General features: G+C 42.0%; 2 protein-coding genes across 6 annotated transcripts; both read left to right on the top strand.

Annotated features, from left to right (window-relative positions):
* Nucleotides 1-14,357: 14,357 nt before the first annotated feature.
* Nucleotides 14,358-21,673, top strand: HEMGN (hemogen). Its single transcript, XM_079113970.1, is given in 4 exon segments — nt 14,358-14,721; nt 16,790-16,845; nt 16,847-16,884; nt 21,086-21,673. Coding segments are annotated over 4 exon segments (606 nt in total). The 5' UTR covers nt 14,358-14,660; the 3' UTR covers nt 21,537-21,673.
* Nucleotides 21,674-29,506: 7,833 nt separating this feature from the next.
* On the top strand, nt 29,507-43,236 carry TRMO (tRNA methyltransferase O). 5 transcript variants are annotated; one of them, XM_079111836.1, is made up of 5 exons: nt 29,507-29,651; nt 32,469-32,643; nt 35,024-35,181; nt 38,674-39,339; nt 42,448-43,236. In XM_079111836.1, exons 1-5 carry the CDS (start codon nt 29,576-29,578, stop codon nt 42,705-42,707), a joined length of 1,335 nt encoding a protein of 444 aa, XP_078967962.1. In that variant the 5' UTR covers nt 29,507-29,575; the 3' UTR covers nt 42,708-43,236. The 5 variants fall into 5 exon arrangements, with proteins under 5 accessions (XP_078967962.1, XP_078967964.1, XP_078967963.1 ...); XM_079111838.1 differs by having other exon boundaries at nt 29,516-29,625; XM_079111837.1 differs by lacking the exons at nt 29,507-29,651; nt 42,448-43,236 and adding exons at nt 29,685-29,931; nt 39,900-42,441.
* Nucleotides 43,237-72,089: the final 28,853 nt, after the last annotated feature.

Below are 72,089 nucleotides of genomic sequence, written 5' to 3'. Positions count from 1 at the left end.
TCTCTCATTCCTGGTGGCTAACACAGGACCTTAGGTCATAATCCACACTTACTAACTGCCCAGTCGCAAGAACAACAATCTGTGCCATTCCAAGCTTCCACTGTGACTGCACTGAAGACCATGGGAATCCTGTGTGGCTTGCAATCTCCTTGGGCTTCACCCACGCTGATGGAGGCCATGGACCAGTGGCCCTGGTGGTGGAGCATGTTGGACCAAGAGCAAGAGGCCTGCAGCTGTTCCTTCTGAAAGCCGCTCTGTCTGCTAGCTGTCACTCCGCAGACGGCGCCGCAGGCACAAGCCCATTCCTTGTCTTTCGTGGAACAACACTGGACCCCTTGAAGAACGCTCTTGTAGGGACATCTGTGGCTACCCCTGCAGGGAATTATCGGCAAGGGGGAGAAACCCCTTATAGAACAGGGAGGGATGAAACTTTGCTCCTTTTACACAGCACAGAATGTTCGGTTAGGGACTGTGGGAGCTAATGACAACACTTTCTATTTTGATTGTTAATAAAAGACTTAAAAATCAGAAACCTTTTCTAGTAAATTAAGTCTGTAGTAGGAGTTCAATCATCTCTCTGGAAATTTGACTAGATGACTTTAAAGATTTCTTAAAATCTATGAAATTTGGTATTTAGTATGTCTCAAGATCAAGTAACTCTAGAAATGCTCAGTCTGCAAGTAATTTAAAAAAAGAATAGCTGTCTCCTGGCTGGGCATAGTGGAACAGGCCTTCATCCCAGGACCACACCCCTTAATCCCTACTGGGAGGCTGAGGCAGGAGGATCACAAGTTCTAGTTCAGCCTGGCTAATTTAACAAGACCCTGTCTCAAAATAAAAAGAAAAAAGAGGAGCTGGGGATATGGCTTAGTGATAGAGCGCCCCAGGGTTCAATCCCCAGTACCATGAACAACCACAGGAGCACCACCCACAAACTAGCTCTCCTGCCCAACCTTACGTCCACACCTGGCTTCTTACTGAAGAGTCTCAAGTGCGTTGTTTACTTTCCTACCACACACTTATTTATCTAGTTTTCCAATTCCTGCTACCCACATCATGGCAACACTACCACTCAATCAATTGTCCTCCTCCTCTATCAATGATAACCAGAATTTACAATGACATCTGATACAGAGGGGATGTCACCATGCATTATTGAGAACTTTATTTAGTTTCCATTAAGTGGGAATTAAACCTACTGGATTAACGATGGTTCACTTTGTTTATTCCTTCTGAGGGATGAATAAGCCCAATAGAGTGCCATATTTGATATGGATATGAGAAGGAAGTTCTTCCCCGCCACCCCCCATTCCTGGGGATTGGACCAAAGGTGTAACTCTACACTGAGCTACATTCCTAACCCTTTAAACTTTTTTTAATAAAAAAAAAAAAAATCTTTTTGAGACAGGGTCTTGTTAAATTTCCCAGGCTGGCCTCAAAATTGTGATCCTCTTGCCTCAGCCTCCTGAGTCACTGTCATTACAGGCATGTGCCACCACATCCAGCAAGGAGAAAGTTTTGATAATTCAGTGCATGATTTCCTGTAAGAGACAGTCTTCCTTGGCTCTGTGGACCAAGTTATTTAGGATCTGACAGGCTTCTCCCAAGCTTGTTTTGCACGAGAACAAAGTACTGTGCATTCATCTGAACTGGGTAAAACCAGAAGTTAGTAGCAGCATGGTGGAAACAGATACCCTGTCTTCCGATTCAAGAATGCAGTTGGAGACTATCATGCTAAGTGAGATAAACCAATCTCAAAAAACCAAAGGATGAATGATATCGCTAATAAGTAGATGATGACACATAATGGGGGGAGGGAGGGGTTAGTGTTAGGGTTAGAGTTAGGGTTAGAGTTAGGGTTAGGGAGGGGGGCAAGAATGGAGGAAGGAAGGACTGTATAGAGGGAAAAGAGGGGTGGGAGGGGTGGGGGAAGGGAAAAAATAACAGAATGAATCAAACAACATTGCCCTATGTAAATTTATGATTACACAAATGGTATGCCTTTACGCCATGTACAAACAGAGAAACAACATGTATACCATTTGTTCACGATAAAAATTAAAAAAAAAAAGAATGCAGTCTCTATCCACTGTACCACGTACTCTTTGAGTGTTAATGGCTCCTATTAGTTAATATTCCTTGAGAAGTGAAATGCAGTCTCCAAGTTCAATGATGAATAGTTATATCAATTATGATATCCAACATCCTATTTTTAATTTCATCAAGAAGATAGAAGAATTAGGAGCAGTGCTAGGTGTTCCTGGCAGTCTTTGAGGATGGCTATTCTGTCGGGGTTTGTTTTGATCTCTCTCGATTACCAAGAACATTCTGACATTTAAACAAGAATAAGATGTGCTTCTTGCTGATGGGGGACCCTCATTACGAAGTCTGGGTAGGCCTGCCACTCCTCCACTTCGTGGAGCATGAGTGTATGTGATTCCCGCTCGGGTGTCTGCCATGGCTGAGCACAACCGGCCTCTTTAAAGTGAGGTCAGAGTGCTGACAATAAAGGGGTGGCAATTGGAACATAGATAGGCACAAAGGATTCTTCATCCTCACATCAAACTTCCCCGTGATATATACTGATAACACCAAATCAGGTCAGATCAGATCAGATCAGATCCTGAACTCCGGCTGGCAAAGGTACTCCCAGATGCTTAGGAAAATGTCAGGTCAGAAAGACCTGATCATATGTTTCCTGCCTGCTGAAGTCATTCCTTCTCTTCCCACCCCGACCTGGCTAAAAATATAACCAAAGTGTCACTAAAAAATAACAAAATGCAAACCCCTGTTAACATTTGTTGAGCAGATTGCAATGGAATATCAATTAGCAAAGTGTTTGGTATGGAAACATCCTCAGCTTAATTCACTCACAGGAGGACTTGGAAGGAGGGGGACAGAGTGTCAGAGAATCAGGGAGCAAGGCAGGTGGCCTCCAGGGGAAAATGCTGGAGCCAGAACTCACAGCCCAGGTGACAGGTCAGTCTGATGCAATTGCCATTCAGATCCACCTAGTGGCAGCAGTTCTAGCCACCTGTACCTCAGTACCACTGAATGTGTATCATATACCACGTTCCAGACCCCTGGCAGGCACTGGGAGCTGAACCATTCAGAAAGTTGCTATGTGCCAGTGGCAGTCCCTTTGGGGCAAGGGCTGACTCTAAATTCCAAGACCAAGGGACAGAATCTGCTGGAAGGGGGATACTGAAGTTTCCAGACAAACAGGGATATACATCATGCTAGGTTCTAAGACATTTTCTATGCAGGGAAGCTGAAATTCCAAGGGGTGAAGAAATTAACTAAGATAAGAGGCACATTTGCAATGAGATCCCTAGCAGAGAGTCGCTGATATGTAGAACAGTGAGTTGGAAGCAGACCAGGAAGTGGGTTGTGCCTTTACTCTGTCCCTTCCAAGTATAAACCACCTTTGCAAAGGAAAGTTTGGTTTTAGGATAGGTTTGGACACAGATAGAAGTTATTGTGAAAATAAAATAATTCATTGATTAATCACATACGTTGGTGTTTCCCAAGATGTGTGATGTATATCACTTGGGGCAGTGTGGATAATTTTAGATGAAATATCTTTTATTTTAATGTCTTAGAGGAAATATCATTTGTTATACTATACACCTGTGATTTCACAGATGATGTTGCTGGTTTTCTATTTATAGTGGTGATTTAAAATTTCATTTTAAATGTTTATAGTAAAAATGAGTTTATTTAAAGAAAAGTATTAAGTAATGGCAAAAATCATAAAGATGGCATGCTAACAGTCAGAAAGTTTGGGAACTACTTCACTAAGCCTGGGGATGAGGTGGACTAACTGACAATTGAGTAGAATGTCAGCAGGCAAAGAGAAAACAGAACTGTCAGAGGTCCCGGGTTCCAGTTCCAACTACCGTTAAGCCTATGTGAGATTGGTGTCTTTCTCTCATGCGCTCTCTCTCTCTGGGTCTCCATTTCCTTATCTATAAAAAGAGGTCTAATGCTCTGCTTAGTTTTGTTATTAGGTGTTATTAGTATTGAGATTATGTACGACCAGAATAGCCTGTGCAGTAAGGCACTGTGGTGGATGCTTTCCATAAGTCACTCTATTAATTGGCCTAAGAGTCTTAAAAGGTAGGTATTAAAATGCCCAGTCTGTACATAAGGCAGTTGAACCAGTGTTTGTTCCCCTTAACCTTGCTGTGTCCTAGTAGTTAACTCCTATTCACCCCTCAAAACTATGGCCAAGATCATTTCTTCCAGGAAGACTTCTTTGACTCCATCTCGTCTGTCTAGATGTCCCTCTCCCATGTTCCCTCAATTTTATTTTCTTCTTCTTCTTCTTCTTCTTCTTTTTTTTTTTTTTTTTTTTTTAAATCTTTTGGTGGTATTAGGGTTGAACCCTGGGGCACTTTACCACTGAGCTACATCTCTAGTCCTTTTTATTTTTTATTTTGAGACAGGGTCTTGTCAAGTTGCTAAGGTTGGCCTCAAACTTGCAATCCTCCTGCCTCAGCCTCCTGAGTGACTGGGATTACAGGGGTGAGCTACCACTCTCATCTATGTTCCCTCAATTTTCTTTGTATGGTTTTATATATGTGTGTGTGTGTGTGTGTGTTTATGGTTTTATATATATATATATGTATATATATATACACACACACACGTGTGTATGGCTATATATATACACACATACACACATATATTTGCCTTTGTGTCCTCAGCATCCTACATAGTAGGTAGTCAGCAAATGATTGCAGAATAAGAGTGTGAAGAAGAGGGAGAAAGGAAAGAGAGGAGGGGGAGAGGATTAGAAAAGAAAATATATTGTGCCCTTCTGTTTTTTAATAGTAAAGGAATAAGAGGCAGGGGAGCAAGTTGGTTGAGCAAATGACCCCTCAATCAACATTGTCCACTTACTAGAGGTGTGACTTATGGCACAGGTTTAATTCATGTGTTTCAGTGGCTTCCTCTACAAAATAGATATCTCCAAATTGCCTGCCTTAAAGGATGTAGAGGCTGAATGAGTTCTGGTACATGAAGTACTAAGAACAGTGCCTAGGATATGGTGAAGGAGTGCTTAATACATGTGAGTTGTTATTATTATTATTATTATTATTTCTGTGAAATAAATAAAAGTGAAAAAATATTATTATGAAGTGAAAAAGATGAGGCACTCTGATATGCATATAGAACACCATCTTCCCAGTTCTAATTGTTGACTAATGTCAGGGTCATTTCAGGTAGTTATTGATAAAGATGATTATTGCCACAGGGTGTAAAATAATATCCTTATCTTTCCAATTCCATGGCAGCATCAAGTCCTCCATCTCTAACCCCAGAACATTTAAAGATATTTATATTAAAATTATCACAGTGAATTATATTCCAAATCCAAGTAAATTTGGATTTGCACTATGAGGTCCTTGACTGAAGACTCCATTTGATTCCTCTGCCTCCAATTCCTAGCAAAGGGGTTGACAAAAATAAATGCTCAATAAATGTTTCATGAACGAGTATATCATAAAAGATGTGTATACATGAACAATAAAAATATCGCTGGGGGCTGGGGTTGTAGCTCAGTTGGTAGAGTGCTTGCCTCACATGCACAAGCCCTGGGTTCAATCCCCAGCACCACAAAAAAAAAAAAAAAAAAAAAAAGAAAGAAAGAAAAAAAAATATATTACTGGACAGTGGTTTCAGAGGCTGAAGCAAGAGAATTGTAAGTTCAAGGTCAGACTCAGCAAGTTAGCAAGGCCTTAAGCAACTTAGAGAGACTCTGTCTTAAAATTAAAAAAAAAAAAAAATAAAGGACTAGGAATGTAGCTCAGTCACAGAATAAACTCTGGGAGAAATTCTCAGCACCCCCCCCCCCCCCACAATATTATTTGGTGCCATTTGCCACAGAAGAGGGTCAGATAAATATGCTCATAGCTCAGAAAGGAAAGCAAGATGGTGTTGAGGTAGGAAAAGGCAGGAGGAAATAATGGTTAAATCTATGAACTTTAGAGTGAGACAGTCTTGATTTTAAACCCTAACTCTGTCACTAGGCACTTCTGTGATTGAGGAATGTCACCTAATCTCTTTAAACTGCAGTTTCCTTGTCCACGCAGAGGACTAAGTGAGATAATGCATGTAAGTGCTGGGTGCTCATCACTGTCTGTGGAGTGGCTACCATCTCATCACTCATCATCTCCTGCATAATCAAAGGCTTTGTGATGGAGGCGCTTGATGCCCGGATGGCCAAGGACAGGAAGAGCACTGAACAACTAGGAGGCATGAGAAAAGGTACTGTGTGGGCTTTCAAAAGATTCAAGGCAAAACAAGAAGGGCAAGTGCTGCTCTAATGGAGACCCTGCGTGGTTTCAGGGACGTAACGGGAGATACCATTGGGAGGGTGGGCTTAAAGGCCAGACTAAAAAGTTTAGTTTTTGTTGTTGTTCTGTTTTTATTTTTGTTTATTTTCTTTTTCTTTTTCCAGTCCTGGGGCTTGAACCTAGGGGTACTCTACTGCTGACCTACATCCCTGACCTTTTTATTTTTCATTTTCCATTTTGACACAGGGCCTCACTAAGTTGCCCAGGCTGACCTTGAACTTGGGGTCCTCCTGCCTCAGACTCCCATGTAGCAGGAATTATAGGTGTGTGCCACCATGCTTGGTGAGGTTTCCTCTTTATTCTGCAGGCAATACTGAGACTGTAATGACTAGTTCAGAACCAGAGAGGGGAGGAATGTTCTGGCTCTTTGTGCAGGGAGGGAGGGTAAGAGGAAGTGGAAGTAGATAAACCACTAAGGAAACTTTTCCAGTAACTCCAATGAGAAGTTCAGGTTGCCCTTTGCAGCAGTGGTATGAGAAAGGGAAAGAGGGAGCAAGCATGAGGGACAACGAGAACAATAAACTAATGGCCAGGAACACAGTGAGACTATCCCAATAGAAATAAAACACAGAGGAGCCTGGGATAGAGAGTTAGAAATAATGGTTAAATATTTGAAGTTTAGAGTGTTGGCTCCAAATCTACCAAGAAATCAAGAGCATAGGAACTTTGGGGAAGTTAAATTTACTTTAGCTATGCTCAGCCTGAGGTCCCATGAGACCTCCAGGGAATGAATGACAACCAGGAGACACTGGAGCATGCGCTCTTAATCCTCACACAAACATTTTGTTTAGAAGATAAGTGCATAGATGTCGCAGCTAAAGATTTACAGTTGGATCAATGAAGGAGGACAGTAGAAAGTCACAGACCAAGTACTCATCCTCCTCCATCTAAGGGAGTGAAAGAGAAACCCGCGAGGAGGAGGAGGGAGAGGTGAAGAACGAACCTCCGTAGAAAACAAGAGTTTCAAGGATAGAGGTGCTCGGACAAATCATGAGCTGCAGAGAAATCAGAAGGAACGAACTGAGAAGGACCACTGAGTCTGGTCATTAGGAAATTGTTGATGACGTATGAGAAAATAATGCCGACCAGACACTACATTGATGTACAAGAATGAAGTGGTAGGGGAAAAGGGGACACTGAGGATGTAGTTAGTTCAAGAAGTTAGCAATGAAAGACAGAGATGTGGTGGTGGCTCAAGGTGAACAGAAAGGTCCTTCCCCATGTAAACATCCACTCACCAATGGTTAAGAAGACATAGTTATTTGTCTATGTGTGCTACAAGGAAATATTGGTTGAAAGAGGCCAGAAGAAGGGTTTGGGGACCAACTAGATGGAAGTGAGGCTGCAGCTCTTCTAAAGTCACAGAACACATTATCTGTGTGTACAGCAGCGTCTGTTTGAGCAGAGACAGAACTAGTTTATCACACATCAACAGACAGAGAGGGAAACAAGAAACTCTTCTTCCCCACCTAGGAAAACAAGGCTCCATCCAGTCTCTGAAAAGTATTTCAAAAACTTTGAAAAAAATATTTCAGCGAGGAAGAAATGCTAAGAAAAAACAAGTATACATGCTGGCGTGGTGGTGCATGTCTAATCCCAGCAGCTCAGGAGGCTGAGGCAGGAGGATTGCAATTTCAAGGCCAGCAACTTAGTAAGGCTCTAAGCACCTTAGTGAGACCCTGCTCAAAATAAAAAAATAAATAGGGCTGGGGATGTGGCTCAGTGGTAAAGCATTCCTAGATTCAATCTTGGATTCCAAAACAAAACAAAACAAACAACAAAAACCAAGCGTATGAGCCTTCTACCTAAATGTACTTTAAGAAAGTGCTCAGGTGTATCATTAATGATACTATTAACATTGTCCAAGTCTTATGGGACTTAACATCTGCACGGTGACTTTCATTTTATAAAATCCTTTCTTGATCTCTTTAATCCTCACAGAATCCCTGTTAGGAATTACTTTCCTCTGCTTTACAAGGCAAGAAATTGAAGATCAGAAAGAATTAAGTGATTTCCCCCAAATTACCCAGCCAGGAAATGACAGAGCCCTATACCCCTTGCTCTTTCCAGTACATGTTTTCAAATACCCTTCACATGGTCTTCATGGATGATGTTCTTAGCTGTGGTGTGAGAAATTAAAAGGTAGCAAGACTCTCCTCACCCTGGTTTGGGGGCTCTAAAATTCTATCACCTAAAATGACATTAGCTTTGAGCTACCAGTTGATGTTGATGATTTCACTGTATCTACTCCACAGCTATTCTTCCTATGCTCCTTCATTATCTCCATCATAAAGAGCAGGGGGGGCTTAGCTATGTGTTTCCTTTCCTCCCATCTGCTCAGTTCAATCAGGCCTGCGAGATGCATGGACAGGTCCTCACTCCTTTCTCCTGCTCCAGATGGTCAGGAGGCAGGAGAGCAACTCTCTCCCCCAGTCCCTAGTTTGGTCTGGTAAAAGGGGGCCAGACATGGAGACTGAAGACCCAACTACCAATCTAACTGTGACCTTACATATATCACTCCATACACTCAGCACCCGTTTCTTGCTCTGACAAATGAGGGTAATAACAGCTACTTTGTAAGTTTGCTGCAGGGATCCAGGGATCACTTTAAAAGTAGGGCCCTGTGCTGGGCTTAATTTGCCATTGTAGCTGTCTTGAAATACTTAATAATTTTAAAAGGAGAAGTCCTACATTTTCATTTTGCACTGGGTCTCAGAAAATTATATAGCTGGTTTAACCTGGATGTCCTCGCCAAAGCTACCTTTTACCTCTCTGGGCACCACAGTCTGTAATTAATTGAATTGAATTGGATTGTTAGAAAATGCATTTTAAGGACAATTCCCAATTCTCCTTTACTTCACCTATTAGCAAAAATTTTTTAAAAATATTTTTTAGTTGTAGATGATCTTTTATTTATTTATTTTTATGTGGTGCTGAGGATTGAACCCAGTGCCTCACACATGCTAGGCAAGTGTTCTACCACTGAGCCCCAGCCCCAGCCCCAGCTGTTAGCAAAATTTGACAGAATTGACCAGTCTGCCCTCCTTAAAACATTTTTTTCCACGTGGCTTCTAGAAGATAATATTTTCTGGATTTCCTCTGGCCCACTGGCTGCTCCTTTGCTGTGTTCTCCCTGATCCGATAGCACATCCAAGCTACAGGATCTCTCCATTATCCTGACCCTTTCTTCCCAGTCTGCCCCATCTGGTAATGGTAACTCCATCCTTCCAGTTGCTCAGAATCTCTATCTCTCAACCTGTTTCCAACTTATAAAGCAATCCAGAACCTCATCACCCTTCACCACTACCATTGCAGTTCAAGCCATAGCCATTTCTCACCTGGATTGTCACAATGGGCTTCTCATTGTCTCCCTTCCACTTCTTCTGCTGTCTCACACAGTAAACAGAAAAATCCTTAAATATGTAAGTCATGTTGCATCACTCTGGGGTTCAAAACCATCCCGCGATTATCCACGTTGCCCAGGGCAGAAATATCCCTACAAGGGCCAAGAAGCTGCTCTCCGTTCCCACCTCCTTGCCAACTGCTTTCCTCAGGTCATTTCTGGTAGCCTTCCTTCCTAGATCTCAAAACAGATGGCCTCTCTCCCTGTCCGTTCTGCCTTACCTGACTACACTAGTAAAAGTGTAGGTCAGGGGCTGGAGTTGTGACTCAGTGGTAGAGCACTTGCCTATAGCATGTGTGAGGCACTGGTTTGATTCTCAGCACTGCATATAAATAAATGAATAAAATAAAGGTCTATCAACAACTAAAATATATATATATATATTTTAAATATGTATATATTAAAAAAAGAAGTGCAGGTCAGGTGCAGTGGTGCACACCTATAGTCCCAGCTTCTTGGAAGGCTGAGGCAAGAGAATCACCTGAGCAGAGTTTGAGAACAGCCTGGGTAACATAATGAGACCTCATCACACACACACACACAAAAAGGAGCAGACCATCAACCTCCTGTCATGTCTTATTCTATCATTCTCGGCTCAGTTTTCTCCCATGGATTTATTCCCATCTGAAACATTTATATTTATTTACTTGCTTATTGTTTATCTGTCGCCCTCCCTGAGAGGACTTTGGCTTTTAACTGCTAGATCTCCAGCACATAGGACAGTGCTGGGTACGGAATGGATGACAGTAGAAAGAACTGGAAGGATGATGGTCCTGCCATGAGGCAGTCCCAGCAGCAGCCCCTTGGAGGGCAGGAACTACCTTCCCAGCCTGCATGACCAAGAAACTGGCCTGACATCCAGGGAGTGAGGGCATTTACGGGGACAACTGTGGGCCATGTTGCCCACAAGATCAAACTGTGGAAAAGAGAAGGTGAATCAGGAGCTGTAACTGCCCTCCAGGAGTTTATGGCCTCGAGGGAGGTTTTAGGTACATATGCCCATAACTCTAGAACAAGGTGGTATTTGTTAAAAATATCTGGCTTGAATGCCTAACATCTCACATTCTGATAATAATTCTAAGTTTTGAACAGAGACAAGGAACCATTTACTATGGCTTGTAAAGTTATCGTGTGACTATTTCTGTCCCCAATTCCCGCCCTAGTCTGCTTATCACATCACAGACACCTTGCCTGACTTCCAATCTAGTTTGCTCCAAACTATCTCCAGTCGCTGCCTCCACCCGCTATTGACCCTAATTTGCTGTTAACTTGAAACCCCACCCTCTCCTAGGCCTTCCACTTTCTGCCTCTAGGTGCAGGGAACATGGGGCAGGGGTGGAATCAACTTAGGAAGTTGTCACAGGGTATGGAGACTCGAAGTCCTTACAGTAAGATGTGTGTACTCTCTCCTCCACGAGCCCAGGGACTACAGTCTCCAGCTCTGTGGCCCGGCAGCCTTGTACCGCAGGTGGCACAGAGTGGGCATTCAGTTTACTGAATTGTTGAACAGGGGGATGTAAGCTCTAAGGACAATCCTGTTTAAGAAGTCCTTTTGCATCCTCTGAGGGTATTCTAGAAGGATCTATGAGGTTATTTTATGAAACTATCATAATATAAGAAACAACCTAACAAGAATTAAAACGGGCTGGTTCCGTGGTGGAGCGCTTGCCTAGCACGTGTGGGGCACTGGGTTCAATCCCTGGCACCACATACAAATAAATAAGTAAAATAAAGGTATTGTGTCCATCTCCCCCCGAAAAAAAAAAAAAAATTAAAACTACCCAAAGGAACCAATGTTCAAACCGTTGGCTTAGATTACAAGTACTGTTTTATAATTTCCAGTCACTTTGAGTTATTTAAATCCCATATCTGAGAATCCAAACTTTTCCAGAGACAGATTACACAGCGTGCAGGGACTCACTGAGTTATCTGCATTTTTAGATTCAGAGATTTACTTATGGCAAAAATTGGGGAACTGAGAAACAGAGCTCACCATTACGATTTGGTTATTAAAACCCAAGTTAACTTTCGGTGGCGAGTAAGCAGGTGTTTGTTATGTCACTCTCAATACTTTCCAGTGTGTTTGAAAACTCATTTCTCTCCTACCTTCACATCCACACACATATTTTCAAACACAGCAGGATCAAGCATAAAAAAGATGATCCATCTGAGAATCAGAAGTGCTGCTGGCAATAAGTTAAAAAAATACTGGGTAGTAAACCCTTTCCCTCCTTGGTTCCCAGTTTCTTCTTATTTAAAAAATGGGGAGAGAAACAAAAAATATCACTGAAATAATTTATGACTTGGGGATTTTTGAGTCATGAAAGGTTAGATAGTTCTTGCTAACTGCAGATTTGTAAAGAAAAAATTTTCAAGTTTTCTTCTTATTATTTAATGGTTGTGTTATTTAAAAATATCTTTGGTGCATATGGAATTTATCATGGTATATGAGGTAAGGCAGGGATATTACTTTACTAATCCCTATAACATTTATTGACTACTTCTTTTCCCAGTGATTTGAGATGATGTCCTCTTTATACATTCAATTTCTATACGTGTCTGAGTGTACTTACTTCTGGGAATTCTGTTTTGCTAATAGACCAGTATGATACTCTTAAATTATTTAGGCTTTTAAAAATGCCTTAATGTGTTTTAATGCTGGTTCCACTTCTGTTTATTTTTTTTTTCATTAAATTTAGCATCAGGCGATATAACTTAAAACTGTTAAGTCTTTATTGAGATTTTGTTAAATTTACAAATTCATTTACACAATAATATGGTCCTATTTGTAGAAAGGCTATTTTTTTGCTTCAGTGGTATTTTTATTTTTATTTTTTGTAGATCTCACATTTTTATTGACAAACGTATTAATATATTTTTTCTTACCGTTATATACAAAATCTTTTCTTCCATTAAATCTTCCAAAAGATTGTTTGAATATATGTAAACTACTGATTGTTGATTTTGTACTTGGTAATCTAATTGAGCTATCTTACTGTTTGTAGTAGCTGTTAACAAAATATCTTGAATCTAATTTTAAAAGGTGGGGTGGCAGGGGAGAGACAAGGTAATTTCCATCTCTTCTAATTCTGCTGCATTCAGATTGGGGGCTGAAGGTGTTGCTTAGTGGTGAAGTGCTTGCCTACCCATGCATGAGGCCCTGCATTCCGTCTCCAGCACCACAATAAACAAACAAAAAACAACTTTTATGGAAGTGGGCAGTGCCTATTCACATTGTGAGCATCTTCATTAAAGGACATTTTTAAATTTTGAGACAGGGTCTTACTAAATTGCCCAGGCTGGCCTTGGACTTGTGATTGTCCTGCCTCAACCTCCCAAGCTGCTGGAATTTCAGTGCACTGCTGCATCCAGTTTTCTGAGTTTTTTAGTGCATTTATGCTCTGACTTGGTTTGCCAAAATCTTGTTACATTTTTATCATTAATAAAAGCAGCTAAGATTTATTAAGCAAATTAAATATTCCAGGCACCAGTTATTTAATATGTCAGGCATATATAAAATGCCTCATATGAATTACCTGGTTTAATCACCACAGCAAATCCATGAAGCAAATACCCATGTTGCCCTCGTGTCACAGACAGGTCATCTGGCTCCAAGGTCATCTAACTTGCCCAGGGCTGCCCGATTAGGGAATGGCAATGCTGGAATTCAAACTCTTCATTTCACTCTGACTCCAGAACACACTTGGCACTTTGTCTCCTGGACTAGCTGCCTGTTCTGGGTGATGCTCAGTGGCCTTCCTTTGTTGAACCACGGTCTTCTGTGAACCATGCCTTCACAAGTGAGGTGACCAGTTGGAGATAGGAGGGCTCCTTTGAACCATCAACTTAATTTCTGGGATATAACATGTGGATATTTAATTAAGAAATGCCTTTTGACCTTCCCCTGGACTAATTACTATGGAATTCACTAGTTATTTGGATGAAAGTCTGGGTGAGCAAAAAAGGGCATAAACTTGCTTTGAATTTCTAATTTGGTTCTTTGTCTATTATCTAACAATATATAGACCGAGATTTCATCTACCTACCTTCCTTCCTTCCTTCCTTCCTTCCTTCCTTCCTTCCTTCCTTTCTTTGCAATAGATTAAGATGGAAAAAGGCCACATCCAGGAAAAAAATTGTAAGATTAATTTTACATATATAGAGTACAGTTTCTAATTTTTATTTTCCCCATTATCACTTCTTTTTGTAGTGCTGGGGATGGAAGCCAGGGCCTTACACATGCTAGGCAAGTGCTCCACCACTGAGCTACACCCCCAGTTCCCCTCATTTTCACTTTCAAAGGAACTGTATGAATATGCAAGACAGGGATTATTTGCCCATTTGCAAAATAAGGAAGAGAGTCGCAGAAAAGAGAAGTGACTTGTGCTGGACCAGCGAGCTGGTTGGAACCTAGACCCAGTGTTCCTTCTATAGTAGGTTACCCTCTGTGCTTGAAAAGCAATCTCTCCAGCCATAGCCTGGTGTGGCATAGCCTGTAGTCCAGTCGTTTGGTGTCCTAAAAGGAATTCAGACACTTGCTGGCAGATGGAACCAAATGACTGCTGTACTGGAGGGCTGTGTGAGCCGGGCAGTGCCAGAGGGGTTCCCTGTACAGACAGTAGCCCATGGTGGAACACAAGGACCCAGCACCAACACGGCCCTGGCTCACCACCTGCACAGTGTGATAAAGAAAGCAGAACTTGCCTGCAGTTCTGTTTCCATCCTGATACAACTTTTAGGCGGGAAGTCAAGTGACAAGTAAATGTGTGCGTGTGGTTTCTTTCTTTCTTTCTTATTTTTTTTCTTAAGTGTTAGTTGTTTTTGATATTTTCAAAAAGCTTTTAGGTGGCTTGTGGAAGTCAGACCAATACCAGGAACGTACGTACTGCAGCAAGATGGACTCAGGAAAGGAGCAATCTCATCTGAATCTCCATCAAACACCTGATCTTCATCCAGGTAATGAAAGAGACCTTTGCAGGTGGTGGCTGTTAGGAAAGACTGGGGCTATGAGTATTTCCTTCTTCTCTGTGGATCTGGCCAAAAAAAAAAAAAAAAAAAAAAAAAAAAAAAAAAAAAAAAAAAAAAAAGGCATAATTGAGTACATTCATATCAAACCTTAGTTAGCAAGAACTGGGCTGAATAAACTTTGTGGAGCCTTTTAGTACTAAGATTCTAATAAACCAGAGGAACACAAAGTAATAATAAATTATTAATAAGGAGTCTGCTTTAGCAAATGTGAGTGGAAATGATTAATACTGGACAGTCATGGTAAATTTGGTATAATTTTTGGAAAAAAATATGGCAATGGGTAGCAAGAGCTATTATAGTACTTATTCTTTTCACTCCTAATCTCATGCTTTGGATCTGTCTGACAGCAGTGTTTCTCAAAATGTTTTGTAGAACTCTGGGCCTTGAGATATCCTAGGACAATGTTTTGAAAGTTTTTGTTTGATGGATCTTTTTTGGCACTCTAATAAACCTCTAGATCCCTTCTTAGAGTAATCACTTTAAATACATAAAATTAAAATATATAGGATTATAAAGAAGCAATAATATTAAGTTACTGAAAACTTAGAAATTGTGATTTAGTAACATGTACTTATTATATATGCATTAAATAACAAGATATATCAATGGGTCTAATAAGCATAGTATCAAATCCAGCAAAATATATGCAATAAATGATATTTTCAGGCACCAGCAACAACTGCAATGTAACATGAACAAATTTTTGTGTGTGTGATTTCTTTTAGTGACCAAGCCACACACTATCAAAACTACCACGGCATGTTACCTAACATTCACAATTGAAGGCAATGTGATTTTAATTAGAGGTTGGAAAAGATGACTATATAGTATAATTTTTCCCCACGGAGAATTCTTGTCTAGGAAACAAAAGGTGCTGTGGTCCACGGGGGCACATTCTACCTGTTGGAGGTCCAGGGCAGATCTACATCCCTCCATAGGCTCGAGAAGTTCTACTTTAAAGACCATTAACTTTCCTCAAACAGGAGAAAACTCTAATAATACTCTTAATATTCCAAAGAACTTGAAGAAACACTGTCATGAGAGAAAAAAATTTAAAAAGCTCTATGCAATGAATTATATATTATAGTTTGATATACAAGGCAGAACAAAAACAAACCAAACCTCATGATAACCTAAATGCTCAATACAAGCAGAATGAGTGGGTAAATGAGAAAGCATCAGCTAGATTAAGTACCATGTCATCATTAAAATTATAGTTATGGAGACTATGTCATGGAAAATCTTCTGATATAATGTTAGGTTAACAAAAAGATAAAATCATGGGTATGCTATTATTACAACCTTGTGTCTAGGATCTGGAGAGAAATGAGGAGTAAAATGGAAACAGGCTATTATGTTAAAGATGGCAAAACATGGCTGACTTTTTTCCTTTTATTATTTGTACAACATGTAAAATTATTTTGGCTGGGCCTGGTGACAAATGCCTGTGGTCCAACTACTCGGGAGGCTTGAGGGGAGCCGGGTGAAGGATAGCTTGAGCTCACAAATTCAAAGATCAGCCTGGGCACCCATAACAAGACCCCATGTCAAAAAATTTTTTTGTTTTAGGTTGGTAGCACACTTATGTGCAAATACTATTTCTGAATAGGTTTTTGATGCTTTTAGCTCAAAACTGTTTACTGAATGTTTGCTTCCAGCTATGTCTGGAGGGACAACTATAAGATATGGCCCTTTCTTCAAAAATCTGGGAGGAAAACCCAGGATAGGGGTTTTACCACTTTGTAATAAGGTTTTTCTTTTCTTTTTTTGATCTTGAGTAATGTAACCCAAGGGCTCTCTACTGAGCCACATCTCCAGTCCTTTTACTTTATTTTGAGTCAGGATCTCATTAATTTGCATAGGCTGACCTCAGACGTGCCATCCTCCTTACCTTAAGTCTCCTGAGTAGCTGGGGTTACAGGTGTCCGCCTCCACCACACTGATCAATTGCCACGTGTCATCACCCTCTCCAGTAACTTCCATTTTCATCCCACAGATGTCATTGGAACTTGGAGTTTGCGCAACAGAGAACAGCTCAGAAAAAGAAAAGCGTGAAGCCCAAGAAAAGCAAATTTCACAATGGCTACTTGGGTATGTCTTGAGAGGAGGGAAAAGTAAATGTTTGTTGAGCATATGTCACATGGGGAAGAAGCTAGGCACCACTCCTACTCTATATTTCCAACAATCTGTCAATCAGGTTCTCCCTCCCATTCTACAAAAATGGGAAACTAGTCTCCAACGGGTTAAATCTTTCGCCTCGAGTCAACCGTAAATTTGTGGCAGTAGAATCTTATCCTGTCTCTGCTTTTTATTAAAACACTGAGCAGCCAAATTATATCGTAGAGAAGCTGGTGTTTGGCTGTGCTGGTAATAGAAACACGGAGCATCTTGTCCTGGTAACGGAGACCACCGAGGAGATCTCTGCGAGTAAAAGGGCTTGCGGAGGGAGTTTGATGAACTCTCCTCAGTAAATCCAAACCTTGCGCACCAAGTGACAGAGTTTGGGGGTTCTAAATCTCCCCTCAAAGTCACTCAGGGAGGAAGGAGAGAACATGACAAATCAGGCACCATTGGAACTGCAACCATTTAGAACATGAACTGTGACCATAGGAGACTGGCTTGCTTGCAGAAAGAAAAGGGGAGCCCAAAGAGCTCAAGATACAGCCCCCATCTAAGGCCAGAGCTCTGAGGCAGCACTATTGATTGCCATGGGCAGGATCACTCTTTGTGGCGGAAGGTTGTCCTGTGTGCTCTAGATGCTTGGTAGCCTTTTCTGGCTTGTATATGCCAATGGCACCTCCTCCCTCCCACCCGAGCTGTGAGAGGCAAAATGTCTCTAGACGTCGTCAAATGTTTCTGGGCAGGGTGGGGCGGGGAGGAGGCGGCAAAAATCACTCCCGGTTGAGAACCACTGATCTAAGCAAAGCATTCCTTAAGAAAGGGCATTTGTCACTCCCCCCAGAACCCTGCTGGCTGCTTGGCTGCCACAGATGTTCCCATAACGCCAATTAGCTTACATATGATTGGCAAATAGGGAGATGATGTCAGTCTAACGTGGAAGTTGCGTTGGCTCATTTCTCCTTGTCAGAGGAGTCAGAACAGTGGGAACAGAACGGAAACCTTCAGCAGGAAGGGAAGGCTGCGGCTGGGCTGCGGGGAAGGCAGGAGCCTCTTCAGCCCGCGCCAGGGCGTCCCTCCCAGAGAGGCACACGCTGGCCTTGCACGTTCTGCTCTCCACCATGTGGCAGTTTGTGCTTGTTCCTGTGCCCAGCTTGGTGGCTCAGAGCTCAGGTCTCAGCAACTGTGGGCCTGAAATGGCGCTACTGCCTTTCCACATTCTTACCTGAGGCAGCTCCAGTCATTCTAAGCTGCCTGTCTGGACCAACCAAGGTATCTCCCCTGGTACCAGTTGTCATTTCTGTTAGTGTTAAAAAGTTGCATAGGTTTTGCATGGTTTGTCCCAAGTCTCCTCCCCACCCCTCTCCCCATAAACACATTTTTTGTTTTTTTTTGTTTTTTTTTTGGTACCGGGGATTGAACCCAGGGGTCTTAATCACTGAGCCACATCTCCAGCCCTTTTTAATATACTTTTTTAAAGACAGGGTCTCACTGAATTGCTTAGGTCTTCGCTAAGTTGCTGAGGCTGACTTTGAACTTGTGATCCTCCTGCCTCAGCCTCCAGAGCTGCTGAGATTACAGGCATGTGCCACTGAGCCCAGCCGTGTGACTTTTTTGTGCATGGTTTTTGCAGAAGTGAGGGCTTTCAGGAATGCACACATAATTTTATAGCAGAAACTCTGTACCTGGGTCCTGATGCAGGTGCCTCTGTTGAAGATTTTCCAATTATCTCCCCAGTTCCACACCCACTGACAGCCTCCTGGTCATTACTTGGTTTCCCAAGGACTTGCCTCCAGAGAAAGAATGCATCTGTTTACCTTGCACTTGGCAGTCAGTTCGAGAATTCTCTGTTGTACAGCTTCGTACTGCTCAATGTTCATTTAAAAATTGGTCTTTAAGTTTATCTGTCCGTCTCTCTGAGCCTGGTTGATGAGCTCTGCCCTGATAAATGGAGCTAGTGTCACTGTGCTGACAGAATTGGTTTTTTGAGCTTAATGCACTGGGAGGACAAAGCTGAGGAACTCACTGGAGTAGACAGTGCCTTGGGGAGCCTCTTGGCACCTGGCTAGACTTGCTCTGATGGCACTCTCCATGATACACCCTTTTCTCACCATAAGGTACAGTGGAGTCTTACTGATTTCAGAGGAAGGCAGCAGAGGGTAATGGTTAAGAGTCTGACCGATGAGCCGGAACAACTAGACTTGAAGCCTGACTCCCCCACTTCCTAGCTGTTGAACTTGGTCAAGTTACTCAACTTCTCTATGCCTCAGTTTTGTCATCTGCAAAACAGAGATAATAGTATCCACCACCAGGCTGATGTGAAGATTATGTGAAATAAGAGAAGTAAATTCCTTAGGACAGTGCCAGATACAGAGGAAGGACTATATAAGTGTTTCCTACATTAGCATGAGAGTACAATTTGTACTATATTTGAATGACTCATTCATGTAAGTTATTATATGTAATTCTTACTACTGTGTTAAGTTGGGGAGGCATTATTGACCTCATTTTACCTAAAAGGAAGCCAAGGCATGGAAAGTTTAAGTGACTTACCCATGACCATGAGAGAGTACAGACTCATGTTTAGCCAGACAGATATTTCTGTGTCTTTTGAAAAACTATCAGGGAAGATATGGACCCTTATTTTACTCAGATCTCCTCATATGGAGATCTATAAAACAAATTATTTAGTAATTAATATCTAGGAAAAAGTGTTTCCAGAGGAATTCAGATATAGCATCATCTCTCTTTTTTTTTTTAACCTGACAATAACTTTGTAACCTATCTTGTTACCTTGGTTACTTGGAGTAGTAATAGTTCAAAGATGTCACAACCATCACTTCAGTTTTCCTTTGCTTCTATGCGATTTTAAATATTTACTTTGTACTAGTACATAAAAAACCTTTTTATTGTGCCTTCAAACTGTTTTTGGTGAGGTAATCTCTTAAAAACTTTTTTATTATAAAAAATTTCAAACACACCCAAATGTAGAACAAGGTATTCGTCTTTTAAATGTGTGAGGAACTCTGAGTATTATAAAGACACAGAAACACTGGTTTCATTTCCAAATAACATCTAGCTTACTGAAAGAAATATGGTCTCTGCAGGAAGAACAGCAGTATGGGGCAGCCTATGTTCTTTGCCTTAAGCATGTTACAATAAATCCTTCAGGAAAGCAAAGCAAGAAGGGTATTTCAGCCCTGTGTTCTGTAGAGGAGGCTCCATGGAGTGGGTAGCATGGAACAGAATTTCAATAGGTTTAGAAAAATGATGAAATGCTTATTTATAGTACCTACCCCACCCCCCAACCCATCTGCATTAGCCATCTGTATTTGGTTATATTTGCGATGCCTAACAATTTGTCATTGGCTTCGATTTCCACTCAAGCCCTTTCATCTTCTAGATCTTTAATATATTAATTAGGTATGATATGGCCACTCAGACCTGTTCACCAGGCCTCATAACCTCAAGGAAAAAAAAAATTTTTTTGCAGCTTTGACTCCATGTACAGTAAACCTCATGTGATAGCTACTGTAGCTCCTTAGCATTCTTTACAGACGACTATCAGAAAAGCAAGCCAGATACCCGCTCGGCCTGCAGATGAGGAGTCCTGTCTGCATCGTAGATCTAGAGACTCAATTGTGTCTGTTCACCCAGGAGACAATGGGGCTACCTCACACAGACTCAGCCCAAGAAACAAGTGTATAAACCAGAATGCTATGTTCTTTCAAAAAAATATTTTTACTTGTACACGGGCATAATAACTTTATTTATTTTTTATGTGGTGCTGAGAGTCGAACCCAGTGCCTCACGTGTGCTAGGCAAGCGCTCTACCGCTGAGCCACAACCCCAGTTTCCGTGTTCTCAATTTATAGCAGGAATCATACCTTTTCCATATCCAAACTTTAAGCACACACTGTCAAACACACACACACACTCACACTCTATACTGGTGAGCAAGGCATCAAAGCCAAAAAGCCCTGGAGAAACATTTCCTAACAATCATGAACATTCTAGCACTGTTCATTTTACAAACAAGGAGATTGGGACCCAGAGAGATTGAGTGAGTTGTTCAAGTCCTGCAACAAGGCAGGGAGGGACCTGGGACTGTCATTAGAAGTCTTTATTTGAAATCTGTAGCCTTTTTTTGATGCTAATTCTGATCTTTCTGTAGAGAACAGAAAAAACGCAAGCAGCAGAAAACAGGAAGACAAAATCAAAGAGGCCGAAAGAGACAACAGAATGCAGAACGGAAGGCGAAGCCTTGGTCACGAAGGGAAAACAATACGATGGAGGAAGCCCTGGCACCTACAGAGAGAGAAACTGAGCCACCTGGGGCCGTAGCTGAAGCCCTTCCTTTGGCAGTCTTCCCCAGAAGAGCTGTGACAGAGGGACATTCTTCTCAAATACGTCAAGAAAGCATTATACATCAGGAAAATTCTTCTGAGTACCAAGAAACAGTAGTACAGAATCATCATTCTGAAACAGGCCATCTATGGCTGCTCCTGAAACCCTTTCTCCTAAAACATGCCAAGAAACAGCTGCACTTCCCGACCATTGTTCGGAAGCATGCCAAGAAATGGCTGAACCTGAAGTCCTCACTCCTAAAACATGTCAAGAAATAGCTATACTTCATGACCATCCTCTCAAAATGTGGCAAGAGATCACCCAACCCAGAGTTCTCTCTCTTGAAATGTGTCAGGAAACGGCTGGTATCCAAGCCCTTCCTTCTACATCTGAATATGTAGCTGACCTGGAAGGATGCTCTCCCGAAGCATCTCCCAATCCAGATGTGCCTAACAGCTATCCTCTTGACACATACCGAAACACAGCTGGACTGGAGGAATTCAATTCTGAGCCAGATCAAGCAACAGCTGAGGCTAAAGGTTTCTTTCCCAAAATACAAGACATAGCTGTGCCTAAAGATCTTTCTACAAAAACATGCCAAGAAAGAGTTGAACCCGAATACTTCTCTCATGAAACACACACAGAAATATCTGTGCTTCCAACCTCCTCTCCTGAAACAATCCAAGAGACACCTGCTCCTGAAGAATGTTCACCTGACATATATGAAGAAACACCTGGGCCTGGAGGATATTCACCTGACACATACCAAGAAACACCTGAGCCTGGAGAATATTCACCTGACATACCTGGGCCTGAAGACCTCTCCACTAAGACGTATAGAAATAAGGATATGCCTATACAATGTCTTCCAGAACCAAATGGAGAAACAAGTTGGCCCCAAGGCCAGGATCCTGAAGCATACCAGGAAGATGCTGAGCATGTTAACACTTTTCCTCAAGGTAGGGGGCTCTTCATAGCAACAACATAGGTATATTTCAGCCAGTCATGATTTACAGCCTTCTTTGATGATAGCTAGTTGCCTCAGTGGCACTGTGACTATCATCTGGCTAAGTGCAAGTAAAATGTATTTTCCTGCACCAACTTTCTGTGTTGGCACATTTCCAAAGGATTAAAAGAAAATAATTGAAGTACAAGCCTGTACCATAGGTACTTTGGCATACCATCTATTTTGAGAATCTATAGTCAGTGAAATGAATTCCAGTATAGTATGAATCATGTGCAAAATATTTTAGAAGGACAATTAATTGAGATTAACAAGAAAGCTTAATGAATGAACTTTTCTGGGAGATGCAATTTTCCTGATAAACTAAAGACAAGAAAATTCATAGTACAAGGTACTAAAGATGCTAGGGAACTCATTCTTTTAGGTTTTATCAGGTTTACCAAAAAACAAAATTTGTTCCTGAAAAGCTTTTTCCCAAGCATAGTATTTTGAAAACAATGTGACCAATCTTTTTTTAATTTGACTCACCTTGGACAAAACTGCGAATTTCGATTCTCTTTATTTTATTATACTGCAGACAGTTAAGAAATGGGCTAAGGTCTGGGGGGGGGTTAGCTCAGTTGTAGAGCACTTGCCCAGCATGCATGAGTTCCAGAACCACAACACCACCACCCCCCAATCAATCAAACAAATAAATAAATCAATAAAAATACAGAGAAATGGGCTGAGCCTATTTAGATCAGGGTTATTTCCAGGAAATTATTCTCAAAAGAAACCCCTTTAGTAGCTTATTTGCTCTTTCTGCTAAAGATAAGTCTAACAAAAACTCGGCATTGGGGCTGGGGAGATAGCTCAGTTGGTAGAGTGCCTACCTCGCAAGCACTAAGGCCCTGGGTTCAATCCTCAGCACCGCAAAAAAACAAAACAAAACTTGGTGTTAACTGGCTTCCAAGTAAAGCAGGTTTTGAGGAACCAAAGAAATTTTAAAAAGAACACATATGAAGCTCTACTTGTGCTGACGGAAGCGAAGCAGTTCTGTCTGGTCAACACAACCCCCTGGATTCTAACAGTTGCATTCCAATATGGGCATGCAATTAATGCTCATTTAGTTTTTGGTCTTACCAAACAAAAGGGAATATCTATTTTTGCTGATTATAAAAGTAATAAACGTTTATTATAATACATTTAAGCAATATGAAGTGAACACAGACACCATCTCCTATCTCCAAATCCCAAGTGTTAAAGTTATTTTAACAAATGAGCTAGTACAATAATTCTTTTCTGTCACTTTCATTTATATTATGATTATGGTCATCCTTATAACATCTTATGCAACAGCTGCATAGTATTGTACTGTATGTGTGGACAATAATTTATCCAACCAGTCCTTGCAATGATGTTACTGCCAAGTTTTACTACACAACGATGTTCAATGAACATCACCGGGAGTCAAAGTTACTTATATAACATGAATTTAGTACTTCTGTGTGCCTTGTATGAAATATTTTTGATGAATTATTTTATCCAAAGTTTTAAACCCTAATAGTTTAAGTAATAGTCCCCCTTTATATAGAAGTAAATGAGGCACCAGAAGCTTGTCTATCTGATTATTTCCTTTGGGTGAGTCCCTAGCAGTTGAATTACTGGGCCCACAGAGTACTCACATTTGAATGCATTCAGTAAGACTAGTCTCCAAAAGTGCCATAGCAGTTCGCACACACCAAAATTTTTATAAATGTCTTTTTTCTGTATCCTTGTTATCACTGCATATAACATTTAAAATTTTTTGCAAGGGCCAGAGCATAGCTCAGTGGTAGAGTGCTTGCCTAGCATGCACCCATCTGGGTCTGATTCCCCAGAACCAAAACCAAAACAAAAATTCTTTTAATTCTTCTAAACATGTAAACATTAGTGTTTACAGTTTAATTTTGTTTATAGTGGGTTTTACCATATAGAATTTTAATTTTTAGAAATTCAAACTTGTGGGCTGGGGATATAGTTCAGTTGGTAGAGTGCTTGCCTTGCATGCATAAGGCCCTGGGTTCAATCCCCAGCACCACCAAAAAAGAAAGAAATTCAAACTTGTCAATCTTTTCCTTTTTGGTTTTTGGTCTTTGTCTTGCTTAGAATTCTAAGATTATAAAAACTTATTTCCATAACATGGTATTTTTAATATTAAATGTTTAGTCCATTTGAAATTTACTTTTGTGCATGGTATGAGGTAAAGTTGCTTTTCCCCCTTCAATTGTCCCAATACTATTTATTTAACCTATTTTTGTGTTTCATTTGACTTTACAGAAGTGAAAGAAAAACCCAAAGTAGAAGAACCAGAAATACCAGCAATTCCACGTGTTCCTCAAGAAATTCATCCAGAAAATGATGTCTATAGTTATGTTTTGTTTTAACAATGCTCAACCAACCATAAAGCTGTATTCCAATGGAAAGTCCATCTTACTAATGTTATGTGTGTGATTTTTCTCAAAATATTGTAGAAATCTCTATAATTTTCATTAATATTTTAACTTAATTTCTCCCTCGATTTCAGGCTATATTTGAAGGTGAGAACTAACATTTTTTAAAGCAATATTCTGCGTGTGTGTGTGTGTGTCTGTATGTGCGTTATGTGTGTGCACATGTGGGTATGTGTATATATACATTTGGGGGAAGTAGTGAAGAGACAAAATAAGGGTGAATAATTGATTTTCCCTCTAAGAACAAACATTTATTTGATTTATTCTTAAGAGCTGATAATTGACTAAATCTGTACTTTTAAAATTTGGGGAGTATATAATTTTCTTGTATGTTGTGTTCAATTATTGATGTAACAATAACATCAATTTTTTATTTAGGCTTTAGTTGGTTCTTTTAGCTAATTTGAACAATTCTTGTTCTGGGACTTCTTAAAAGATATTTTGGAATGATGAGTGTAGTTTACTTTGTATTTGAATCTGGATTTTTACATTTTAACTTTTTAAATATTGTATTTGTGAAAATGTACATTAAACCATTACTACATACTTAACTGCGTGGACAGCGTCATGGTAGTGCTGTGGGGGTTGGAAGTCCTATATGGCACACAGTCCTTGCTTTACCAGAGCTTTGATCTAGTCTCATGGGGGAATAAAACAGAAAACAAGTAATTCCAGGAGGTCTGAGATGTAGCTCAGTGGCTGACTGCTTGTCTAGCATGTGTGAAACCGTGGTTCAAACCCCAGTGTTTTAGTCAGTTTTTTCACTGCTGTGACTAAATGATCTGACCAACACAAATTATAGAGGAGGAAAGGTTTTTTTGAGTGCTCATGTTTTCAGAGGTCTTAGTTCATAGAAGGCCGGCTCCATTCCTCGGGCTTGAGGTGAGGCAGACCATCATGGCAGAAGAGTGTGGCAGAGGAAAGCAGCTCACATCAGAAAGGAGAGAAAAACTCCATGCTTCAGATACAAAATATATCCGCCATAGCGACGCCCCAATTCCCACCTCCTCCAGCCACACCCTATCACTTCAGTTAATCCCACCAGGGAATATTAATTCACAGATTGGGTTAAGACTCTTCCAATCTAATCATTTCTCCTCTGAACATTCCTGCATTCTCTCTCATGTGAGTTTTTGGAGGACACCTCACATCCAAACCATAACACCCAGTATTGCAAAAAAAGAAAGAAAGATGGAAAGAAAGGAAGAAAGGAGGAAAATACTAAGTACCAGTGCCATTTGAATGGTAGATACAATAGAAGGAAGGAATGCTCACCTGTGGTGGAGTAGAACTTTGCAAGATAGGAGGATTTGCACAGGTGAGAACAGCAGCTTGAGAAGCATGAATTCAAGACATGTTCGAGGCAGCTGCATACAAACTACAGCTAATGTAGGGCCCTCGTGGAAGAGTTGGCTTGGGTGCTAAACATCTTTTGTTAGCTAATCTATTATTGGAGTGTACAGAAATCTGCAAACCTAAGAAGTATATCACTTGTTAGGTAACAGGGAAGTATAGCACTTGTTAGGTATCACTTCTTAGGTAACAAGTATCACTGTTGAATATTGGAGTGGCAGGTTTTGTATTTTAGGAACATTCGTCTGCTGATAATGGTCAAGATGAACTGAAAGTGACAAAAATCCAGAGGCAGGAATAGAAGCTATTCTTGATATCTAAAACATTTTCCTAGTATTTTGTTTGTTTTCAGTTTTCCTTCTGCTATAAAGGGGACTAGTGGTAAAGAATATTTTTGCAAATACAGGTTCATTCAGCAAGAGTGTAACTGCACAATTCTCCACATGGGTCTTGTGCTCGGTACTAGGCTATACTGAAAGACAGGACAGGGTCTCAGTCCCTCAGGCATTCGTGGTACAGAACGTTGGTTCTTTCAACCCTCATAGCACGTGAGACTCACTGCAGAAGACTTTAAAAATACCAATGCCCAAATTCCTTCCTTGGGGATGGAACCCAGGGGCACTTAACCATTGAGCCACATTCCCAGCCCTTTTTATTTTATTTTTTAAATTTTGAGACAGGGTCTAGCTAAGTGGGTTAGGGCCTCACTAAATTGTTGAGGCTGGCTTTGAACTTGCGATCCTCCTGCCTCAACCTCCCGAGCTGCTGGGAGGTTATGATTCTCCAACTTGGATGACATCTGTACATAGGTATATTTATTTTCAAATTGTGCTTTAGTTTTCGAGAAATAATTTTAGAATTACAGAAAAGCGGTAAAGATCATACCGAAGTTTCTGTATACTTTTCACCAAGTTTATCCTAAAGTTAAAGCTTACAGAACCATGGTCCATTTGTCAAAACTAAGAAGTTAAGATAATTACATTAACTAAACTACAGACATTATTTGGTTTCCACTAATTTTTATACTGATGTCCTTTCTCTGCTTCAAGATTTAACCCAGGATATACAGCTGCACTTAGAACGTCTTTATTTTAAAAGTTCTCCAGATAATTCTAGACTGCAGTTAGTGAACCACTGGTATGGTGGGAAGTTACAATGCTGTTTTGCTCCTATTTGCTATTGTTATTTGTGGGTACATTAAATTTTTTCCATCAGGATATACTCATTACCCAAGGATTACTTGAACCTTTTAATACGCAAGTAACACAAAACACAACCACAGAATGCATAGTTCCTTAACATCTGGATGGCACTTGCATATTTATTTTCATATGCACTTATTTTATTGACACAGAAGTCTATGAAATATGCTAGGAACTATTACCACTCCCATTTTACAGATGGGGGAATAACATCAGAGAGGCTGGGTACTGATCCAAAGTCACATGTGACTTCCTCAGTGCCTTTTTGTGACGATGCTTTTTGTGAGAAGCTTTGGAAGACTTCTGTCTCAATTTTACCTGAGAGAGTGGACCAAGTATAGAGGCAAACTATTCAACGGTTGTAAGGGTTTTGCAGGTGTACTCCGTTTAAGGGGCACAGAGGTGAAAAAGCTGGGCGAGTAGATGGAAAGATGGATGTAGTGCAGTAACAGATCAGACTCCTCTCTACCTCTTGGACCCTTCAGGGGCCTGCTCTCTTCCACCACTCTACTCACACACAGCACCTCTGCTTTCTACCATTCTCATTCCAACGGCAGTGTGCACTTAATTTTCTAAAAACTTTCTTCTTAGTTTAGAACTTTGAGGTCATAGAATTAAAATTCTGTAAGAATTCATCTGGTCCCACATGGTACTGCCCCTCTTTCCACGATAGGTACAGTGGCTATTCTTAGAAATCCATGAACCCTAAGATATTACATCCAAAATAAAGTGCGAGAGAGTCCAAAGCTTTAATTGATTCTCAAAGTGGTCCTTACCCAACGAGGGGTTAAGAATCACTCTACCGAGAAGCGTATTTTAAAGTACTACAGGCTAATGACAGAATGTATCAGAACCATTTAGGTTTATTAGAACCAGTAGGCAGACTCTTAGGTCCTCCCTCCAGAGACCTGAGTTATGCAAGTTAGAAATAACCAGATAAAACTCGAGACAGGATTCACGTATTTACAGTTCCTGTTTTCGGAGGATTTCGCTTTTTAAAAGGTAACCCATTTCACTGGTGTCTCCAAGTCTAATTTGTTTCAGTATTTGTCACAGTTGGTAATTACATATTTTGTGTGTACAGTTACCAAACGTCTACCATGCCTTCCAAAAAGAAATAACTCCTTTTATTCGGCATTTCACGAATGGAGACTACCACGCTTGGCAACAGCGCCGTCTAGTGGCAAGTGCAGCTATTTCTGTCCAGGTTTACAATGTGCACATGGCACTTAATGGTTCACAAACTTGCTTCTCCAGCTGGACAGAGCCGCTTCTCTTAAAAGCAAGACAAGGGTAACCTTTTCCAAAATCACGTAGAAGATACCTTCCAGAGGACACGATATTAATAGGCCTGTCTTAACTTTTTTTGAGTTCACAATCTTCTCTTTAAGTCTGTCTCCTACTGCTCGTTATTTTCTCCTAATGACCTACTAGTCCGTGACAATGAACCGACTTAGAAACAGCTTTTCATGGTAGTTAAAAGCTTTTTAAACTGTGGACTAGTATGCTTTTGAATATTTTATATTGTTGGTAGTATAAGGTTTTTTTTTTTTTTCCTTTCTGAACTAACAGGATATAAACCTTAGAAACAGAATTACTATACAGAGAAAATGGATACAGGCAAGAGAGAACATCACAAAGTGGGCTCTCCGCGCAGGGCCGACTGGTCATTGCAGGGGATGAAAAAATGATTCTCGTTGGCCTTCAACTTTTCAGAAGTGCTCGGAAACGATTACATAATCCTCCCAATGTGTATATTGACTCATAACTTCATTCTCACTTCAGTTCCCATGAAGTTTAGAATAAAAGGAAGTCCTATTCATTAACCCCTAACCCAGTGTGGGGTTCCCTTAAAACATCCATTACACTTGAAATAAGATTTACTTGAGGTTCTTTCCTGGCAAATGGTCGTTCTTATTATGGGAAAATTGGAACATATTGAGGAGTATAATCAACTCTGTATTCTCATCACCCAACAATTCTAAACATTCAACATCCAGTTCTTTTGCTGTGTTAACTGCATATACGCATCGTTTTTCTTTAAACATCGGGGTAATTCGTTGGGCACGTGGGTCGCTCGTTAACAATAAATCGAGTCCTCTCTGCGTGTGAATTCTCCTCCACGTGTACCCACTTGGTAAGGCGTGGGAACTCGGGACCACAGGCGACAGCGAGAGCCGGCAGGCCCTGCCGCCAGCCGCACCGCCAACTGCGCGCGCGTCTCGGAGCCGCACCACCCGGCGGCGCGGCTACTGCGCAGGCGCCGCAGCTGGAGCGCGGAAGCGGAAGGCTTGACGCGTCGGTGGGCACCTGAGCAATCCGTAGCCATGCGCGGTCTGGAGGAGCCGGGGCCTCGGCCCACAGCGACCCCGTGCGGGTGCGTAAAACCAGCCCTGGAGACAGGTAACTTCTAGGAAACTCGAGGTGCCGCACTCAGGAGAGGCCTGGGCGCCGGCGGGCCACTTCCGTTCCGAGAGATGTGAAATGTGAGATCTGGAACTGACGTGCGTCATCGTCCTGCTTGTGGCGAAGGCACGGGTCACGTGCTTTGTTGACCACGTGATGTGTCAGAGGCGAGAGGGTGACGTCATCGCGCATGTTCGGTTCGTGTTTCGGGACTTGTGCTGTCCTAGTCTGGGCCTGGTGGCCAGGACAGGCACGTGCAGCGCAAGGGCCGGTCTCGGTGCGGATGTGTCTGCAGTGGGGCCTTGGGCTGTGTGCCGCCTGAGCGGTGTGGGTTAGGAATTAAATGCCTTAGGGGAGAGCTTCCTGTGCTCTAGGAAATGAGGAAGAAGGGAAAGTTTGGGGAGAGGAAGTAGTAGTTTTAGACTGGGCCTGAAAGACAAGCATAAATTTATGTCTCTTTATTTACCTCTCTTTATGGGGAGTGAAATATTAGTTTTAGAAACCAGAGGATGCAAGTGGAAAGAAAGAAAAATAGCCTGCCGTGACGCAGAGAAAAACCACTAATAATAGCTGGGGTCTACCTCCCGTAGTTGTTTTCATTGCATACACGCTGGGAAAGTGAGAGGAAATGCAACTGCAATGTTAATAACTTTTGGAAAAAATACGCGGGTCAGGGGTACTCAGGCCTGTAGCCCCAGCTACTGAGGAGGCTGAGGTGGGAGGATGACTTGAGCCCAGGAATTGGCCTGCCTGAGTAACATTGTGAGATCCTTTTGCAAAATATATGTGCACAAAACACAATCACGAAAATAAAATTGTATTGAAATTAATACAAAATATTTCACAAAAAAATCTTTCCATTGCAATTCACTCTGATGGTTTTAGAGATGTGCTGCAATAACAGTATCAACCAGTTCCCTATTGTTGGGGCATTTAGGTTATTGCCAGTTGTTATTGTAAGTGAAAATTCTTGAAAATCTTGAAATCTGTATATGTTCTACCTGTTGAACTTAAGTAAAATTTCCTAGAAGTTGCTATTACCTGGTCAAAGATTGTGTTTATTTAAATTTTTTTTTTTTCTGGCTCTCAGGAATTGTAAGCCAAAATAAGAAAACCAGAAATTCATTGCCTCATTTCTCATCTCTTTGTAGTTTGGATCCCTGTGAGTCACTGTCTGTGAATTCTGCCCATCTCTTTGTGCTGATTTTGATTCTCTATATCACGTATTTACCAATTCCTCAAAACTCTTGATTTCTAAATTCCGCAAATGTTTACTGAATGCCTGCTAGGTGCACAACACTGATTCTTCTTCCAAGACGTGTCTTTTAGATCATCCCCACTTGAACTAAGGGGCATGGATGGCTTGAAATGATTTAAGAACAAAAGCAGCGGTTCTAAAGGTCCTGTACTAAACAAACCAAACTGAGAAACCTGTTTTTTGTCCACCCTCTTTGAGACTGGATTTGGGCTGTGACTTAACATTTTCAATAAGTCATATCCTGTCTGTAGTTAAATTTTTTTTTTTTTTGCACATTACCAGATTATAAGTCTAATATTTTGGACAGGAACAAGCAAGAACCAAGGCTCAGGGACTCAGAGCTTGGGGTATGGAAACTGTAAATTTAAAGTGTTAAATGGACCAAAGGTGCAAGGAGAGTGATTTCAGATTGGGGAGAACCGTGAGTAGTAGGCTAAGAAATATGGAGTTTACCCTGGACTTCGTGGTGCATGTCTGTAATGCTAGCCACTATGGAGGCTAAGGCAGGAGGATTACAAGTTTGAGGCCAGCTTTGGCAACTCTGTGAGACACTGTTTCAAAATAAAAAGGTCAGGTATATAGCTCAACAGTAGTGTGCCTCTGGATTGAATACTCAGAAACACACATACAATATGGATAATTAAGAGCAATTCTAAGAGGATAACTTACAGTTTGATAACAATTTTAACAGGTCCCCCTCCCACACACACACACAGGGATTAAATCTAGGAACACTTAACCACTGAGCTACATCCCTATCCCTTTTTATTTTAAAATTTGAGACAGGGTCTCACCAAGTTGCTTGTGGTCCTCCTGCCTCAGCCTCCTGAGTCAATGGGATCACAGGCCCACACCTCTGTACCTGGCATAAAATCATGTTTGAAAAGGAAGTGAAGACCAGATAAAAGTTCCTTTTTCAGTCTCAGGGAAAGGAAGCATATGGCATAGGGTAAAAGCAGTCTAAAAAGGTGGAAGTTGTTGATAGTACATTGGTTCTTGGGTGGATGGTAGGTACACAGGATTTCATTATAATACTGTGCTTCATAATTTACATGTATGTTATATATAATCATATGTATAAAATACTCTGGTTTTTATAAGTGAGAAGTAATAAAAAGTACTGTGAGATACAGTCTTAGAGCTGTAGTTTTACTGCTTGTGCGGATAGGATAGATTTCATGGAAACTGGAAATAAAATGAAGATCTAGGTTGTCTTTATATCATCTCAAGAAACTTAATAAGGCTTTCATGATCTGGGGAAGTATCTATAAATTCAGAATGGACCTAGTGTTGTGGTGTATGCCTATAGTCCCCGCTGTTTGGGAGGCTGAGGTAGGAGGATTGATGGAGCCCAGGAGTTCCAGGCTAGCCTGGGCAACATAGTGAGACTCTGTCTCATAAGATACAAACAAAAACAGAACAAAATCCAGTAATTTTTAAGTTGTATAACACCTGGTGGGCTTTTTAAATTATGAAATTGATGCATTAGAGAAGACCTGTTTACTTACACCTTTTAACTTTTGACTAATGATTTCTTGCCTAATTTTCTTCCGTAGGGAATCTACTAACTGAGCCAATTGGCTATTTGGAATCGTGTTTCTTGGCCAAGAATGGTACACCAAGGCAACCATCCATTTGTAGCCATTCTCGGGCCCGTTTAAGGATTAGAAAGAGCATCTTTAATAATCCTGAACATTCCTTGATGGGCCTGGAACAGTTTTCCCATGTTTGGTAAGTTTTTTTATGGTTTATGGAACTTTGGGCTAGACATGCCCTGAATGAAGTACTCCAGTCATGGCAACTTTGGAGTCTGCCATTCAGACCACCTTTATTTATTGTATGGAATATTGATACCACATTTGTGCACATGATTGTTGGTATGATTTCAATACTTTCAGAAAAGCTTGGGGTTTCCACTAAGGGCGTTTATTTCATTTGTCTTTGATTCTAATTGTGATGAGTCCCTTCTGTTAAACTGAAAGGTTTGACCTTGATTTTGCTCCCGGGTCATTATGCTGACCTCTAGACCAAGAGGCGGCACACTACAGCCTGTGGACCAAATATTGCCCACTATTGTTTTGTACATTAGCTTCATGAGACCACAGTCGTACTCATTTGTTTACGTATTGTTTGTGGCTGTTTACTGTGGCATGCCTTCTTGTTTGCATATGGTGTGCGGCTACTGTTGTGCCATACTGTAGTAGTGGCAGAGTTGTGTAGTTGCAATAGTGACTGGTTAGTCTCAAATCCTAAAATATTTACTATCTGACATTTTACAGAAAAAAATTATGAACCCTGCTGTAAACTCATGAAGAATTAAGTGTACTCATCTTAAAAGACAAGAAACCTGCTGGGCACAGTGGCGCATGCCTGTAATCCCAGTGACTTAGGAGTCTGAGGCAGGAGGATCTTGAGTTCAAAGCCAGCCTCAGCAACTTAGCAAGGCCCTAAGCAACTCAAGGAGACCCTGTCTCTAAATAAAGTATAAGAAAGGGCTGAGGATGTGGCTCAGTGGTTAAGGGCCCCTGGGTTCACTCCTCAGTACCACCACACAAACAAAAACAAAACAATAACACCAAAAAAATGAGAAACCTTAGAAATCTAGATACCACTTGCCATCATTTGGAATTCTCTCTGTCCATTTTTCTTCACTCAGCATCAGCAATCTAAATTGGTCTCATTTTACTGGTGGAGATATAAAATTGTTTATTCTGAAACAGGTTGTTTTCCATGTTTATTTAAGGACATGAATAGATTAGAGGAATGTGGTGTCCTGACATAGTCTATATGATCTTGGTTATCTAACTTGAAAACATAATTGGTATAAAAGATTCAGGAATATGTAGAGATTTTTATTTACTGCTTCTGTTTTTCTCCTTTCTCATGCCTGCCCCTCAACACTCTTCAGAGACTATCATTGTTAACAGTTTGATGTAGTTCCTACCAGACCTTTTCTTTCTTCCCTTTTTAATACACATAGACGTATAAATATTCACAGAGTAGGTATTTGATTTAAAAAATGCGATATGTTTTCTTCACTTAACAGTATATGTCATGGAGAACTGTCTGTAGTACATGCAGATTTATCTTTTTTGCTTTAATAGCTGTGTGTTGCAAAATACAGATGTACCATGATTTGACCATTTGGCTGTTATGATGATGCTGTGACAAACTCCTTTGGACACATTTTCTTGGGTATTCGTGTATTTTTATCAGTAGGATATCTGAAGTAGATGTATTGGATCAGAGTGTGTGCATATTTATGATTTTGGAGAGCTACTTTCAAAATTGCCCTCTAAAAGTAACCAACTTATACTTCAACAGTCTATGCAAACGACCTTTTTTTTACACCTTCCCCAACACAATATGTTATCAGTGTTTTACATTTTTACCTGATGGGAAAAAATTTTGTTTTTCAGTTTAATTCTTAATTATTAGTGAGGCTCATCATCTTTTCATATGGTTTTTAGCTATTTAGAATTCTTTTCTGAATTACCCGATAAGTTCTTTGCTAAGTGTCCTCTATTGGTTTGTCTTTTACTTAATGGTTTTTTGTGTAGGAGTAATTTACATACCACAGATAGGAATCTATCGGATGTAGCAAACATTTTCTGTCAGGATGACATTTTATAATGCATGAATCTAATAATTTAATGAATTCAAATCTGTTACTGGTTTTCGTCATGGCTTCTTGGTTTTGTATCTTTCATAGGAAGACCTGGTCATTGCTCAACTTTTCTGAGCTTCAGTTTCCTCATCCTTAAAATGAGGGATAAGTTGTACTTTTTAGGATTGTTAAGATTATGACATGAAAGGGCTATAAAAATGGCTAGCATGCTGCCTGGCAAATAGCAGGCACTTAGTAATTATTGTTTATCCAGACAGGTGACGAATGTCTGTTAAGGTCCTACCGTATGCCAGTCACTGTGTGAGGTACAGAGGATGTAGAGACCGATGACTTTATGCCATCAAGGAAGAGAAGTGGCATTATTTTCTCCTGACTGATAAATGCCATTACAGACATTCTTTTTGTTAATTTGGGGGGTTACATTTCCCCCCCTCAACTCAGTATGCTCTTATTGTACTCAGTGGTTTGGTTTATTTTCAATAGGATTTTGTTTGTTTTCCACAAAAATGGTCATTTGAGCTGTAAGGCCAAAGTGCAGCCCCCTAGGCTGAATGGCGCAAAGACTGGCGTATTTTCCACACGAAGCCCTCATCGTCCCAATGCCATAGGACTGACCCTGGCCAAGCTGGAAAGTGTGGAAGGTAACCCCTTTCATGTCTGTTTTTTTTTCTTTTTCTTGTTACCTCACAAAGTCTTGTAAAGCCTGGTGTGGTGGTGCAGGCCTGCCGCCCCAGCACTCGGGAGGCTGAGGCAGGATACATATGACACCTAATCTTGTAAAATCACCGTAGTGTCACTGTTGCTGCTATTCACATGAACCCACTGATGGTAAACTCCTGAGAACCCCGAGATGTTGAGGAACAGACAGTGATTGGAAGAATGTTAGCTTTAACTAAACTCTCATGGGATACTCAGAATTTTTTCTTATCCCTCATCTATCTGTCCAAAAACATTAAATTAGCTGGGCAGGGTGGTGCACACCTGTAATCCCAGCATCTCTAAAGACTGAGGCAGGAAGAAGGCAAGTTTGAGACCAGCTCAAAATAAAAATAAAGGGGCTGGATTGTGGCTCAGTGGTCGAGTGCTTGCCTCACATGTATGAGGTCCTGGGTTCGATCCTCAGCACCACATAAAAAACATAAAATAAATCAAAATAAAAATAAAAACGGCTGAGTATGTAGCTCTGTGGTAGAGAGGTTAAATCCCCAGCACAACAGGAAGAAAAATATATTAAATTATTTTTTAAAAACTTGTATACTTCATAATCATTAAATAAGTAACCATATTTTCTCAGACTTGGAATGCACTAAATATAAAATGATTAAAAATTAATTTGAGGTTGTAGCTCAGTGGTAGAGCATTTGTCTAGCATGTGCAAAGCACTGTTGATTCTCAGCACCATATATAGATAAATAAAATAAAGATCCATCAACAACTAAAAAAATATTGAAAAAAAAATTCGGATCCTGGTCACGGTAGCACACATCTGCAATCCCAGTGGCTCAGCTGACTGGGGCAGAAGGATTGCAAGTTTGAGGCCAGCTTCAGCAATTGAGGACCCAAGCAACCTAGCAAGACCCTGTCTCAAAATCAAAAATAAAAATAAAAAAGGACTGGGGATATAGATCAGTGGTTAAGCACCCCTGGTTTAAATCCCTAGTACCAAAAAATATAAAGTAAAAATTAACTAGATACAATCAAATGTAACACATAGTAACTGATCGACCTGGTAAGCACATGGGATGGTGGTATCACTTCTTTCTTGAGGACTTGAGAAAATGAACATCATGGCTGCAGCCCAGCCCTTGTGTGGCATGGCTGAATCACATTGAAGTATTGAATACATGGCAGACTGTAGAGGTGAGGGATGCCTGTGTAGAATACAGAATTGGCTTTAATTGTGTGTCCCCATATAACCTCTAACACATTTTCGAGATCTTCACTTTTTTTTTTTAGTGCTGGGGATTGAACCAAGGGCCTGGGGCATGTGAGGCAAGCACACTACCACCTAAGCTATATCCCCAGCCCCTGATCTTCACATTCTTAAATCACTCTGACTCAGTAAATATGATTTAGGCAGAAGACAAAACAGCCAATAGATCAAGAAATCATTTAGGGCTTTGGTGTTTATAAAATGGGCAAAGGAGAAGAACCTGCTCTATCTGTGACTCCCCAAGACTCTTTTTTAACGATCTTGTGAGACAAAAGCTATGGGAGTCCTTTTTGGCTATTGAGCACTAAATAAATAAGAGTGGTTATTTTACTCATATTTTCCTAGAACTTGAACTCCTTTGGTGGATTATACTCAACCAGGCAGAGGTGGGTAGGTTTTCAAGGAAATTTGAAATCTGATCCACCTTGAGTCTTACTAGTTTGTGTTTGTTTACCAAAGTGGATAATAGTAATGGGACATTTTTATGATCGTTCAAGCAGCCCACATATTTTCTAGCACTGAAAGTGTGCCAGGCATTGTTCTAGATGCTAGAGATACAGTGATCACCAAATAAGATAATCCCTGCCCTAAAGAACTTAGCACTCTGTTGGGGAAAATCAAATCAGAAAAGGCATAAGGCCAAACCCAAGAATCAATTACAAGTAATACAGGGATGGGAAAGGAAGTGATTCCTTTCCTGTCCACCGTGATGGCTGACACCCCCATAACAGAAGACAGGTTCATAAGAGAAAGTATAATAAATGTATTAAAGTACACAGGGAAGATCACAGCAGGGGAGTCATACACAAAACAAGTCTTTATGAACTCTTACCTCTGCCTGCCTTTCTCCTACAGGCATTGTTAGGCATAATTCTTCCTTTATAATGTCCAAAGTCATCTTTTAAAAGTTTCAGGCTCATTCACAAGTAAGCATGTTTTAGAAACCAGAGTCCTTGGATAGTCATGTTTTTCTTAAATGGAGACAGAATCAAATATGATCCCATGCAGTGTTTCAGTTCTCCTTCAGGCAGTTTACCAAGAGTCAGTTAGTGGATGGTACCATTAGCAGGAAGTGAACAACAACTGTCCTAGGACACCAGGAGACTGACTCACTAATTTTGTAATAGTGACTTATGTGCATACTTCTTGCTTGAGTCTTGATGAATATATTTCTATTTCTGTGTAACAAATCACCAAAAATGTGCCAGTTTAAGCAGCACATATTTATGATGCATAAACATCGCTATCTTTTTGTGGGTCAGAAGGTTACCTTAGCTTGGTCCTCTGCTTTGGGTCTTCCAGGGGTACAGTTCAGTTCTCAGCTGGGATTAGTTCTTATCTGGAGACTTGACTATGGAAGAATCTACATCTAGACTCACTGAGGTTGTTGGCAAAATTAATTTCCTTATAATTGTATGATTGAGGTCCTGAGGTTTTTGCTGGTTATTGGCCACCTCTATCTTCTAAAGACTGCCCACATTTGTTAGAGGCATCTTGCAGTTTTTTGCCACACGGACTTTCCAAACATGCCTGCTTATTTCGTCAAGCTGCAGAGAGTCCTTCAAGTGAGTCCACCAACAATCAGGAGTCTTGTAGGAAAACAGAGTCACTGGAGGGAACCAGCTCTTTGGCACATTCTGTAGGATAGAATCAAGTCACAGGCAAGAGGAGGGGTTACACAAGGGCTTAAATACCTGGATGTGGGGATCCTGGAGGCCACTTATAGAGTGTGTCGGTCACCATGGAAACCCTCCTTGACCAATCAGCAATGTCATGTGCCTGGAACAGCTATAAGCACCAGTGCTACAAAATGGGTCAATGCCAGCCCATGCTCAAGGGGCCTGCTTACTGTCTAGAGACAGAGACTTCAAGCAGCCCATTCCCACCCTGTGAAAAGGGCTCTACTAGAGGGTTTGCTTATGTCTGGGAGTTCCTAAAAGGTTCTGTGAGATATGTTCTATGAGAGTCGGGACGAGCAGGAAGGATTTTGGCAGGTTAAAAAAAAGGATGGGTTTCCAGGTAGAAAGGAATATATGTAGTCAGAGGGTGTTGAGAACCTGATACGGAGAGAAGTGCAGTGAGCCCAGTGAGGCCCAAGCAGACCTCATAGGAAAGGGGATTTGGGGTTTAATCGTATCCTCCTCTTGTTTGTACTCTTCTTCACTATGGATATTTTTAAGAGGATTTTTTCATCTCACAGGTGGAGCTGTTTACCTATCTGGAATTGATATGATACATGGCACACCTGTACTGGACATAAAACCCTACATCGCTGATTATGACTCACCACAGAATTTGATGGAGCCTTTAGCAGACTTTAATTTACAGAATAACAAACCTAAACCACAAACCGTGTCCCAGTGTGAAGGCAGTAATGACAGCTGTGATCAGCAACAGCTCTTAGAGTGCAGTGAACCTCAGCACCACTGTGGCACTGAGGAGGAACCTAAATATCCTGAAGATAGAACTTCAGAAGAAAACTACCTGAAACGTGACAACACAGCAGAAGGCCCGCAAACCTTGCCTAAGCACAGAGAGAGAGCAACGGATTTTGATTTGGAACCAACAAATGATCGGAGTCCTAGTGTAACAGAAGAACAGATTGTCCTGCGTGGCCTAGAAAATAGCTGTCCAGAGGAAGGTACAGATGAGGGGCCAAAGAGTGAGTACGGAGCAGTGGTCCTGCAAGGGAGCAGCGTAGATATGCAGCCTGCACCTCCTCCCTGCAGGGCCAGGATGGCTGACAGAGTGCCCTGCAGTGTGGTTCCTGCCTGGGTGAGAGAGGCCCCTGCAGCCCCTTTACAAGTGCGGTTTACTCCTCATGCAGAGAAGGAACTGGAGCAGCTCAGTTCGGGAGGTGAACCAGGTACCTTCAGTGTCTTGTTTCTGAGTGAGAGATGAGCTTTCATTTGCTATCAGAATTAGCCAGGTCTGGTATTTTCAGGGGCAACTCTATGGAGTATTTGTAGTATGACTGATTTTTAAGAAACAGGAGTATATATTTGGGCAGCACTAGTGTATAACACTATTTGACACCTGTGTGGTCAGCATAATTAGTTCCAGACAGGTACTCAGTTCAGTTTTTGCAGAGAATGCTTGCTGTCTCACAAGGCAGCCATGATGTACAGCCCTTGTCTTCCTGTTACAGTCATTCTTTTGACTTTGCAAACAGCATTCAGAAACTGAACTGTATTCATTTCATACTTAGGTACACCAAGTTTCTCATCTGTTTTACTGACTAGAGATGTTGCACCTTGTTCTCACAGTCAGGTAGCTGATAGATGAGCCTGTAGCACAGAGGACTTCAGGAGCCCGTGCTGTGAGGGGAAGAGGACTTGCCTCCACAAAGTCACAGCAATAGAGGCATGTACTTTACTGTAGAAGACGGGGCACAGGAGTTCATTTAACACACTGTTCTTGACACAGGTTATTTGGTTTCACCAGCCCACAGCAGATCCCAGGTAGAAATCTAGAATGAAGGAAGGGACTGTTCAGAAGTAGGAACAGTGATGCCAGTAAGAAGCAACCTGTTGTCGAGAAGATGTCAGACAACAAAGGTGGAAAGCTGTTCTTTGTGTTTCATCCCAGTAAAGATCCAAAATAGTCACATAAAGAAGGAAATACTTCATTGATTCTCTAGTTGTGCACTGAACTTCTGGGCACCAGGCACTGTTCTTGGTTGTTGGGATATATCAAATGATCAAAAACGATGAAGGGATTCCCTGCCTTCCTGGAACTTGAGAAGCACACTAAAAGCCTATTGTACAAAACCTAGAAAAACATCACATGATGCTGGACAGCTATAACAACTGTAGGAAGATGTAAAAAAGAATAGAGCAGGCTCAGGGCGTTGCAGTTTTAAACAGTGGCCAGAGTAGGTCTCACTGAAGAGGCGCATATGAGCAGAGGCAGAAGAGGTGAAGAAAGCCAGCCTTCTGGTGGGAGGTCCTGCCAGCCTGTGGGAGGCACGAGGCATGGGCAAGGCCGTGTGGCAGAGTGGACTGAGGACGGGCAGCGTGGAGGAGCTGAGGGCAGAAGGCTGCAGGGAGGGCGTGAGGGCACGAGGGCTCTAGAGGACATGAAATTTTATCTTGGGAGAAGTGGAAAGCAGAGGAACTTGACCTCAGGGTTTCAGACAGCAGGAGTCATCTCTGGGGTCAGGTCACTGCCCAGTTGGGTAATAAGTGATTTCTGGGACGACAGTGGCAAGGTGGAATTCCTTAATCAGACAGTGAAGACTTTCATTCCATATTCAGAAAAGAAAGGCTTATGAAACCAGAGACATTAGATTTCCCCAACTTTAAAAGGAGGGAGAGAAGAAAGAGGGCAGGAGGGTGTTTGGAGTGGAGCCTGAAAGAAGTCCTCTGAATTGGAACAGTCTCAGAACGGGCTGGTGACAAGTGCCACAACCGCTCTGGAGGTGGCCCTGTTTCTTCCTGTCAGGGCCAGAGCCAGACGACACTGTGGCGCCCCTTCCTCTGGATAAGGCAGCAGGTGCCCGCTAGGCAGCACTCCTCTGCTCCAATCCAAGATCCTGTTCCAACTGACCTTCCTCCCCTAGCACCTGATGAATGCAGCAGGGTTCAGGGCTGGCACAGAAACATGACATGAGGACGGTCAGCACCTAGGAGAGCGAGACATTGGGGGAGGGGCTTGGGGCCTGGCACCAGCACAGAGGTCTGGGCAGAGGCCGGTGGGCTTGGAGGGGCGAGTGTGAATTGGGTTCGAGGGCAGGAGATGTGGGAAGGCTTCCTGGAGGACACTGTCCCTGAGCTGTTGGAAAAGATGGGATTGGTAGGTCAGGAATGGAGGGCAGGGCACTCATGCCGGGTTGGCCACACAAATGTTCTTGAAGCATTGTTGTGGGGGACTGTAATGGACTCTTTCTTAGGTGGCCTTCAGTGTTATTTGATGTGCTGTGCAGCTAGGAATGCAGCTCTGTGATAGAGCACTTGCCTAGCATGTGAGCCCTGGGTTCAATCCCCAGCACTGCCAAAAAAAAAAAAAAAAAAAAAGAAAGAAAAAAAAAACTTAATGATTTTATGAACCATACCATGAAAGAATCTTATAACTATAATTGGTCCTTGTTTTTTCATTAAATGTGTGCTTCATGGACAGGAGGATTGCAAGTTCGAGGCTAGCCTCAGCAACTTAGGGAGACCCTCTCTCAAAATAAAACACTTTTTTAAAAAGACTGGAGATGTAGCTCAGTGATAAAACACCCTTGGGTTAAATCTCCAGTACCAAAAACAACAACAAAATTGAATCCACTTTTGAGGAGGAATGACATTGTTACAGTATATGCCTTCCTGGAAGGGGCTAGCTTTGATTTAAGTTTGAAAATATTTTGTTTTTTAAAATTTATATATATTTGAACAGATACTAACATGGGACGTTTTGCCCTTGAGAGGTATGTGTGTATCTGAAATATGCCCTCAGGCAGCTTCCTGGAGATGCCTTGAACTTTCTCAGTATGCCTGTTTCACTTTTGTCCTAGAACTCTCTCCTGTCTCCATTTCTTAGGTCCCCTCTTACCTATAAGCTAGTACCAGAGGTATGTATGAGTTTAGTTCACTCTCTTGGCTTTTGCAGAATGCTGGGACTGTTATGTATTTTCTTGACTGTGTCTCTGTTCTAAGAGAAAAATGACAAAGAATTAAAGTCTACATTGAGTATAGAAAAAGTGGCATTTTGATTGACATAAAATAAAACTCACCCCTCCTAGTTAGGAGTCTAAATGAAATACATCACCATGATTTTTTTTTGTTATTGTTCAATAAAATAAAAATTGGGGGATGCACAAGTTAAATCTAATATCAGTAAGTACAACTTAAAGGCGAAATTCTCTGTGATGACTGAATAGGTCCAAACCCTGTTCTTCTCAGGAACATAACCACATTCCATATGAAAGCTTACTGTTATGAAATTCGACCTGCATAATTTTGAGTATTAAGTTGCGTTCTTCTCGTTGCAGGTGTTGATCAAGCATCGTTTAGGTATTTTCAATCAGCCAAGGAAGCGAGGCATGCAATTGAGTCTGTGCTGTCAGCCGATCCTCGGTCTGTGTATCGCCGCAAGCTCTGCCAGGACCGCCTTTTCTACTTCACTATAGACGTAGCACACGTCACTTGCTGGTTTGGCGATGGCTTTGCAGAAGTTCTAAAGATCAAACCAGTGTCTGAGCCCCTGCAGATGACTGACCCTGCTGAGTCCTTGGTGTCTCTGGGATCTTAAGGGGCCTTCATGTCGAGACAGCCTCGTTGACCTCTGCATGTGACTTCTGGGTTTTCTGTTCAAGCTAATGATGTGTCTTCTGTGCGGAAAGAAGCAACACTGTGTGCTGTGGTTGATTGGGACTATTCAAAATATGTATTTGGAGAAATATCAATAAATTTTTGGAGTAATCGCCACATGCTTTTTGACCTGTCAATATTGAAGAATCCAAAGGCAATGCTGTGTCGGCAGTTTCCTATAGAAGCTGGTTGTTCTTTGCATTTGATCAAATTAGGCAGAGATCATGCTAGAGTTAGAATTAGAGTTAGAGTTGATTGGTTGCACAGTTCACATGGGTTTTCCTGTCTGGAAGAGCCTGACCTTTCTCTTTTATTCTAAAACTGAGTTACAGCATCTTAAGAAACTAACACATAAAAAGCAAGTGATTATAGAGAGTTTTAGAGATGAAACCTCTGTGTTTCAGAGACTTTGTATCAAACACACACATGTATACATTTACTCCTGATTCCAAAATAAAGACTGAGATTTCTTTGGCTGTTCTTATTATCAGAAAAAAAAAAAAAAAATCACTGGTCTGGCATGGTGGTGCATACCTATAATCCCACTGTCTCATAAGGCTGAGGTGGGAGGATCACGGGTTTAAAGCCAACTTAAGCAACTTAGCAAGGTCGGGTGTGGTTCTGTGCTTAAGCACCCTTAGGGGTCAATCCCCAGCAACTCCCCCCAACCAAAAAAAAGAAAAAAGAAAGAAAGAAAGGTCACCACCCAAAGCTCCAGAAATCTTTACTGATGTATTTCTTACTTATTTCGTGACTTCTTATTGAGAACCTACCATGGGGTTTTGCTGATAAAATGAGATGAATGAATAAGATGCAGTTCTTGCCACTCGTGGTTTATGGAGGAAGTAATACAAAAGCAAATTATTGTATTAGTTTGATACAGTCGTCAAGTCTGTACACAGTTCCTGTACCCTGTAGGAAGGAGTTGTAAGAACATATTGTCTATTGGTGGTTTAACAAGGTGATCCCAGATAACTGAAGACTTACAGTCAGTGTAGCCAGATTAGATACGGTTAGCGTAGCCAGATCAGACACCTCTTAGCCCGGCAGACTTTCCTGATCACAACTGTAAATCTTCAAGCTGATTGGTCATGGCTTTGAAGTGAGTGCTGCTGCCTGAGGATGCTTGGTGCGGTCGACTGTGGCTTGTAGCTGTTGTCTTTGATGTCACTTAGGCTGTCCTGGGGAAGTACCTTTTTTTTTTTTTTTTTTTTTAACAGTTCTCATCTTTTTTTTCCTATCACCACTTTTTTTTTTTTTTTTTTTTTTTTTTTTTTTTTTTAAGGTGAGGGGCAAAAATAAAAACCAAAAATTCACAATTCATCCTTATCTCCAAGTTCAATGATTCCTCTTGGGGAAGTATCTTAAATTTGATTTTGTTTTAAGCTTTTCAATTTGAAATAATTATAGATTCCCAGGAAGTTGTAAAAATAGTATAGAGGTCCCCTGTGACCTCCATCCAGCTTCTTCCAGTGGTAACATCTTACCTAGGTATAGTATCAAAGCTTTAGAAGTTGAAATTTTTACAGTCTGCCCTCTAGTTGGATTTTGATGTCTTTTCTCATAAAAATCATTTTGAAACTCAATCATGGCTTAAAGTCCAAGGTGTTGCTGTTTAATAGAATAATAACACTGGGAATGATACCAACCAACCTTCTGATAAGAGAACTGTTTAGTTGTTTGGGGTTTTATTAAATGTTCTGAGGAGGTCAGAACTAAAAAGTGTCTTTAATAGACTCCAGCTCAGTTTTCTGCCAGTTCCTGAGTCTCTTCATCAGCACTCAGTGTTGACCTTCCGGCTTCTGCTTTAGCACCCTCAGGGACCGACCTTCACCCCTACCTACCCTGGGCAGCTTGTTCTGTTTGGACAGTGCTCGTTATTAACATTTTCTTCCGTTATATGAGATCAAGTCTGCTTTCTGTTAACTCCATCCATAGAAGGGGCCACATGGAAGGGGCTGATCGTGCTCCCAAAAGCTGCGTACCCGTTTTCTTCTGTTTCTCACATAACACGACCTCAAGCCTCTCTCCACCCCGAGTCCTTTCTGTGCCCACTATGAGCCTTTGTCCCTGTAGGTGTACACTTCAAGTATTCCCTTGTGAGGAAATGTGGGTCTGTAGTTTGTGAATTTCCATCTAAGAGCGAGAAGTAGACCAAAGCACAAGTCTGAAACAAATCTTATTCCTTTTTGTCTTGGAAACTTTTTTAAAAGAACAAGAAAGGGAAACACTTCTCTACTAGGCATAAACTCCTGTCTAATTTTCAGCCTTTGCTTTTTGGAACCTGTAGGGGGAGCCCCTGATGGTGGATTTCTTCACTAGTTTGAAGGTAAACAATTTGACGGCATTCAGGTAACTTTGGTGTGGTGCACCTTCCCATATTTCAAGAGCAGCAATTTCGCGTGCATTTCAACATATAGGAAGAGATTAGAAGGGTGAGCGGCACTGAGGAAATTTTTCTTGAATTGTAACTTTGCTTAAGGGGTGGGATGGATTCTTCCAGCAGGTGGAGCTGTGCACAACCCGGCAGACTCATTCGCTAATCCCCTGAGCGTGCCTGAGGCCTTCATTCTGCCTGTTTGTTCGTGAGTTTTTTCCTTGAAGAAAGGAAAATGAAGTTGAAGACATGAATCAAGCTCTTGTTGGTAGTTGCCTTGTTATGATATGGTCCCTAAAAAGGCAGATGAAGACTTATTACTAACGAAGTCTGCATTGATTGCTAACCTTTGTCATGTCCTTGGCACTGAGCTGGATGCTTTTCATGCATTGACTGGAGGTTAAGTTACGAACTCCAGGTCACACAGATAGTCAGCATGCAGCTAGGATTTCAGCCCACCCAGTTGGCCGAGTGCTTGCTTCTCCACATGGCTCCACCACCTCCCCCAGTACAGGTGCAGATCTGCATTGGAAGCAGGACGGGAAGTTGGAAGAGCACTGGGTTTGGCCTTGGAAACTTCATGTGCTGTTTTCTTCTCTACCATGTGCCAGCTGTGCGACCTTGGGCAAGTCATTGCATCAGTCCCCAACTCTGAAACCTTACAAGGTTAATGCTTAGGAAGGTATTATTTAATAGCTTCAATGGTCTGTAAACGTAGGTAATATTTTTGTTATGCCTACATTGATACCCCTTTTTAAATAGAACACATTATATTTCTACTTATAATTAAGCCAGATAATTGCATTGTGAATGTCCTCTTTAATTTTTGAGGGTATTTAAAATTACTAAGTCCTATTAATTACCCTTTTTAGTACTGATGATTGAACCCAAAGGCACTTTACAACTGAGCTACAGCCCCAGCCCTTTTTATTTTTTATTTTGATACAGGGTCTCACTAAGTTGCCCAGGGCCTGACTAGGTTGCTCAGGCTAACCTCAAACTTTCAATCCTCCTGTCTTGGCCTCCTGAGTCACTGGGATTATGGGTGTGTACCACCGTGCCTGGCTATTTCTAACAATTTTTGATTTATAAATCCTTATGCCATGTTAATAAAAGTGTAAAGATTTATGTATGCCCCAGCTGCAAGAACAACTGGCAGCAGGCGACTGTGAAGGGCTCCAAAGAACCAGTTCCAGCACCAGGCCCCACTGAGCAACCGAGCAATGAGGCTCCCAGCCTGAAGAACACTCCAGAGCAAACAGCGGAAAGATCAAAACCTCTGACAAGGAGCAGAAAAGTCCTTAGGGCCCCTAAAGCAAAGCCAGTGGCAGAAGTGGGCAACAGACACCCAGCAACGTCGCAAAGCAGAAGCCATGTTCCCTGGCCCAAGGTCGAATCTGGAAAAGTTGACTTCTCTCAGGATTCGGGGGGCTGTGCTCAGAGACTGTGCCGCAGGACGCTGCGCAGGCGAAGGCACATCTCCTGAGCCCTTGGTAATGAATGAGGGTCTAAAATATTTTAATACATAGAACTGAACCTGTGTAAGAGCACACCACCAGCAAGGAAACTGGAAAAAGGAACACAAAGCAGGAGACTCTGCTCCTGCACACGGGGGAGTGTTGCTGCGAACCAGATGCCAAAATAAAACTGAAGGACAACACTGGAGATTACTATGCCAGCAGAAAATGTGAAACTAGAGGAGAAGATGCCCAGGAAAACCTCCCCGCAGATGGAGCTACGGAGCCCAGACGATGGAGGTGAGAAACCTGCATCTAGGGGCAAAGTCAGGGGAAAGAATGCTTGAGAAGACAGAACTGGATTTCCCAGCCTCACAGCAGAGGAGGAAGTGAGGGAGAAAAGCCCGCAGTCCCCACGAGGAACCAGGAAGAGAAAGGAGCAACCACAAACTCAGACTTCAGGTGTCTGAGGCCCAGAAAGCCAGGCATGCAGCCTAGCCTGGAGAGTGAATCCGAGCAGAGTCATGCGAGGTGCCCAGAGATGTGCAGAAAACCTGAAGAAGGATAAGGACGTGGTATGCACTGAGAAAATAAGACCCAGAGGTCATTGGGACAGTGAAGACATTTAGCAAAGAAATTTAAGAGGGAAAAATATAATAAAATTAGTTTAGTGATACATTTTTAGTATGATTTTTGATACCAGTATACAAGTGAATTCTGTAAATAACAATATGGGTGTGTGTATGGAAGAAAGCTTAGAATTTTCAGGCTCTGGTTTGTCTTTAGAACCCTGCATGGAGTCCACAAGGGGCATTGCTAGCCAGAACCTGAGTCATAACAATTTATGTCTGGGGCAGTGGGCAAAGCGTGTTTCCTCCGTGTTGCAGAATAAAGCCTGCTTCCTGAAAAAGAAAAAAAAAAAGATTTATATATGTTATATCAACTTTGTGAGATTCATACACATCTATCTGTGGTCATGACTGAGACTGGCCTGTATTACGTCCTTTTGTGTTGCTTTTGTTGGGTTTTAGTAACAGGGTTTTGCTGGTCTCATAAAATAAGATGGGTGTATCTTCATTTTTCTTTTCTCTGGAAGACTCTAACATTAGAATTTGAAAAATGTCTTTGATAGCACTTGCTGGAAAAGCCATGTGAATGTTCTCTTTATGAAAAGATTTCTGTTGCATTCAATAAAGGAATTCAATTCAATTTCTAATTATGTTTTCTTGAAGGATTTTTTTTCTTTCTTTGGCTTTTGTCCTGTATTGTTGCTGAAAAGTCATTTGTGCTCCTATGAATGACACCCTCTCCCAGCCCCCTGCTCTGTCTTGCCTGACTAGATAGCAGACTTTAGGGGATATAGAGATCCTTAAAATGCAATGTGTGTGTACTTTAAAAAAAATTTTTTTTATTATTCCTTTTAGCAAGCCATATAATGTTTTGTTAAGGGTGATATCACAGAGTGCTCCCACTTTAATTTGACATTATGCGAAATGCCCAAAGCAGCTTCTTACTTGGGGTTCCCCCTCCCCCAGGGTTTCATGCTGTGTGTCTGTTCTCACATGATAATCCTTAGCTTGGTTTCTCTTCCTCCTCTCCTGATTCTAGCCCAGGTATTGCAGGAAAACTGCATTTCTTTTATAAGAAAGTTGAATTGAGATCATGATTTGAGGTTATTAAAGCAAGCTCTACCTCTATGACAGAGAAGAGGCAAGTCATACCTTTTAAAGGTCATTTAAATATAATAAGGATCATTTTGTTGTTAAAAATAAGTCCCTGACCTAGGTAAGTTGTAAATGACTCTCTAGCATCTACTCCATTCTCAGTGTCTGCCTTTGTAGCTCCCAGCAGGTATGATTCCCAAAGGATCAGGGCCTAGGCCAGTGCATGTATGTAGCTGTGCACAGCAGGCAGAAAAGCCTTTTCAATGCCCCTGGTGCAAAAACTCAGTGACATACTCTCTATATTTTGGTGGAGGGCACCACGTGGCATGTGAATTCGTACCAGGTCAACCAGTCACAGTAGAGTCAACATGTGTGCACTGCGCTGCCAGGAAGACTGGAGTAGAGGTGATACCTTATCTACCTCTTCTGTCCCCTCGATAACAAGGTTGCGACTTCACCTTCCCTAGATTCTTCACCATTGTGTGTAATTTTTTCCAACTCCAGATATATAACATTTTTTATTCCATGTTTATTTTTATTTTAAACATCACAAGTTAAATACTGAAAGAATGTGAAATAATTTTTCACATTAGTCTTTTACAAGGTAATTTAAAATATATTATTTCACCTGGTAGCTCAGTAACATTCTGGATCGTGTGTCTGGGAGATAAGCTGGGGCCTAAACACCATTTGGAAGAGGGGTCAGCAGACCACTGTGCCACCTGTGGCCCAAAGCATGTTTTTCTATTGCCTGAGACCTAACATCGGTCTTTACATTTTAAAGAATTGTAAGCAGAAGAATACAAAAACAAAAAACTCAGAAAAGTACACAGGACAAAGACTGGCCAGCAAAGCTGGAAATATTTACTAACTGATTCTTCTCAGAAAAACTTCTGACCCCTGAGTTAGAACATTATTTCTCTGAAATGGTGTTTTGAATCCCAGAAAGGTTATTTGCAAATTATTAGGTTATTATATACTTTTTTTTTTTTTTTTGTATTGGGGATTGAACTCAAGGGTGAATTACCACTGAGCTACATCGCCAGTTCCTTAAAAATAATTTTTTAAAAAAAATTTTAAAAATTTTGAAACAGGGCCTTGCTAAGTTGCTATCCTCTTGCCTCAGCCTCCTGAGCTGTTGGGATTACAGGTGTGAGTCACCACACCTGACTTTAAAATATTCTTGACTGTTTATCTGAACTTAATATTTCTAGAGTGTGCAGGTAATGACAGAACAACTTTTTGATCAATTAATCTTTAAAATATCTTTAGAAAGGGAAAAAGAAAAGTGAGAGGGGGCAAGCTGCAGATAAGCAGATTATCATAGTAAAGGCTAATTGTGTTTTCTTCTCAAGGACAGTGAAAAAGTATAGCTGTACAAGACTCATTTTAACATAGACAACACATTAAACAAAGAGGATTACAGCCGGGCACAGGGGTGTATGCCTGCATATCCCAGCAACTTGGGAGGAAGAGGCAGGAAGATCACAAGTTTGAGGGCATTCTGGGCAGCTTAGCAAGACCCTGTCTCAAAATAAACAATAAAAAGGACTGGGGATGTAGCTCAGTGATAAAGTGTCCCCGGGTTCAATGCCTGGTAACTAAAAAATAAAAATAAGGCAATCTCCTATGAAGATTTTGGATCTCTCTCTCAAATGAACAATCTTGTTTGTATCATAAGTTTCCCAAAGTGACGGCTGCAATTGTGAATTGCCCTGGTTAGAACTGCAGCTTGTGCCAGTCAGAGATGCACGTAGATTAACGTTTCTGTGAGGAACTATGCCAGAGGTAGGCGTTTGGCCTGGAGGAGGAGCAGTTTGGGATTAAAAAGATGCAGGAGGATGTGAGTGACTGTAAGGATAGTGCCTGTGCAAGCTTCGTCCTGGAATTTGTCCTGAGGTCAGCTACCACTGACCAGGAGCTCTTGATGCTAGGTAGACAAAAGGAAACCAACTTGTTCCCAAGGACACAAAGATAAGGTTGAGGAAGATGTCCTGGGACTCAAGGCCAAGTTTACCCAGAACATGTCCTCTGAAGAGCTCTTCTGAGCTCCTTGGCCCCCAGGGCTGACTGGAGGAAGGACTTCACTGGGTCTCTGCCGATCTTCTTCCTATAGTTTCCTCTTAAAGATCAACACTCAAAAAGCACCAAACAAGCAGACAAGCAGCGTTAGAGGCCCGAAAACAAGCGCACCATGAAATACAAAACTCAGCCGGGTGCAGTGGCCCCGCCTATAGTCTCAGCTACTCGGGAGGCTGAGGCAGGAGGAATGCCAAATTCAAGGCCAACCTCAGCAATTTAGCAAAAACCTGTCTCAAAAAACGATAAAAAAGATTGGGGTTGTAGCTCGGTGGTCTCTAAAGCACACTTACAATATGGCTAAAATAATCAAATAACCATCTATGTTTTCTCCTCAGAAAGTCAAGTCCAAACCAAAGAGCAGCAACAGAACATAAGGAAATTACATGTCAAAAACTTGAGATCCGAGCCAGGTGCAGTGGTGCACACCTGTAATCCCAGCAGCTTGGGAGTCTGAGGCAGGAGGATTTCCAAGGCCCTAAGCAACTCAATCCCTGGTACCAAAAAAACATAAAAAAAAAAAAAAAAAAAAAAAACTTGAGATCTGAACAGAAGTGCTGTCAATGTTGAGGAAACGATGCAGCCTCATCAATGTTCACAACATCTCAATTCACAACAGCTAAGCTATGGAACCAGCCTAGGTGCCCTTCAACAGATGAGTGGATAAAGAAACTGTGGTACATACACACAGTGGAGTATTACTCAGTCATAAAGAAGAATGAAATTATAGCATTTGCTGGTAAATGAATGGAACTAAAGACTATCATGCTGAGTGAAATAAGCTAATTCCCCAATACCAAAGATTGCATGTTCTCTCTAATATGTGGATGCTAACATACAGTATGCAGGGGTGAGGGGAAGAGAACAGAAGTTCACTGAATTAGACAAAGGGTAACAAAGGGAAGGGAGGGATGGGAATAGGAAAGACGTAGAATAAATTGGATGTAACTTTCCTATGTTCACATATGAATAAGAGATCGGTGAAACTCCACATCATGTACAACCACAAGAATGGGATCCTAATTAGAATAAGTTATACTCCATGTATGTATGATATGTCAAAATACACTCTACTGCCATGTATATCTAAAAGGAGAAAATAAAAAATTTCAAAAAAAAAATGTCGAGAAAGCAGATCATGCAGATCACTTAAAATGAGTGTTTGTCAGAGGCTGAGGCAGGAGAATTGGGGCTAGCCTGGGCAACTTACTGAGACCCTATCTCAAAATAAAATTTAAAAAGGACCAGAGATGTAGCTCAGTGGTGCAGTGCCCTTGGGTTCAATCCCCGGTCCTTCTATTACTGCTACTACTGCTACTCTTAACATGATAAACAGTATTTCTTTTTCCTTTTTTCTGGTACCAGGAATTGAACCCAGGGGTGCTTAACCTCTGACTCACGCCTCTAGCCCTTTAAAAAAAAAAAAATTATTTCAAGACAGGGTCTTGCTAAGTTGCTTGGGGCCTCACTAAATTGCTGAGGCTGACTTTGAACTTGGAATCCTCCTGCCTCAGCCTCCCGAGCCACTGGGATTACAAGCATGTGCCACCATGTCCAGCTCCAGTGAGTATTTCTTTGGGGGCTGAGGGTTGGAACTGAGCTCAGTGGTAGCATGCTTGCGTCTCGTGCATGAGGCCTTGAGTTCCATTCCCAGCACCACCAAAAAATAAAACGGCGTTAGGTACTGCAGTTAAGCATCATGGATCCAGTACACTTGCATCTCTTCTCCCTCTCCCAATTTTCTGCTGGAAGTGATAAAACAAGAAAGCATAATCCCTGGGGCTGACTAGAAGGGCAGAGAGCATAAGGAGACAAGGAGAGGTCAACAGACCCTCGGAAGATGAAGGAGAGGTAGCTGCCTTTGCAGAGCTACCAGTGCTACCAACCTCAGCGCTTGCAGCGGGGCCAGGGGAGGTGAGCCAATGCACCCCAGGCCCCAGCAGACCGGACCCAGACGCACCAAACTCAAGTGGGAAGAGTTGTGGAGCTGGACAATGAGGGATGGGTTAAAGGTCTGGACAGATTGCACCCACATCCAGCACCTTCCTCCTCTGTGCCTCATCCCCAGTCCTCCAGGGCTGTCTGGAAAAGGTGACCTTGGGAGTGAGTGCTCATGCTTAGGACACAGGTGCACGGAGGGGAGGAAATTCAGGAATGCTCTGCAAGTGTGCGCTCGCAAGGGCAGTGGAGGCTCGCGGCAGGAGTCAGAGCAGCCTGACCCATGACCCTGGCAGGAGGCTGCAGCATCTGCCCCTGGGAAAAGTGGACCTCCAGATGCTAAGAGTCTGCTCGCTCTCAGTGAAAAACCTCCCCCTCACTCCAGAGCCTCCCATGTAAGACTGGACTTGAAGATAACCAGAAAACCAAAGATCACCAGACATTTAAGGAAAGCGTCACATGCTGGATGTGGTGGCGCACACTTGTCGTCCCAGTGACCTGGGAGGCCGAGGTAGGAGGATTGAAGGTTTGAGGTCAGCCTCAGCAAATTAGGCCTTAAGCAAGTTCATGAGGCCCTGTCTCAGAATAAAAAATAAAAAAGGCTGGGACTATAGCTCAGTGATTAAGCACCCCTGGTTTAAAGAGAGAGAGAGAGAGAGAGAGAGAGAGAGAGAGAGAGAGAGAGAGAGAGAGAGAGAAGAGTGTTAGTGCTGAAGACATTGAGTATCTTTTCATTTGCTTCTTGGCCATTTATTTAGCTTCACTGAAGAAATGCCTATTCACTTCTGTTACTCATTTTTCTGGATTGGTTTGCCTTTGTTGTTGTTGTTATTAAGTTTTAAGTGTTAAAAAATGTGTATCTAAATTTTTTTTCTGAATGTTAAATGTGTATTCCTTTTATTAGATAAATGATTCAGACGCATTTTTCTCTCATTCTGTGGGTTGTCTTTTTACTCTTGATAGTGTCCTTTGGCATGTGAAAGTTTTTGGTTTTGAGAAAGTCCAATTAATCTATTTTTCTTTTGTCATTGTGCTTTTGGTGTTGTATCTAAAAAACGAAGTAAACAAACAAACAAAAACTGTTGACTAATGAAGTGTCACAGAGATGTACATCTGTGGAGATCCAGGATGGGAGAAGTGATTAGGGAGAGATTTTTTTTTTTTTTTTTTTTTATGGGAACAAAATAAGAAATGTCCTAGAATTGGAGGATTTGAGTCTCCAAATTGAAATGCTCTTGTACATTAAGATACATCCTCATGAAAATATAGAGAATAGGAAATAGACAAAAAACCTAAAATCTTACAGAGAAAAATAGGTGGAAGAAAGTATTGGGGTAAGAATACCATAATTTCTAGAAGGCAATGGAACCAGCCCATCAAGATTCTGAGTGAGGATTATTTTCAACCTAGAACTCAATACCCAGTCAACAGGTTGAACAAAGAGAGATTGACTCAAAAAAAAAAAAAAAAAAAAAAAAAAAAAAACCCACATTATACAAGAAGGGAAACCTGCTGGGTGTGGTGGTGCAGGCCTGTCATCCCAACAGCTCAGGAGGCTGAGGCAGGAGGATCTCAAATTTGAAGCCAGCCTTAGGGAAAGCGGGACCCTGTCTCTGAATAAAATACAAAATAGGGCTGGGGGTGTGGCTCAGTGGTTGAGTGATCCCGAGTTCAGTCCCTGGTACACACACACACACACAAAAGGGAAAGCTACATATATTTACCACTTGGTTGATCAGAAAGCAATGCTAACGCATCACGACACAGTCAACACTGAGTGACAGTGAACTTGCTATGACTGTACTGGCAGACCAGAGAGAAGAGGGTACAGAAGCAAATCCTTACTTCTCCCTTTTGACCTTTTTGTCCCTCCACTTGTTTCTGCCCGAAATACAGACAGATGATTGGAGCTCAGGCAACTATTTGAGTGCCCAGGACAGAGGCAGAGGCTCACACTCTGAAGATGAAAGCTATATAAAACCGAAAGCTATATAGAACTTGATCTTTTGGTGCTATGGAGCCACAGTAGTAACTTAATTTGTTTTGTTATCAGAGAAAATTAACACCCCAGTGTGTTCAAATATTGTCTTCAGATTTCTGTAACTGGTGCTTTTTCTAATTGGCAATCAATATGCAATGGGGGAGACAGAGTCCTATGAGAGATAGATGCCAAAATGTAAGAAGGTTCGAACCTAACAAGTTCATTTCTCCCTCGTCACCACAGAGGCCAGACCTCCTCCCCTTCAGTCACACACTCTGACTGGCAGATGCTCTTCCATCCTCATTAAGTGGCTTCCCGAGCCCCCCGGGCTGGGTGTCATCTCCATTCCACGCAGCCTGAGGCAGGAAGGTCACGCACATGGACAGTTTTTAGGGGCCAGGCTCAGGAGTGGCAGTTAGCACTTTTGCTCATGTTTCACAGATGTCGATCCCCAACTGCAGGGCTGGGGGCCCGGATTTGGGGCAGGTGCTGAGGAATGAAGTTTGGATGTGTGCACAGCAAAAAGGGCTGTGCCGAGCCACTGGTCACCCCAACGTAGTGCATAATTTGGAATGTGGATGGAACCAACCCAAGAGGTAGCTTAGAGGGTTGGACGCTCCTGCCTCTGGGGAACTGGGATGGGAGGGAATGCAGGCTAGGCCAGGGACACTGGATTTTGTTAGAAGCCTTTCAATACTATTTTATTTTGCTATCGGGGATTGAACCCAGGGGCACTTAACTGCTATGCCACACCCCCAGACCTTTTAAATTTTTTATTGAGACAGTATCTTGTTGAGTTGCTGAGGGCTTCACTAAGTTGCTGATCCTGGCTTTGAACTTGTGATCCTCCTGCCTCACCTTCTGAATCGCTGGGATTATAGACTTGTGTCACCATGCCTGGATCAATACTATTTTATTTTTTTAAAACTATAAATGTTACTTTGGAAAAAAAGTTTGAGACACTTTTCCCTCTTGCATGCCTATCTCTCAAAGCATCTATCTCCCCAAGAGCCCACCCATCTTAGAAAAGGGGTCATTTCTTGATCAGAGCTGTCCTTCTTGTTCTTCCCAAGAGATGGGCATAAGGCTGGCTGCAGGTGATCATGCAGGACAAAAGGCGAAGGGCCAGGTGCATTGTGCACACCTACAATCCCTGTGACTGGGGTATCTGAGGCAGGAGAATCACAAGTTCAAGATCAGGCTGAGCGAATTAGCGAGACCCTCAGCCACTTGGTGAGACCCTGACTCAAAATTGAAAGGGCTGGGGATGTGGCTCAGGGGTAAAGCAGCCCTGGGCTCAATCCCTGGTACCAAAAAAAAAAAAAAAAAAAAAAAAAAAAAGCCCGAATGGAACAGCATTCCGCCCACTCTGCTGCAGCGGGCTGCCTCTGGTTCCTCCCACGTGTCCAGCCTGGTGGATCTGTGCTGCAGCATGCACCGTCTCAGTCCTGAGAGGCTGGCCGGGAGCCAGGGCCCGCTGCTCACCGCTTGAGGAAGCCAGAGGAATGCCTGCAGCGGATGAGGTGAGCGCATTCCCAGCGGGGTGGCGAAATCACCCGAGCTTCCTGTGGGGAGGAAGGTGCTGGGACGGCGGTCAGACGAGGAGGTGTCGGTGGGTCCGAGAGTGGAAACGGTTTCCCTGAACGCAGTCCTTCCTTGCCCTCGACTCTCTCCAGGGTCCGTTCGCAGGAGTCCGGCTTTCTCTCTTCCTTTGACTTTCAACGTGGCCAGGCTGCGTGTGGAAGGAGAGGTTTTCTTACGTCCTCTCTTGCTCAGTGATGGAATGGGCTGCCGTGGGAAGCTATGGGTTCCCCGCCTGGGGTGCTGGATAACTAATTGGCAGGGACGTGGGGAGTGAGGAGGACTCCTACCCCAAGGTGCTATGAGTCTTTGGTGCCCATTGTCCCTAGGACGCGGCCAGAGGTATGCAATCTGATGCGGATTTCACAACACAGCCTCTGAGGCTAGTGATGCAAGTTCATTCAGGAGAAACCCTGGCTGCAGAGCTGGACCCTAGGCTGTTGAGCTGGGAGGCCTGACTCACGCTTCTCAGCCCCTGCCAGCATTTCGGAGGGAAGCGGAATTTTCTCCCCCTCGCTGTCGGCTCATCCCCTAGAGGCAGGCGCCTGGACTTCAGCCCTTCTCTATTTCCTTGCACACCCCGCACCCTGGGAAATCTCAACCACACCCTGGCTTCAGCTCCCGCCTCTGTGATAACTCCTAACTCTGTTTTCAGCTTTGACCTCATCCCCCAGCAACAGACCCATAGAGCCAGTGGTGACATGGACATCTCCGCCTTGCTGTCCCACATTTTAGACACAACACGTCCAAACTTGGATGTTTCTTCTGCCTTCCAATTGAGCATCCCTCCCCCAGCCAGACACCCCATTCAGCAACCTTCTTCCATCTCCCCTGAAGTCCATTTTGCTCTCATGTCCAAGTTTGCATATTTCACCTACATGGTGCTTTTTTACCAGATTTTTTCCATTCCAGCTCCACTGGGCTGGGGCATTAGTGTCTGGCCTCGTAATTGGTCCTGTTTGCCCTCACCTCCCTCTTCTCTAACCACCACACTCCATACTGCTGCCAGGACTCCTGTGCACTTCTGGTGGGCGGATAGATGAGTAAAACAACTTTGGAAAACTTGTAGAATCTACTCAAGTCAATATATACATACCCTACAACCCAGCAATTCCACTCCTAGATATTCACCCAACAAATGCACATCTACGTGAATATCAAAGGCATGTACAGCAGACCAGCAGTGATAGTGCACACCTATAATCCTAGCAACTTGGGAGGCTGAGGCAGGAGGATCACAAGTTGGAGGCCTCAGCAACTTGGTAAGTTCCTGTCTCAAAAGTAAAAAGGGCTGGGGATCTAGATCAGTGGTATATAGCACCTGGGGTTCGGTCCCCAAAAATACACGCACCCCCGCAACACACACACACAAAGGAATGTACAGGAAGGTTTACAGCCCCAAGCTGGAAACTATACAATGCTCACCAATAATCATGGTGTATCCAGGCCATGGGGTGCTAAACAGCAATGAGGAAAAAGAAACATTTATGTGTAGCAACAAGAATGAGTCCCACAAAGCTGTGGAAGGAAAGAAGTCAAGCACAGCATGAGAGAGAAAAGGAATCTGTGGTGTTACTCAGGATAGACCTTTCTCTCATATGTAGATAGTTCCTGAAAAGGGACTGCATGGCTTCCTGGAGTTTTAGTGATGACTTATTTCTTTATTGGAATGCCATTTCCACAGGTGTAAGGAGACTGTGAACAGTTTTGCACTTTCCTGTATGTTATACTTCCAGAAAAATTTTACTAAAATGCAACTCCCCGCACGTGCACGCCAAAACAAACTCTCTTCTGCAGATCCTCACGCCCAGGGCAGGAAGTCCCACGCTCTAGAGGAATTCAGGAAGCTCTCTGTGATAATGGCCCTGGTCTGCCAGGTGGCCTCTTTCCCACCCGGGGCCTGTGTGCCATTCTCCTCTCATGTCCCTGTGTCCTTGCTTTTGCTCTTCCTTCCTCCGGGAATTTCTCTTTTCTACCGGGATCTGTCTGCAAATGCCACTGCGAGGCCTCTCCTGATTTCTCCAACTTCTTCCAGTGCGGGTTGACCAGACCCTCTGCATTTCCCTGGGTCCCACGTGTTCCGCTGACTGAAGGAGAACCTCAGATGCGAAAGGCATGGTCTCATTCATCTCCGGGGGCCAGCGCGGTGGCTGGTCCGGTGCTGGTGCTGATGAATGATTGAGTGTGTGCTCCGAGTTACACTGTGGGCTGTACTGCCAGATAGCAAGACATCGGCACGCCTGCACCAGGGCTTGCCAAGAGCCAGGTCCCTTTGGAAGTAAACACATCCTGCAGTCCTTTATTGGTTGCTGACAGCCAAGTAGATGTAAATGTGCTCGGCAGCACTGTGGGCGTGTCCAATTAGGCTCCGTCAGACCCAGCAGCCCTGCTAACATGAATAAGTCGTGCAAATATGTGGTTAATGACCATGTCGCTCCGTGTCAATTCTTAATCCCAGATAATTAGCAGATAGATAATTGGTGGAAGAATGGGAGGTGCTGATGGATGTCCCATCACTTGGGTGAAGCTAATGATCCTCTGTGGATTAAGACCCGCCCTCTGGAAGTGTTGACGGCTCCTATTTGAAATGCTCCTTTTGAAAGGGCCTTGATCCAAAAAGAGGTGTCAGGAACTCCAGCAGGGGCGTGGGCTCGGGACTAATTCCCTGAGCTGCTTCCGTGAAGGTGGGAGGATGGGCCCCGCTGCCAGCCTAGTGCAGGCAGCTCAGAGTCCAGCGCTGCTCCTGACTTGCTGGCTGTCCCCTGGAGGTCCTCTGTCCTCTCGCTGTTGCCATGTGTGTACGGCAAAGGGTGTGGTGGGCATGCTGGTGTAAGAGCATTGTGCAGACAGGCGTTTCCCTTGCCTGCCCCCTCTGTCTACACTGGAAGTGTGTCATTTGCTGCCATTTAAATGATTTGGGCTGGGTGCATGCCTGGAATCCCAGTGGCTCAGGAGGCTGAGGCAGGAGGATCTTGAGTTCAAAACCAGCCTCAGCAATTTAGTGAGGCCCTAAGCAACTCAGTGAGACCCTGTCTCTAAACAAAATATTTAAAAAGGGCTGGGGATGTGGCTCAGTGGTTGAGTGCCCCTGGGTTCCATCCCCAGTATCCTCCCCCATTAAAAAAAGAAGAAGAAGAAGAAGAAGAAATGATTTGGGTGGTTTTACTGGCTTGGATGATTAGGTGCTGTGGAAGGGACACTTTGGGGGTGAAAACAGACCCTGAGACATGAGTGGCAGTACCATGTGTAACCCAATGCAGGGCCACCAAGATGGGTGCACCTGGATTCACAGCGTTGAGTTGTCTCTGGGAAGGAGTTGCTCAGCAGAGACTCCCCTTCCCAGGTCCCTTTGCTCCAGCTGGGGCCTTGGGAATGGTTCTCACCAACAGCAGGTGAGGGCAAGGGATGTGTCGTGCCTGGGCCTTGCCTTGAAGAACAGGCTGACTTCTTCACACTCTCCCCGTTTGCTGCCTGGATTTAGAGTGAGACAGGAAGTGAGGGCATGGGGAGGCAGTCACCTGGGGAGCACGACTCTCCAGATGGGTGGCCCATGAGCAGGAAAGGAAATCCCATGTGTCAAAAGTGTGAAATGCTGAAGTTTATTTGTTTACAAAAGTTAGGGTTTCCTGCCTGACGGGGTGGTGCATGCCTATAATCCCAGTGGCTCGGGAGGCTGAGGCAGAAGGATTGAGAGTTCAATTCCAGCCTCAGCAAAAAGCAAGGCTCTAAGCAACTTGGTGAGACCCTGTCTCTAAATAAAATACAAAAAAGGGCTGGGAATGTGGTTCAGTGGTTGAGTGCCCCTGAGTTCAATACCTGGTACCAAAGGGGGGAAAATAAAAGGGTTTTCTGAATTGACTTAATCAGCAGAAATCAGTTTGTTTCCATGACACTGATTCTGAGAATTGGAGAGGGAAATCCAGTTCCAGCCGACTACCATTTATCAATCACCTGGTGTGTATCAGGTAGGCACCATGCTGAGGTTGAAAAATTCTGGTCTAGTGGATTGTTCAGAAGTAAGGAATACAGAGCGGAATCTGTGAGGAGCTCTGAATTTATAGGGAAGACAAACACAACGGAGGTGTTATTACGGGGTAAGGAAGATCCGTTTCTGCTGTGGGTTCTGCAGAAGCCTTTGGGTGATTGATGAGTGGGCACTACTGGTTGGACTGCCCCATGGGTCACATGGGGAGGGTGGGCGCCAAGGGAGAGACCAGAGCTGGGGTTGACTAAGGGGGCGGGTGCTGAGAGAATGAATGAGAAGGTAAAGGGCAAAATGTGGGCCGATGACGATGGTTAGAAGGAGGTGAATCGAACATTGGAGGGTGATGGGATTCAGAACTTTCCATCTTTTAAACTCCCCAAATAATGTTTTTGCTTGCTGGCATAAGCAATGTTTTTGTGCCGAACCCACAAAATTTCTTGTTTTCGGAAGATTTCTCTAAGGTGAACTAGTATCACCAGGTCGTGCGACTCCAAGGAGCACATTCACAGTGTCCTTTAAGGGGTCCTGGTTACACAGATGGCCACGTGCACAGGAGCCCTGAAGTCACGCATCCTGGAAGCCCTGGGTTCCACAAGCTTCACATGTACTGTTGGACAAGCCGTCCCTGCTGTGAGGGTGGACTGAAAGGAAGCTCTGGCGTGGAAGTGAGTGTGCAGGAAGGAGTACTGGACTGGGTGCAGGGACCCAGGTCCATAGGCGTTTAGACCAAACCTCTCTGAGCTTCAGATGCTAGTAAGGAACTGATAAGACCTGGAACCCCAGACATCCCACTCCAAGTCCAGTGCTCTTAAAAAAAAAGTCTTTGATGAAATATATCATCCATATAAAAGAGGGAATCGATACAGCATTCCTCATCCTCATTGTCTTTATCTTCATCAGAAGAGCATTATTTTTGGTACTGGGGATTGAACCCAGGGGCACTTAACCACTGAGCAACATCCCCAACCTTTTATATTTTGAGACAGGGTCTCTCTACGTTGCTGAGGCTGGCCTTGAACTTGTGATCCTCCTGTCTCAGCCTCCCAGTTGCTGGTATTACATGCGTGCACCACCGCTCCCAGCTCAAATGAGCATTCTTGAACGCCTGCCCCATGGAAGACATCAGACATTGTCACAGATCTCTTGGTGTTCTGCTCCTCTGTTCCTTTCTAATTCCTCCCTGCTTGAGGTAAGCACCAACCAAGATTTCGTGGTGATCATTCACATGTGTTTCCTCATAGGTTTTCCATGATGGTATGGAGGACCGACCTTCTGCCTTCTGCTCAGGTACAGCATTTCCTAGTACTTGCAGCCACTGGGTTGCCTGAGCTGAAGTAGATAGCAAATGCTCCTAACATCAGTTCTAGAGGTATGAACCCCCGCACAAGACAGGTATCAGCTAGTTTCATCCATTCTGCATTTCTCATGAATGGATTCATAAAGCATTGTATTCGTTGCTCAACATTTATTTTCAAGGTTCTCATGCATTTATAAGAAAAATACAAAGGCATCCTGTGTTTCCTTTACCCAGTTTCCCCTAATAGTAACAGCGTGTCGAACAATACAGTATTGCAACTTGGATAATGATATTTATTTTTATTTTTATTTTCGGTTCCGAGTATTGCACTCAGGAGCACTTGACCACTAAGCCACATCCCAGCACTGTTTTGTATTTTATTTAGAGATAGGGTCCCACAGTTTCTTAGAGTCTTGCTTTTGCTGAGGCTGGTTTTGAACTCGTGATCCTCCTGCCTCAGCCTCCCTAGCAGCTGGGATTACAGGTGTACGCCACTGCACCTAGCTAGGATAGTGACATTTATATAGTCTAGATCAGAATATTTCAACCACCACAAGAATACCTCAGGTTTCCCTTTTATATTCATACCTACTCCTTTCCCTCCTGCACCCTCTCTTTAACCCTTGGTGATGGCTAAGCTGTTCTGTTTCTATAACTTTTTCATATCAAGAATGTTATATAAATAGAACCATAAATCATGTATCTATTGGAATTAGCCTTTTCACTCAGCATCATTCTCTGGAGACTACATATAATTGTGTGACAATAATTCATTCCTTTTCATTGCTAAGTAGTATTCCATGGTATGGACGTACCATAGTTTAACCACTCTTCTATTGAAGGACATCTTTTTTTATTTTATATTATGAATATAGCTGCTAACTGGGCACAGTAGTACATGCCAATAATTCCCACTTCTCAAGAAGTCGAGGCATAATGATCACAAGTTTGAGGGCAGCCTGGGCAACTTAGTGGGACCTGTCCCAAAATAAAAAGAGTTGTAATTCAGAGGTAGAGTGTTCCTGGATTCAATCCCCAGTGCCACACACACATACACAAACACAAATTGGTTGAATATATTCATATGGGATCCTGTATTCAGTTTCATTGATTTATGTTTTTGTCCAATACACACAGCCTTGATTTCTGTAGCTATATAACAAATGTTGGTATCAAGTCAATGATTCTTTATTCTACTTTTAAAATTGCTTTATTCTGGCCCCATTATCTATCTATCTATCTATCTATCTATCTATCTATCTATCTATCTATCTATCTATCATCTATCTATCTTTATGTAAAGATATAAAATAATCTTATCTATGTCAACAAAAGCTCTTACTGAGATTTTGATAGAAATAGCATTAAACTTGCATATTAATTTGGGGAGAACTGACATCCTTACATGTTGTTTTCCAATCGTGAACATGGTATGCCTCTCCATTGATTTAGATTTTCTTTGATTTCTTTCATACATATTTCATAGTCTTCAGCATATAAGTCCTCTCCACGTTTTTTAGATTTATAACTGACTTCTTGCTTGGGCGATTGTCATGGCATTATTTTCTTCCTTCCTTCCTCCTGCTTTCCCTTTCTTCCTTGTCTCCTTTTCTTTAGTATTGGGCACTGAACCCGAGGGTTCTCTACCCCTGAGCTACATCCTCAGCCCTTTTAAAATTGTATCCTTTTTAAATACGTATTTTTAGTTGTAAAGGTACACAATACCTTTATTTATTCATTTTATGTGGTGCTGAGGATCAAATCTAGTGCCTTACACGTGCCAGGCAAGCACTCTACCACTGAGCCCCAGCCCCAGCCCCAGCCCAAAATTGTATCTTGAGAAGCTGGGACTGTAGCTCAGTGGCAGAGCACTTGCCTGGCACGTGTGAGGCACTGGGTTTGATCCTTAGCACCACATAAAAATAAACAAATAAAGGCATTCTGTCCATCTATAACTACAAATTTTTTTTTAATTATATCTTGAGACAGGGTCTTGCTAAGTCCCCAAGACTGGCCTTGAACTTGTGAGCCTCCTGCCTCAGCCTCCTGAGTGACTGGGATCACGGGTATGTGCCACCATGCCTGGTTTGATATTATATTTTTAATTTGATGCCTATGTTTTTATTGTTAGCACATAGAAATGTCATTGATATTTGCATTTTTATCTTGTATCCTAGACCTTCATGGACTCACTGATAGTTCTAGGGAGCTTGTTATTGTTGTTTTAATTTCTTCTTTTCCAATCATCTGTCTATCTTTATTTCCTTTTCTTCCTTTTTCCTCTGGCCAGATGGTCCAGCACCATGTTGAGTGGACATCTTTGCCTTGATCTTGATGTTAGAAGACAACATTAAGTCTTTTACCATTAAGTATGATAAATATGGGGCAGATATTCTTTTTTTATTGATTCTTTTTAGTTATACATAACAGTAGAGTCCATTTTGATATAATTATACAAGCATAGAATGTGTCTTATTCTAGTTGGGACCCAGTCCCGTGGATGTACAGGATGGTGGGATTCACTGTGGTGTATTCATACCTATACATAGTGAAGTTATGTCAGATTCATTTCCCTGTCTTTCCTAGTCCCATCCCCCTCCCTTCTCTTCATTCCCCTTTGTCTAATCCACTGAACTTCTATTCAGCACCCCCCTTATTGTGGGTTAGCTTCCAAATATCAGAAAAAATATTCAACCTTTGATTTTTTGGGACTGGCTTATTTCACTCAATATGATAGTCTCCATTTCCATCCACTTACTGGCAAAAGCCTTAAAGTCATTCTTCTTTATGGCTGAGTTCATTGTATTACCAAAATTTCTTTATCTTGGTGCTGGGATTGAACCCAGGGCCTTGTGCATGGGAGGTAAGCACTCTACCAACTGAGCTATATCCTCAGCCCCTTTATCCATTCATTTGTTGAAGGGCACCTAGGTTGGTGATGTAGATTTTTTTTTTAATCAAGTTGAGGAAGTTCCTCTCTGTTACTAATTTTCTGAGAGTGTTTTAAAATAATTAATCATGAATGGGTATTAATTTTGTAAAATGCTTTTTCTGTATGAAGTGATTCGATCATGTAGCTTTCTTCTTCAACCTACTAAGGGGTGAGTGACATTGATTTCTGAACACTGAAGTCAAGCTTTTACCTCTGAGATAAATTCTGATTGGTTATGGTATATAATTCTTTTCATATATTGTTGAATTCTGTTTGCCAATATTTTGTTGAAGACTATTCCATCTATGAGGAGTTCTGGTCTAGTTTTCTTTTTTTTGTACTGTCATTACCTGGCTTAGGTATCAGGGTAATATTAACTTCATGAAATGAAATGGGACACATTTCTTCCCCTCCTCCTCCTTCTTCCTCTTCCTCTTTGTGTAATTGTTAATTCTTAAAATATTTGGTATATGTCTCCAGCAATACCATGTAGCCCTGGAAATTTCATTTTGGGGAGTTTTACTAAAACTCACAAATTCAATTTATTTCACAGTTATAGGGCTATTTGAATTACTTATTTCATATTGGATGAGTTATGGTAGCTTGTGTATTTTGAGGAACTTATTTATTATGTAAATTGTCTAGTAAATGTGTTGAGTTTTATGTAGAATTCCTTGTTAACCATTCAATGTATGTGGGATCTGTAGTGATATCTCTGTTTTTATGTCAGATGTTGTAATTTGTGTTTTCTCTCTATTTTCCTTGGTCAGTTTTGCTATAGGTTTGTCAATTTTAATAATCTTTTCAGAGAACTCTTTGTTTTATTGATTCTTTTCTATTGTTTCCCTATTTTCAATTTCACTGATTTCTGCTCTTATCATTATAATTTTCTTCCTTCTATTTTATTTGAATTTATTTTGCTTTTTTCCTACCTGAGTGGGAGCTTATGGTAATTGAGATTTTTCTTGTTTTCTAAAGTAGGCATTTAGTGCTACAGATTTCTCTCCCAACACTGATTTAACTGTATCCCGTGATTTTTGATATGTTGTGTTTTCATTTTAATTCACTCTTGTGATTTTTTTTTTCTTTTTTATTTCCCAGAGAATGTATTCTTTGCCCCATGGATTCTTATTATTAGCGTGCTGTATAGTTTCCAAGTGTTTGAAGATTTTCCTGCTATCTTTCTCAAAGAAATTCTAACTTTTGAGAATTCACTGTGCAAAACTTCAATTGTTTTAGCTTGTTGAGGTTTGTTTTAGGGACCAGAATATGGTCTGTTCTGTACATGTTCCATCAGTACTTGAAAAGTATGTGTGTTCTGCTATCGTTGGGTGGACTGTTCTAGAAATGTTCATTAGCTCCAGTTGTTGGTATTACTGAGTTAGATATTCTTCCTAATTTTCTTTTTGTGTAATAGTATTTATTCTTTCCTATTCTAATTGGTACATTACAGTTGTACCTAATGGTGGGATCTGTCATTACGTATTTATACATGCATGTGATATAGCAATATAATTTGGCCGATCTTATTCCTCAGTATTTCCCCTTTCCTTTTCCTCCTCTCTCTTCCTGGTCCCTTTCCTCTACTCTACTGATCTCCCTTTGATTTTCATGAGAGCCCCCCCCCGCCCACTTTCTTTGTCTTTTTTCTCTCTAGTTTCCACATATGAGAGAAAACATGATCTTGCGCTTTCTGAATTTGGTTTATTTCACTTAGCATAATGTTCTCAAGTTTCATCCATTATCCTGAAAATGTCATGATTTCATTCTTATTTATGCTGAATAAAACTCCATTGTGTATATGTATAGCACATTTTCTTTATCCGTTCCATCCATTGACAGACATCTTGGCTGGTTCCATAGTTTGGCTATTGTGAATTTTGCTGCTATAAACATGTGTGTGCATGTATTGCTGTAGTATTCTGACTTTAATTCTTTTTTTCTTTTTTCTTTCAGTACAGGGCCCTTGCCTAATTGCTGAGGCTGATCTTGACTTGCAATCCTCCTGCCTCAGTCTCCAGAGTTTGGAATTACAGGTACGTACCGCCATACCCTGCCTGACTTTAATTCTTTAGGATAAATACTGAGCAGTGGTATAGCTGGGTCAAATGGTGAATCTATTTCTAGTTTTTTCAAGAACCTCTATGCTGATTTCCTTAGTGATTGTACTAATTTATAATCCCACTAACAATGTAAAAGTGTTCTTTTTTTCTCCACATTCTCTGCAGCACTTATTATTGTTCGTATTCTTGATGATGGCCATTCCAACTGGAACGAGATAAAAATCTCAGTATACTTTTGATTTGCATGTCCCTAATTGCTAACAGTGTTGAATATTTTTTTCAAATATTTGTTTGCCATTTGTATGTCTTCTTTTGATAGGTATCTGTTTTATTCATTTATTGAATGACTATTTGTTTTATTGGTGCTGCCTTTTGAATTATTTGTATATTCTGATATTAATCTTCTGTTAGAAGAGTAGCTAGCAAAGATCTTCTCCCATTCTGTAGTTCTTTCTTCATCTTCTCTATTGGGGAGTGTGTTTGCTGTAGAGGCTTTCTAACTTGATGCCATTCAACTTATTAACTGTTAGCATTATTTCCTGAAGTTTAGAGGTCCTATCGAGAAAGTCGTTCCTATCGAGAAAGTCGTTGCTTACGCCTACGTGTTGGAGAGTTAACTCTATGTTTTCTTGTAGGAGTTGCATAGTTTCTGGTCTATTTCCTAGGTTATAGATCCGTTTTGATTTGACTTTTATGCAGGGTGAGAGAGAAAGATCTAGTCTCATTCTTCTAATGTAGATACCAGTTTTCCCAGCACCATTTGTTCAAAATGCTATTTCCTCAATGTTTGCTTTTGGCAAACCTTTGTCAAGGATCAGATGATTATCCATGTGTGTTTGTCTCTGTGTCTTCACTTCTGTACCTTTGGCCTATTTGTCTGTTTTAATGCCAGTAACATGCAGTTTTTGTGTTGTTATAGTTCAGTAGTATAATTCAAAGTCACGTATTGTGATGCTGCCAGGATTTTTTTTTTTTTTTTGTCTTAGAATTGCTTTGATTGAGTCTTTTATTTTTCCAAATAAATCTTATGACTGTTTTTTCTAGTTCTATGAAGAATGTCATTGGTATTTTCATGAACATTGCATTGAATCTGTATGTTGCTTCTGGTAACATGGCCACTATAACACTAGTAACTCTGCCTATCCATGAACATGGGAAATGTTTTCATCTTCTGAGGTCTTCTTCAATATCTTTTTTTCATTGTTCTATAGTTTTCCTTGTAGAGGTATTTCACCTCCTTTATTAGATTATTTATTCCTGGGTGTGGTTTTTGTTTTTGTTTTTGCTTTTGAGGCTTTTGTGAATGGGATTGCTTTCCTGATTTCTTTCTCAACAGCAGATTCATTATTTGTGTTTAGGAATGCTATTGATTTTTTCTAATGTTGTGAACTGCTACTTTGCCAGATTTGTTTATTGGCTCTAGCAGTCTTTGGGTAAGACTTTTTGTATCTTCTAAGAATAAGATCACATCATCTGCAAACTCCTTACTAATTTTCAATCTAGTTGTTCTGTCTGCTGTTGAGAGTGGGGTATTGAAGCATTCAGTTACATTTGTAAATTCGTCTCTTTCTCTTTTCAGTTCTGTCATATCTGCTTCATATAATCTGCTGCACGTTTAAGATGCCTATGTGTTCTTTGCTGTGTTCTTTTCTTCCTTTTCATCATTATGTAATGTTCCCAGTGATGTTCTTTGCTCTAAAACTTACTTTATTTGATGTCTATATAGCTCTCCTCTTTTTTTTTTTATTAATATTTGCATGACATATATTTTGAATCCTTTTACTTTCAACTTGTTTACAGTGTTACATTTGAAGTTAATGTCTTGTGGACAGTAGTATTAGTTTTCCTACAGCTGCCAAACCACATTGCTGCAAACTTGGGAGATTAAAACAATACACATTTCTTCTCTCACAGTTCTGGAGGTCAGAAATGCAAAGTCAGTCTTGCTGGGCTAAAATGTTGGAGACTGGTTTCTTCAGTAGGCTCCAGGGAGAATCCATTCCTTGCCTCTTCCGACTTCCAGATCCTGCCGGGACGCCTTTGCTCATGGACATGTTTCTTCCATCACTTGCTTTCATCATGGCATCTCTTTGTGTCAGATTTTCTTTTTATTATTTATATTTTGTTCTTTTTAGGTATACCTGACAGTACAGTGTATATGACATGTTATACATATATGAAGCATAATTTCTTCTTATTAGCATCCCAGTCTTGCTGTTGTACAGGTTGTGAAGTTACACTGGTCGTGTATTCATATATGAACATAGGAAAGTTATGTTTGATTCATTTTACTCTCTTTTCTATTCCCATCCCCTCTTCCCTTGGTTACCCTTTGTCTAATCCAGTGAACTTCTATTCTTACCCCCACCCTTGTTGTGTGTTAGCATTTGCATATCAGAGAGAACATTCAGCCTTTGGTTTTTTGGGACTGGCTTATTTCACTTAGCATGATAGCCTCCAGTGCCATCCATTTACCAGCGAATGCCATAATTTCATTCTTCTTTATGGCTGAGTAATATTCCATTGTGTATATATACCACTATTTCTTTATGCATTCTTCTATTCAAGGGTACCTAGTTGGTTCCATAGCTTAGTTATTGTGAATTGAGCTGCTATAAACATTGATGTGGCTGCGTCACTGTATAGTATGCTGATTTTAAATCCTTTGGGCATAAACTGAGGAGTGGGCTAGCTGGGTCAAATGGTAGTTCCATTCCAAGTTTTCTGAGGAATCGCCATACTGCTTTCAAAAGTGGTTGCACCAATTAACAGTCCCACCAACAATGTATGAGTGTACCTTTCCCCCATCATCCTCACTAACACTTATAATTGCTTGTGTTCTTGATAGTTGCCATTCTGACTGGAGTGAGATGGAATCTCATTGTAGTTTTAATTTGCATTTCTCTAATTGATAGAGATGTTGAACATTTTTTCATATTTATGTTGAATATTCATATTTCTTCTTCTGTTAAGTGTCTGTTCAGTTCCTTAGTCCATTTATTGATTGGGTTATTTGGTTTCTTGGTGTTAAGGTTTTGGGTTCATTATGTATTCTGGAGATTAGTGCTCTATCTGAGGTACAGGTGGCAAAGATTTTCTCCCTTTCTGTAGGCTCTCTTGTCACATCTTTGTGTCAAATTTTCTTCTGCTTCCCTCTTGGAAGGACATTTGTGATGACATTGAAAGTTATCCATATAATCCAGAATAATCTCTCTGTGTCAGGATTCTTAATCCAATCAGATCTGCAAAGTCCTTTATGCCATAAGGAATTTTCTTGGCTCCAAGGATTAGGATCTGGAGATCTTCGGGGACCATTGGTCAGATTATTGCAAGAACACAGAGTTAGGTGTGGGCTCTGCACTTGGGTGGGGTCAGAGTTTTTCTGTGGCATTGCCTGGAGTACAGCAGTTGTTATCTAAAGGTGTTCTTTAAGCCTGCCCTTTCCCCAATAATTTGGCTAAGAAGAGAGAGCTTTTGAAGGTCTTTTGGTCTGTACACATTGGCATTTTATGGCTACCGGTCCCTCAGCACCAAGTCAGCTATTGGAAGCAAAAAGAAACTACATGTGTTAGTATTCACCCCTACTGGAGGACATATACCTTTGGTAATCTTAATTTTTGTATAGTCTCCTCACACATCCTCCACCTTGAACAGGCCCTAGAGTTTTATTTCTTGACTCTTGTATCTCACGCAACCTCTGAGAGAGCTCCAAACCTCTGGGATTTGGCATGTACCCACCCTCACAGCAAGAACGGCCCTGGGGGCTTGTCATCTCTATGAACTCCTGATTTCATTTACTTCATTTTTGGCCCCCTGTGGATGTTGCCCACCCACTGGTGCATTTAAGATATTTTATCCACTTGTTTTAACTGTTTCCCTTGGAGAGTTTCTTAAGGGTGCACGACCCTCTTTGCTGGGTAACAGAAGTCAAGTACTTCTTCCACTCAGATGTCTTACCCACTTCTCTTTTTCAGTACTGGCTGGAACCTGGGGTGCTGTCCCATTGGGCCCCCTCAGCCCCTTTTATTTTATTTTTTAAATTTTGAGACAGAGTCTTGCTGGCCTCGAACTCGCAGTCCTCCTGCCTCAGCCTCCCGAGTAGCTGGGATTGCAGGTGAGCGTCACCGCACCCGGCCGCACCCACATTTTGAAGTGTCATGCCGCCTTCCCATGGCCTTGACCTGACACAGTTTGTTTTTCCTTTTTAGGATCAAAGAATCACCACTGTCCCCGCCATGGAAGAGACTGGAGGAGCAGACCCTGGAGTCCCCTTGACAAGTCCCGGATGGCCTATCCTGGCAAGAGCAAGGCACAGTTCTCTGTTATGCCAGCACGGCCTCTCTTCCTCCGATAGCATCGCCTTGAGTTTCTCTGTGTGAACCCCATGATTGCTGTGTCTGCTGGTCAGCACACCCTGTCCACTCCTGGCCACAGGAGGTGTGTCATTCTGGAGAGATCAGTCAGACAGGGTCCTTGGATTTTTGATTGTGAGCTCAGTGGCTCAATTACTGACACCCTGATTCATGCTGACAGTGGAGCTCAGAAGAGCAAATCCGTTACCTCCCAGTTTTAGCACCTTTTCCAGACCTGGCTCTCTACTTTCCCTTAGGTCTGTGAACTATCCATTACCTTCCTACACACTCCTGCTACAGCTTAAGCATTTGAAGTACTGTTCCATTGCTTACAACCAAAGACCCTGATCGATGTGTGGTGGGGAGGTCTGTATTGCCTTGTCTCCCTTGGGATACCACTTGAAAACTTATTAGAAGATGGGCATAGGAGCAGGGTGTGGTGGCGCACGCCTGTAATACCATTGACTCAGGAGGCTGAGGCAGGAGGATCGAAAGTTCAAAGCCAGCCTCAATTTAGTGAGGCCCTAAGCAACTTAGAGAGACCCTGTGTCAAACTAAAAAATAAAAAGGGCTTGGGATGTGGCTCAGTGCATACATGCTCCTGGGTTCAAGCACCCATATTTAAAAAAAAAAAAAAAAAAAAGTCATTTGGATTCAGTCCCCACCCAAGGAGTGGGCTCTTTTACAACGTACCACGACCGCTTTCCCACAGAGTTTGGACAGCCTTCCAGAGTGGAGAGTTTGCCACTGCCAGAGGCATCCAGCTTCACCCTTGGCTGCCTCTAACTCTTGGAAACTTCTTTCCTTTATTAGCTGAAATCTGATGCTACGTAGTATTGATCCTACCTATGGCCCCCCCTTTCCCTGCCCTGGAAGCTACTCAGAGACTTGAAGAACAGGGACTATGCCCTGGTCCGGCTTTCTTCAGGCTACACAGGTTGCAGCCCCTGACCCAAGTCATTTTGTTTCCTCATGATCTACTGCAGTTGATCAATGCCCATCAAAAACTGTGACGCTTGGGTTGGGTTTGTGGCTCAGTGGTAGAGTGCTTGCCTGGCATGTGTGAGGCCCTGGCACCACATATAAATAAATAAAATGTCTACTGACAACTAAAAAACATTTTTTTTTTTTTTTTAGAAGTGTGAAGCTCAGAGGCAACCCAGGTATCCTGAAAAGCGCAGTCAGGCAGAACCATCACCTCCTCACTCTGAGCACCCTACTTCTTTTAATGTAGCCTCAAATTATATTCACTCTGATGGCAACTGCGTGACACAGCTGACTCATAGGGAGCTTAGCGTTCACTAAGCCTTTTTCACACATGCTCCTACCCATCCTGGCGTCCCCGAGTTGGCCCATGTCCTGTTTTTTTCTTTCTTTCTTTTTTTTTTTTTTTAACTTAAAATCCTGCTTAAAATATAGATTCTGCCTAATTTTTCTATGCCACACTCAGAAAGCTCTTGTCCACATCTAGATTCCTATTGTGTGTTTGTATGGACTCTGCAGGAGGGAATGTTAGGAAACAGCGCATCTCTCTCCAGCACAGCTCGGAGCACAAGTTAGAGGAGTAATTCAGAGAAAGCCTCGGCCTGGGACGGGGTTGGCTGAGGTCTTCCTGGT

The sequence above is a fragment of the Sciurus vulgaris genome, assembly GCF_902686455.1.
Source record: "Sciurus vulgaris genome assembly, chromosome: 15".
Taxonomy (NCBI): Eukaryota; Metazoa; Chordata; class Mammalia; order Rodentia; family Sciuridae; genus Sciurus; species Sciurus vulgaris.
Note: the sequence above shows the minus strand (reverse complement) of the source record. Positions and strands in the feature narration are given on the sequence as shown.

Excerpts from the sequence above, each read along its gene's own strand:
- TRMO (XM_079111836.1), top strand. The coding sequence starts at position 29,576 with ATGCGCGGTCTGGAGGAGCCGGGGCCTCGGCCCACAGCGACCCCGTGC. Across the intron at positions 32,644-35,023 it reads GAACAGTTTTCCCATGTTTG|GATTTTGTTTGTTTTCCACA; the intron begins GTAAGTTTTTTT and ends TATTTTCAATAG. Across the intron at positions 35,182-38,673 it reads CAAGCTGGAAAGTGTGGAAG|GTGGAGCTGTTTACCTATCT; the intron begins GTAACCCCTTTC and ends TTCATCTCACAG.